A 72,089-nucleotide genomic window follows, 5' to 3' on the forward strand; every position below is an offset into this window, starting at 1 on the left:
GATACTATTGGGATGGATTCACAGTGTTGTTGGGAGGATTTAAGAATTCAATGCAGTAAAAAGTGTTTGGCTCAGGGTATGGTGAATAGAAAATGCATGGTAAATGCAAGCAGTTGTTGTTTTGTTGGTGTCAAGTTTATCAAGTTGGAAGCACTTCAGAGAAACATACTGATTTGCTCCAGACGACCGCCAGAGTACTCCTGACGACCACCAGAGTAAGTGCCAGAGAATAGGCAAGTAAGCAGGGTAAAAGAAAACTTTATTAACTTGCCAATGTGAAGGAGGGGCGAGGTTCACCGGTCTCCGGCGGTGGAGGCCGACGAAGTGGCTCCGGCGTTCTCGGGCGAGGTTCCTAGGTCCGCACACGAGCAGGGGCCAAGGAAGTTCCCGCCACATGCCCGCCGGGAGCGGCTTTTATGTCCTGGGCCCGGGAGTGAGTGGGCAGTGGGCGGGACATAGGCGGGTCGGGGGGCGGGGTGGTAGTCGCGGCTAGGTAGGTTTCGATTTTCTTCGTCAAACGTCAGATTGCGCCTGCGCAGTCGACCTGTGTCTTTCCCGGGCGCGGGAAAATTGACAATGAAGAACCCGGAAATGTGCCATTTTAGTCCCTTTATTCTTTTGTTCCCTCCCTCCCTCCGTCCGGACACATACCACGTGAATTTATTTCCCAAACAACACCTAAGTGGTGCTTGTATACCAGGCACGGTCATTAAATTGCCTTAACAACTCTATGAGGGACTGAGCATGGTGGCTCATGTCTGTAATCCCAGCATAGGTGGGAGGATAGCTTGAACTCAGGAGTTTGAAACCAGCGTGGGCAACATAGTGAGATCCCATCTCTACTAAAAAAAAAAAAATTAGCTGGGTATGGTGGCATGAGCCTGTAGTCCCAGCTACTTGGGAGGCTGAGGTGGGAAGATCACTTGAGCCCAGGAGGTCAAGACTGCAGTGAGCTGTGGTTGCGCCACAGTACTCTAGCCTGGGTGACAGAATGAGATCTTGTCTCAAAAACAAAACCAAACCAAACAAAAACAGCTGTATGAGGACGGTATTTTTGTTATCTTTCATACCATTTTTTTTACTCATAACATAAAACTTACTCTCGCAACCATTTTTAAGTGCACAGTTCAGTAGTATTAAGTATATTCACATTGTTGTGCAGCAGATCTCTAGGACTTTTTTGTCTTGCGAAACTGAAACTCTGTATTTTTTGAACACCATTTCCCCATTTCGTTCTTCCCCACCCCTCACTGCCAGTCTCTGGCAACCAACATTCTACTTTGTTTCTAGGAAGGGACTATTTCTAGAAACTAGGGACTATTCTACTTTACTTCTAGGAAGGAACTAATGTAGGCCTGTTTCACAAATCAAGAAACCAAGACCAACTACATAATTTGAGGGACTCAGAGTAAAATAAAAATGTGTTTAATTTTTTTTTTTTTTTTTTTTCTGAGACAGAGTCTCTCTCTGTCACCCAGACTGGAATGCAGTGGTGCAATCTCAGCTCACTGCAACCTCCACCTCCCAGGTTCACACGATTCTCCTGTCTCAGCCTCCTGAGTAGTTGGGATTACAGGCACACGCCACCACGCCCGGCTAATTTTTATATTTTTAGTAGAGATGGGGGTTTCGCTATGTTGGTCAGGCTGGTCTTGAACTCCAGACCTCAGGTGATCTGCCCGCTTTGGCCTCCCAAAGTGCTGGGATTACAGGCGTGAGCCACTGTACCCGGCCTCCAGTGTTTAAACTGCTCTAAAGAAGGTCAAGACAGTGACAGCAGAGCTTTAACCGAAGCACAGAGTCCTTCTGAATAGTCACACAGGGCCAATGAAACCAACCCTGGAGAATACCACGGGCCAGGGAAGGTACATAACTTTCCCAAGGTCACACAGCAAGTGTTGGAGCCAGGTTTCAAGCCCAGTCTCTAAAATGACACGACTCCCTTTACTTATTGAAAACTCCCTACAGGCAGGGGCTTCGATTTGATCACCACAAATTGCCTGGTTTCCTCTCAGGGCTTGTCACACAATGGCACTCATGACATATTTCATATTTGGAGGAACGAATGAGTAGATCACATTCACCCAAGAGCCAAGCAGCTTCTCAGAGGTTCTTTTGCTTTGCCTTGGCTCCGGCACAAGTAACACTCCCATTTCTGCCCCTCCTTCATGTTTACTTAAAGCCTTGAATTCCTAGAAAAAGCAAGCCTGGCGTGCCTGTCTACATGTCATGGCCACACGCCGGACACTTTTATGAGGCTCCACCTCTCCAGAGCATTCCTGGTCTCTGAGTCCCACTTTGATGGGGTGGAGTGAAGCTAGGAGACATGAGTTAATGGAAGGTCACCGATGGCATACCTCACTCCAGGCCCCCACGTCACGTGAAGTCTGAAGACCAAGTCCCTGGTCTGATCCCAACCCAAGGAAACTAGAACCAACTTATTAAAGTAGAAGCAAAAAATTAGTTTTATTTATGGGTATGGCATTAAGTGAAAAAAACAGCTAATGCTGCCAGGCGCAGTGGCTCAGGCCTAGAATCCCAGCACTTTGGGAGGGAGAGGCAGGAGGATCGCTTGAGCCCAGGAGTTTGAGACCAACCTGGGCAATATAGTGAGACCTCATCCCTACAAAAAATTTAAAAATTAGCCAGGAGTGGTGGCATGTGCCTGTGGTCCCAGCTACACAGGAAGCTGAGGCAGGAGGATTGCTTGAGCTGAGGAGGTTGAGGCCACAGAAAGCTGTGGTTGTGCCACTGTACTCCATCCTGGGCAACACAGCAAGACCCTGTCTCAAAACACACACACACACACACACACACCACCAGCTAATGCCATAACCATACATAACTAGATTAGTCAAGATTAATTAATCTAGATTAATCTAATTAGACTAATCTAATCTTAACTAGATTTAGGGAGCTAGCCTAATTCTTGTTTCTTTGAAAGGAACTACATTTCTCTGTCTGAATGTTTACAAGATGCTTCGCTGCTAGTTGGGGCAGTAGGGAGAGAGAAGGAAACTCAGGAAAACATAAATAAATGAATCATAATCCTAATGTCATAACACCTCATCATCATTGCCCTAGGCATGACTCTCTGTTAGTTTAATTATTTTTTCTTTATTTACTTATGGTAAAATAAAGAACACTTGTGAACCCACTCACCCAAGAACAACATCATTACCGACAACTGACATCTCTGGGAGGGGACGTGGAGGGGGCGGGTGGCTTCCAATCTCATCTTTCCATCTCAGTGCTGTCCCGAATTTTGATTTTTTTCTTTTTTGGTGTTTTTTTTTTTTTTTTTGGTTTTTTTGTTTGTTTGTTTGTTTTTGAGACATAGTTTCACTCTCGTTGCCCAGGCTGGAGTGCAGTGGTGTGATCTCAACTCACCACAACCTCCACCTCCCGGGTTCAAGTGATTCTCCTGCCTCAGCTTCCCGAGTAGCTGGGATTGCAGGCATGCACCACCATGCCTGGCTAATTTTGTATTTTTAGTAGAAGACGGGGTTTCTCTATGTTGGGCAGGCTGGTCTTGAACTCCCGACCTCAGGTGATCTGCCCGCTTCGGCTTCCCAAAGTGCTGGGATTACAGGCATGAGCCACGGCGCCCAAACTTTTGTTGTTGTTGTTGTTGTTGTTGTTGCTGTTGTTGTTGTTGATACAGAGTCTCACTCTGTCGCCCAGGCTGGAGCACAGTAGTGCAATCTCAGCTCACTGTAACCTCCGCCTCCCAGGTTCAAGTGATTCTCCTCTACCTCAGTCTCCGGAGTAGCTGGGATTACAGGCAAGCGCCACCACACCCCAATAATTTTTGTATTTTCATTAGAGACAGGGTTTCACTATATTGGCCAGGCTGGTCTCAAACTCCTGACCTCTAGAGATTCGCCTGCCTCAGCCTCCCAAAGTGCTGGGATTACAGGTGTGAGCCACTGTGCCCAGTCCCTGAATTTTGTGTTGTTTAGTCACCCTTTTAAAGAAGTATTAAGGTCTAAGTGCCATGGCTCTTGCTTGTAATCCCAGCACTTCCAGAAGCCAAGACAGGAGGATCCCCTGAGACCAGGAGTTCAAGACCATTCTGGGCAACATAGTGAGCCCCCTGTCTTAAAAAAAAAAAAAAAAAAAAAATTAATTAATTGAGTGTGGTCCTAGCTACTCAGCAGGCTGAGTCAGGAAGATTGTTTGAATCCAGGGCAACAGAGCGAGACTCTGTCTCTAAAAAAAATATAAAAATTAAATTAAAAAGATATATGCCTAGCTAAATAATGTATTGTTCAGTTTTATGTGTCTTTGAAATTCATTAGAAAGTTATGTCATCTTTGGATACTTGCTTTGTTGACTCAGATGAGCTAAAAAGATTTCACCACCATGTTACTACATGTAGCTATATTTCATTTCTTTCACTGCTGTATGATACTCCATTATCTGGAGAGACCACAATCTTTTCTTGTTGATGGGTGTTTCGGTTGTTTCCAGCTGTTTTTTTGTTTGTTTGTTTGTTTGTTTGTTTGTTTGTTTTTTGAGACAAGGTATCACTCTGGCACCAAACTAGAGTGCAGTGGCATTATCATAGTTCACTGCACCTTCAGTCTTCTGGGCTCAAGCCATCATCCCCACTTCAGCCTCTCAAGTAGCTGGGACTACAGGCATGCACCATCACACCTGGCTAATTTTTGTCTTTTTTGTAGAGATGGAATTTCACCATGTTGCCCAGACTAATGTTGAACTCCTGAGCTCAAGTAATCCTCCTCCTGCCTTGGTATCCCAAAATGCTGGGATTACAATTACACTTTGGGATGAGACAGGCACGAGCTACCGTGTCTCGCCTTTTGTTTGTTTGTTTGTTTTTGTTTTTTTTTTTTGTAGTTTTTAGTAGAGACGGGGTTTCACTGTGTTAGCCAGGGTGGTCTCGATCTCCTGACCTCGTGATCCGCCCGTCTCGGCCTCCCAAAGTGCTGGGATTACAGGCTTGAGCCACCGCGCCCGGCCTGTTTGTTTTTTTTTTGAGACAGGGTCACACTCTGGGCACCTAGGCTGGAGTGCAGTGGTGACCTCCTGGGCTCACGCAATCCTCCTACATCAGCCTTCTGAGTAGCTGGGACTATAAGTACGTGTCACCATGACCAGCTTTCCAGATTTTCCTCTTAAAAAGATCATTTCCATGAATTCTTGTTCAAGTACAATTAAATTTTACCTCCGGTATAGAACCAAGAATAGAATTACTGATTCATAGGGTAAAGGAATGCTTAAAGTTGCTGCAGTTAAATTTTACCATGGATATATAAGCAAGAATGAAATTACATAGAGTATAGGAGTGTTCAAATTTGCTAGAAAATGCCAAATTGTTTCCCAAAGTGATAGTTCCAATATACATCCCATCATTGGGACACATCTCCCACCAATGATGGGATGTATATTGGAATAATCACTTTGGGAAACAATTGGTCTGGTCTCCAACTCTCACACACAGTATTGTCAAACTTTTAAATTTTGCAAATTGAATGAGTTTTGAATTAAATGAACAGTGGGAAAACAATGGATTTTTCACATCAATTTTCAGAAAATCTATTCATATGATGACTTAATTTATTACATTTCTACAAATTGATTTTTTTTTTTCTTTTAGGAGGCAGGGTCTCATTTAGGCCTGGCACAGTGACTCACGCCTGTAATCCCAGCACTTTGGGAGGCCAAGCAGGCAGATCACTTGAGGTCAGGAGTTCAAGACCAGCCTGGCTAACATGGTGAAACCGCGTGTCTACTAAAAATACAAAAATTAGCTGGGCGTGGTGGCTCATGCATGTAATCCCAGCTACTCGGGAGGCTGAGGCAGGAGAATCGCTTGAACCTGGGAGGCAGAGGTTGCAGTGAGCCAAGATCACGCCACTGCACTCCAGCCTGGGCAACAGAGGGAAACTCTGTCTGAAAACAAAACAAAACAAAACAAGGTCTTGCTCTGTCTCCCAGACTGGAGTGGAGTGGCAAGATCATAGCTCACGGCAACCCTCAACTTCCTGGGATCAAGTGATCCTCTCACCTTGACCTCCCAAGTAGCTGTGACTGCAGGTGCACACCACCATGCCCTGCTGATTTTTAAATTTTTGGTAGAAATGGGGGTCTCCCTATGTTGCCGAGGCTGGTCTTGAACTCCTGAGCTCAAGCGATCCTCTCTCCTCATATTCCCAAAGTGCTAGGATGACAGGCTTGAGTCATCATACTTGCTGAACATTCTTTGAAAGACTGCTGAGAAGGCAAAGCAAAAAGCCATCAACTATAATATTGTAAAAATCTTCTAAAAACAAAATCATCCCATCTGATTAAACCATCATAAAATATAGTTTTAAAAAAACACAAACTTTTGGTGAATGTTCAGCTAGTCATTTATCAAACTGGAATGGCTGAAAAATAATTTAGAGAAAGGGTCAGTAAACTTTTTCTGTAAAGGGCTAAATAGGAAATATTTCACATTCCATGAACTATTCTTCTTCTTTGCTTTTTTTTTTTAACCCCTTTAAAATTTTAAGAAGTGCCAGGAGTGGTGGCTCAAGCTTGTAATCCCAGCACTTTGGGAGGCTGAAATTGGGGGACTGCTTGAGCCTAGGAGTTCAAGATCAACCTAGGCAACATAGCAAGACCCCTGTTGCCAAAAAAAAAAAATACACACACAAAAAAAATTAGCCAGGCATATTGGCACACGCCTGTAGTCCCAGCTACTAGGGTGGCTAAGGCAAGAGAATTGCTTGAGCCCAGTAGTTCGAATTTACAGTGAGCTATGGTCAAACCACTGCAACTCTACCCTGGATGGCAGAGAGAAGCTCTCACAAAAAAACAAACAAAAAATAACAAACAAACAAACAAAAAACCAGGAAATTGAAAAATCGGTGCTATTGGCAGAATAGTACAGGTTACTTTTGGGGAAAATGATTTTCAGTGAATTATTATACTTTTTTATTATTATTATTTGGGACAGAGTCTTGCTCTGTGGCCCAGGCTGGAGTACAGTGGTGTGATCTCGGCTCAGTGCAAACTCTGCCTCCAGGGTTCAAGCAATTCTCATTCTTCAGCCTCCTAAGTAGCTGGAATTACAGGTGTGCACCACCATGCCTGGCTAATTTTTGTATTTTTAGTGGAAACAGGTTTTGCCATGCTGCCCAGGCTGGACTCAAACTCCTGACCTCAAGTGATCCACCTGCCTCAGCCTCCCAAAGTGCTGGAATTACAGGCCTGAGCCACCATACCCAGCTGAATTATTATACTTTTAATCCAAAAAAAAAAAAAAAAACAGTTGACTATTTGGAGAAAAAAAAAAGAAAGTTAATCCATGAGAAAAAAAGCAGATTTATCAAATGACAGGTGCTGAGACATTTGGATACCCATATGTGGAAAGTAAAATGAAACAGAACCCACAGTTCATGCCATAAACAAAACTCAACTCAGCTAGACAAAAGAATTAAATATGAATGGCAAACTTAAAATCTTTTAGAATAGACTAAATGCATTGCCTATACAGGAAAATCTTTTAAATTTGACATTATACTTAAACATTTCTATTCATCAAAGTGTATCTAAACTAACAACTAAAAAATTAAAAAGGAAAGAAGGACTTAGAAAAATCACCGTTCTGCAACTGCCATAGTAATCATTGTTCAGGGAGGACTCTTCAATGAATGAATATTAGACTAATGGGTGAAAAGTTGATGAGGAACAAGGTCTTTAAATAGTCTCAAAATATCTCCCCACAGATTACTTACTAATTCCAAAGGGGTAATATCTGTATAGTGGATAAAACCAGCAAAACAACCTTATTTAAAAATCAAAAATAGGTTGGGTGTGGTGGCTCATGCCTCATGCAAACGTAATGATCCAATTGCAGTGTGTCGTCCAGGATTGGATCAAAAGCCAGAAAAAAAAAGAGATATTACTGGGTGGCAAAATTCAAATCTGAACTGTGAATTGGGTAATAGTTCTGTATCAATGTTACATCTCTGAATTTTGATAAATGTAATGTGTAAGAGAAAATGTGTTTGCTCTCAAAATCCCAAGCTTTGAGAGGCCTAGGCAGGAGGATTGCATGAGTCTATGAGTTTGAAGTTGCAGTGAGCTACGATTGTGCCAGCCTGGGCAACAAAAGGAGACTGTGTCTCTGAAAATAAAAAAAGAAAAAGAAAAATAACATCATCAATAATGAGTAGCCATCATGGACTCCCTGCTGCAATGATTCCCTAAGTAGGACACATCAATTCTGTGGTTTTTCTGCCAGATATTCAAACCCTAAATCCAACTATGAGGAAACATTAAACGAAATCAAGAGACATCAATGTAAATGAATTATTCCGTACTCTTAAAAAATATCAAAAGACTACCAGGTGCAGTGGCTCACACCTGTAATCCCAACACTGTGGGAGACTGAAAATGGAGGACTGCTTGAGGCCAAGGGTCCAAGACCAGTCTTGGCAACACAGCGAGACTCTTTGTCTCTACAAAGAAATTAAAAATTAGCCAGGTGTGCTGGCACATGCCTTAAAATTAAAAATTAGCCAGGTGTGCTGGCACATGCCTTAGTCCCAGCTACTCAGGAGGCTAAGGAAGGAGAATCACTTGAGCCAGGGAGTTTGAGGCTGCAGTGATCAAGCCACTGCACTCCAGCCTGGGTGACAGAGCAAGCCTCTGTCTCAGGAAAAAAAAAAAAAAATGCAAAAGACAAAGGCTAAGAAAATGTTTCAGAATAAAGGAGATTTGAGAGAGATGGCAACTAATTGCAATGTGGGATTGAGGAATGGCTCAAAAACCAGAAAAAAAAAAAAAGAGACAAATTACATTAGTGGGTGGCAAAATTCGAATCTGAACTGTGGATTGGATAATAGTTCTGTATCAATGTTACACCTCTGGATTTTGATAAATGTAATGTGTAAGATAAATTCTTTTGTTCTCAAGAAATATACATGGATGTTTTTAGGGATAAAGAGACATGGTGTCTACAAAATCCTTTCAGAGAGCTCCAGATATACCTATATGAAGAAGGGCAGGGGACAAATGGTTAATTAAAAAAAAAAAAATGGGGCCAGGCACGGTGGCTCACGCCTATAATTCCAACACTTTGGGAGGCTGAGGGGCGGGAGGTGGAGGCAAGATCACTTGAGGTTAGGAGTTCGAGACCAGCCTGGCCAACATGGCAAAATCCCGTTTCTACTAAAAATACAAAAAAAAAAAAAAAAAAAAAAATAGCTGGACATGGTGGCTCGTACCTGTAGTCCCAGCTACTTGGAAGGCTGAGACATGAAAATCGCTTGAACCTGGGAGGCGGAGGTTGCAGTGAGCCGAGATGGTGCCACTGCACTCCAGCCTAAGTGACGGAGTGAGACTCTGTCTCAAAAACAAAAAAAAAGGAATAGGACAAGATGGGGCATGGTGGCTCATGCCTGTAATCCTAGCACTTTTGGAGGCTGATGGGGGAGGATCACTTGAGCCCAGGAGTTTGAAACCAGCCTGGGCTACATAGTGAGATCCCATCTCTACAAAAAAAAGAAGTACCTGGGTGTGGTAGCTGTAGCCTGTAGTCCCAGCTACTTGAGAGGCTGAAGTGGGAGGATTGCTTGAGCCCAGAAGGTCAAGACTGCAGAGAGCTATGATTGCGCCATTGCACTGGATGACAGAGTGAGATGTTTTTAGAGAAAAAAAAAAGAAAAACAAAAAGGAAAAAAAAAAAAACGAAATGGGACAAAATGCAAACAATTGCTGAATCTGAGTAAAGGCTAAATAGGAGTTTCTTATGTTCTTGCTACTTATCCATAAGTGTGAAATACTCCAATTGAAAAGGTTGTATGATTTCACCTATGATTCCAACTATATGGCATCCTAGAAAAGGCAAAACTATGGAGACAGTAAAGAAATCAATGATTGCTTGGGGTTTGGGGTGGAAGGGAGGATTGGGGAAACAGTAGCATAGGAGAGACAGGGTTAACACCTTGATTGATTGATTGATTGATTGACTGAAACAGAGTTTCACCCTTGTCATCCGGGCTGGAGTGCAATGGCACAATCCCAGTTCACTGCAACCTCTGCCTCCCAGATTCAAGTGATTCTCCTGCTTCAGCCTCCTGAGTAGCTGGGATTGCAGGTCCACGTCGCCATGCTCGGCTAAGCTTTGTATTTTTCTTAGAGATGGAGTTTCACCATGTTGGCCAGGCTGGTCTCAAACTTCTGACCTCAGCTGATCCACTCGCCTTGGCCTCCCAACGTGCTGCGATTACAGGCATGAGCCACTGCACCCAGCCGGTGTCACCATTTTAAAACAGACTCCATCTTAAAACTAGCAAGACACATTCCTTGCCGGTCACGGCTCATGGTCATATGATGTTTACAACTGAAGAAATAGCTTAATAATGCCTGCAAGGACAAACTCCTCCAACAACAAAATGTCCAGATGTCCCAATCTCTCATAACAATATATGCTTTTACGATCATTATAGTCATGCTTTTTGATATACTTATGCACTAAAATGCCAAGGATGAATTTCTTTAAAGCAACAAGGTAATAAATTTTGTTATGCTGTCAGCCCACTAGCACGTAGACATAGCTTAGCTTTTACATAGATAAGACCCCTATATTAGAAGAGGTTAAAATCAAGACAGTGCAATGCCTCCTCTTGCTTTCTGAGGATGCCCTACTCTGTAACGGAGTAGCTTTCAATACACTATCTCTTCTCACTGTACTCTGAGACTCACCCTGAATTCTTTCCTGTGCCAGATCCAAGAACCCTCTCGAGGTCTGGATGAGGACCCCTTTGTCCAGCAACAGGACGGAGGGTTGACTAGGAAGGACACAGGGGAATTTTAGGGCTTAAACGGTGGACATATGTCACTGTACATTTGCCAAAATCCATAGAAATGTACAACACAAAGGGTGACTCCTAATATGAAATGTGGACTTTAGTTAATAATGTATCAATACTGACTCATCGATCATAACAAATATATGACATCAATGCAAAATGTTAATAATGGTGGAAGCTGTATGAGGGGAGAGGGGCATATGGGAACCCTATACTTTCCACTCAATTTTTCTGTGAACCTGAAACTGCTCTAAAAAAGAGTACATTGTGTACCAACTAAAATTAAACATTAAAAAAATTAAAATAAGGCTGGGCACAGTGGTTCACACCTGTAATTCCAGCACTTTGGGAGGCCAAGGTGGGCAGATCACTTGAGGTTTGGCGTTTAAGACCAGCTTAGTCAACATGGTGAAACCCCGTCTCTACTAAAAATACAAAAATTAGCCCAGTGTGGTGTTGGACTGTAATCCCAGCGACTTGGGAGGCTGAGGCAAGAGAATCGCTTGAACCCGGGAGGCAGAGGTTGCAGTGAGCCGAGATTGTGCCAGTGCACTCCAATGTGGACAACAGAGTGAGATATATTTTGTCCTTTATTTATTTATTTATTTATTTTTGATACAGGGTCTCACTCTGTCACCCAGGCTGGAGTGCAGTGAGACAATCACAGCTCACTGTAGCTTCAACCTCTCAGGCTCAAGCAATCCTCCCACCTCCGTCTCCTGAGTAGCTGGGACTATAGGCATGTGACACCATGTGTGGTTATTACTTTTTTGTAGAGATGGGTTTTCACCATATTGCCCAGGCTAGTCTCAAACTCCTGGGCTCAAGTGATCCTCCCAACTTGGCCTCCCAAAGTGCTAAGATTACAGGTGTGAGGCACCACTCTTGGACTCTTCATTAACAATATATTTCACAGTGAAAAAGGGAATACAATGATCTTCGTTCTATATTATACCCTGTACACCAAAAAAAAAATCAAATAGATTACGGAGTTTAAAATCATGAAGCTATACATAAACTAGAAGGAAATATAGCAAAAAAAAAATCTAAGATGAGTGCTGAGTGGGCTACAAGCCATTTCTCCAAGCAAAAAAAAAAAAACATAAAGCGAGAAAAGTCAATGGACTTTGTTTGGAGACAGATTCTCCCTTTGTTGCTTAGGCTGGAGTGCAGTGGCACGATCATAGCTCATCGCTGCCTCAAACTCCCCAGCTCAAACTATCCTCCCACCTCAGCCTCCCAAAGTGCTGGTATTACAGACGTGAGTCACAGCATCCTGCGGATTGATGGACTGTATTACATAAACTGCAAAAAAAAAAAAAAAAAAAAACCCAACAACTGAAATATTAAATAAAATAGAAAGGCAACATAAAAGCAATCAACTCTCTGCAGAAAATACAGTGTGATGTAAGGGACGTATCTACCTTCTGTGAATTGGACTGAGAACACAGAGGCTTAGAACCTGATGATGGTTCTGCCGTTGGTGCTTTTTTTTTTTTTTGAGACAGAGTCTCACTCTGTCACCCAGGCTGGAGTGCAGTGGTGCGATCTTGGCTCACTGCAACCTCTGCCGCCTGTGTTCAAGTGATTCTCCTGCCTCAGCCTCCTGAGTAGCTAGGACTGCAGGTGCCTGCCAATGCGCCCAGCTAATTTTTGTATTTTGAATAGAGAAGGGGTTTCACCGTGTTAACCAGGAAGGTCTCGATCTCCTGACCTTGTGATCCACCCACCTCGGCCTCCCAAAGTGCTGAGATTACAGGCGTGAGCCACCGCGCCCGGCTTTTTTTTTTTTTTTTTTGAGATGGAGTCTTGCTCTATTGCCCAGGCTGGAGTGCAGTGGCAAAATCTCGGCTCACCACAACCTCCGCCTCCCGGGTTCGAGTGATTCTCCTGCCTCAGCCTCCCCAGTAGCTGGGATTACAGGTGAGTGCCAATGCACCAGAATGATTATTGTATTTTCAGTAGAGACGGGGTTTCACCATGTTGGCCAGACTGGTCTTGAATGCCTGACCTCAGGTGATCTGCCCGCCTCAGCCTCCCAAGGTAATGGGATTACAGGCATGAGCCACTGCACCTGGCCTTGTTGGTGCATTTTTAAGATTAAATTAAATATACAAGCATAGAACAGCTTCCCTGGGACCAGCCACAAGCTCAGGCCTGTAACCCCAGCACTTTGGGAGGCCAAGGCAGGAGGATTGCTTGAGGTCATGAGTTTTAGATCAGCGTGGCAGCATAGTGAGGCCCTGACACCACGGTAAAACTAAAAAATTAGCTGAGCATGTTGGCACAAGCCTGTAGTCCCAGCTACTCAGGAGCCTGAAGCAGGAGGATTGCTTGATCCCAGGAGTTTAAAGTCACAGTGAACTATGATTGCACCGCTGCCCTCCAGTCTGGGTGACAGAGCAAGACCCAGACTCCAAAATAATACTACTAATAATTAAACAAACAAAAAGAGAACAACCTCCATGAAACAGACCTCATTCCAACTTCCTGAGCTTGAGTAGTTCACTACAGACAGCAGGCAGGCAGAGCTCCTTGGATCTCCTAATTCCTCTTGCTGGAACTGAACTTTTGACAGAAGAAAATAAGTTAAAGGGTCTACTAACTGTTTATGGTCAGTGATATGAGGCTATATTTACTGGGTTTGAGAATGACAAAGATTTGAAATCTTGGGACATGGGAGCTCCAGAATTGTAACATTATGCATTATGGGAAGATTAGACAGGAATGCTTCATTCACTATAGGATAATACAAAAGGCTTTTTCCGGGCTTACAAAACTGTTGGTAGGAGAGAGAAGTGGCAGGCAGAACAGCTCCATATTACCCAAGGAAAACGGCAAAATTTACAGTTCAGCTCACTGAAGAAAAAAGAAAATAAATAAAAAGATTTTGTTTAAAAAAAAGAAAACTGCAAAATGAAGATCAGTAAAGGAATTTAGTGAAATGGACCAAATATAGCATTGTGTCAATTAGTCAGGCAACTCAAGTCATAGGCTTATTGGGGGTGGTTAATGCATTTTGACCTGTTTGATGTGATATGAAGTGAGGCCTCTGTAAGTGAGAATATCAAAGTTGAACAAAGCTCTTGGCAGATTAGAACAGTTGGACCAATTGACAACATTCTTTCCAAGGACACTCCCCCTCTGATTAGGTTATGATCCACTCTATCCTATCCTGAGGCTGTGGCTCCCTTTGAGACCCATGATGCACCAGGCTGATTAAATTAGGTATTCAGGCCGGGCGTGGTGGCTCAAGCCTGTAATCCCAGCACTTTGGGAGGCCGAGACGGGTGGATCACGAGGTCAGGAGATTGAGACCATCCTGGCTAACATGGTGAAACCCCGTCTCTACTAAAAAATACAACAAACTAGCCGGGCGACGTGGCGGGCACCTGTAGTCCCAGCTACTCGGGAGGCTGAGGCAGGAGAATGGCTTAAACCCGGGAGGCGGAGCTTGCAGTGAGCTGAGATCCAGCCACTGCACTCCAGCCTGGGCGACAGAGCGAGACTTCATCTCAAAAAAAAAAAAAAAAAATAGGTATTCAGTATATAAAGCAGTCGGCCAAAGACAGGCGAAGGGAATAGATTCACCGTTTCAGAGTGAATGCCATGATGGTTTGCAATTTTCTGGTTGAGTTTTTCTTTCACTAGAGAGAGCCCTCGCCCTTTCATTCACACAGAGGCTTTTAAGAAAAAGCAACCAACCTAAAGAGGACATGACAGCAATAAATTTTTGGTGAATTAACAAAGAGGTAAAAGTGGAAGAAACGTGTTATATATGAAAAGTACTGATGTGTGTGGTTGAGTTAAATTGTATTGGTGTCTCTAGAGCTGCCCTATGACTGTGGCCAAAATTTTATTGCCATCATATCTCTATGGATCACGTAAAAATGTATCCAGTAATTCAGCACGTATTTATTGAGCACCTACTATGTTCTAAGATCTGAGGATACAGCAAAAACAAAGATAAAGATAAGATCCCTATTGTCAGCTGAAGGTAGAGGTTGGGGGAGACAGATAATTAAAAAGTAAATATATAACTGTCAACTATCTGCAAGTGCTAGGAAGAAAAGACTAAAGGGATAGAGAAGGATCACCATCTTATTCAAAAAAGATGGCCTTAGGAAGGCTTTTCTGACAGGATGATTAATTTTAAATCAAGTTCAGTAAGAATTTGGAGTGTGCTTTCAGGAAGTCCCTGGGAAACTCTGCTATTTCTTGGCTATAGGATCTTATTCTCAGTTGCCTAAATTCATTGAGCCTCGCCTGTAAAATTCAGACTGGATGAGGAACATGGATTGTAAACGATAGTTATGATCGTTTATGAATGTACTTTTATTATATTATGATTTTTTTCTGAATGTAATAACGTCCCCATGCCTGAAGGAAAAAAATTCCAATCTACTGAGGGAGGTTCTTGTCACTGTTCCTGGCATTTGCGCTTAGGAATGGAATTGGGACCCCGCCAATGAGTAGGCATCCCCTTCTGCAAATTCAGAAAGTACATGATTGCTAGCTTCAGTTCCATCATCTGTAAATCGGAAATAATGGTCATGTTGACCACGTAGGGTTTTTGTTGTTAAATTGACATTTATTGAGCCACAGCTATTAATATTTCGGTGCACTAAGCCATGTCAATGCACCGGCATGGTCTTAGACTATGGATTTATTTAATCCATAACAAACAAGTAAACTAAGTACTATTTTTAATGGCATTTTACAGCCAAGGAGACCCAGGCACAGAGGGGTTAAATCTAGAGCCCCACAGGTAGGGATCCAACCCAGACAACGTGGCTGCTGAGCCTGGCAATGTTGTTATGCGATCAGCCCTGTGCCTAGCACATAGTAAGAGCTCATAAATCTGTATGGTGCTAGTGGCTGTTGTCAGCTCTTGGCAGCGGCTGCTCCACGATTTCCACTTGTGAAGAGTATAGGGTAGCCAGTTTATTAGGGAAGCAGCAGCTAGGGAGCGCTTGCATAGCAACCATAGTTTTCTGCTTAGCAACCATAATGCTCACTTAAATTGGGAGGCTTAGGGGAGCTGACAGGACCTGTGGGGAAGGGGGAGTTAGCTGGCCACCCCTAGGCAAGCCACTTTGCAGTGGAAACTGCACGCAGCCCCGGCAAGGCGAGCTCTCCCCACCGAGCCTCCCTGTGAGCCGCTCCTCCCGACGCGACAACCCCCTTCCCTTTTGAAGCAGTTGGTTCCTCCCGTTGTCTCGGCTCGTTCAGTTTCCGCGCTCTGGAGTCACAAAGCGCGGGGTCACGTGGGCGGGCCGTGCGCTTTGTGACGTCACAGCCCCGCCCCTTGGCCCGCCTATCGGCGCACGCCTGCCCCGCCTCGCGCGCGCCGCCCGTGCAATCCCTGCTTAAGAGACCCCGGAGTGGGGCGCTCGTCCGAAGCCAGGCCGCGTCCGCCATAGTGCCTGGCTTGGAAGTGTCGCCGCCGCTCGCTGAGGGCCTCCGAACGGCAAGGGGGCAACACAAAAAGGGAGCCGGAGAAGCCCTGGCCGCTGCCCGGCAGCTTGCGGGCGTGTTCTCCCGGTTCCAGGCCTCAAGGCGACGGAAACGAAAGGCGAGCGAAGCGCGGAGGATCCGGCGAGAGGAAGCGTCAGGGAGTCTCGGCGGTTTCCCCGGGGTCCGCCGAAGCCACCCGGCCGCCGGCTGGGGCCCGGGGTGGTGAGGAAGTGCTCCGAGGCCTCGCCGAGGCCTTGTGCCGGCTTTGTGTCCGAGGCGGCGGCGGCGGCGGGGGGAGGCGGAGCCGGGGGCGGCCTGCGGGAAGGCCTCTCCTCCGCCGACCGCGCGTTTTCGGCCTAGGCCGCGGGGCCGCTCGTGGCCTCCGGGGAGCAGGCGCCTGGGGTTTGTGTGCGGTGGGGGCCTGGGCCTGGGGAAGCTGACGCCGGTCGTCCGGAAGCCAGGAGGAGGCGTGAGGCCGCTCGTGGACTCCGGGCCTAGGCCCTCTCCCCTCAACCTTCTCCCGGGGCCTGGGTCACCCCAATCCACGGAGAGAGAGACCCGCCGGGAGGTGCGGCCGCGCTATGGACCCCTGACCCCGTGGGGTCGCTCGGACTCTTAACGTGTGGACTGACCGCTACTGACTGCACCGTCTATCCCCCGGTCTCTGCCGGCCCCTTAGCATGAGCGAAGGGGACCCAGCCGGGTGACATTGTGCCCGTTGGCGGATTCTCGATTTCCCCTCTTACCCGTCCTCGTCCTCCTCCTCCCCCATGAAGTGATTCTGAGTATCGGGGGGGCTCTGGATGATTGTTCTGACGAACCCCTGCTTGTGGTTGGGGGGTATTTAATCTGAGGCCTTAGGGTCCTTCGGTGTCTTTTAAGTGTTTTGTGTGTACATATTTTGCTCTTAAAGTTTATAAATATACATATATTGAGAGTGTCCACGTCTCCTCGCTGAACCTTAGGAATCCCTTGGCACCATGTCCTGTGTGCATTATAAATTTTCCTCTAAACTCAACTATGATACCGTCACCTTTGATGGGCTCCACATCTCCCTCTGCGACTTAAAGAAGCAGATTATGGGGAGAGAGAAGCTGAAAGCTGCCGACTGCGACCTGCAGATCACCAATGCGCAGACGAAAGAAGGTAAGGGCCGCATGGTCTTAAGATATTTGCTGGCTGGAGAGAGATACTAGTTAGAAGGTGCCTGGCAGGAAGCTAACCGCCATTATGTCTCTAGTGGGACTGTTCGTTCTAGTATTTTGGATACAGCTTTCATTGATAGCCAAGGGTTGCAGCAGCTGGCCTTGGAGTTTCTCTGGTTTATTTTATTTCTGCATACTTGGGTCATCTGTAACAGGCTAACCCAAAACGTGGAAGCCTGATTATTCTTTTCGCTGTTTTTTTAAAGGGAGGGAGGGAGGAGAGGGGGATAGCTATCTAGACTCTTTGGGTGCTTGTCTTAGGGCGTTTTCTAACTTATTTTCCATCAAGAGGGAAGGAGAGCCTGTGCAAGACTTGTTTGTTCAATCAGCCAAAAAAAAAAAAAAAAAAGGAATTCTCCAACCTAACAACATTGTGGAGTTTGATGGCAAATTTTACGTCTTGCCTTCCTCCCTCCCCACATTTATTTATTTGGAGTTGCTTGCCTGTGTTGTGGAGAAGGGATCTGAACTTTTAATATTTTTGAGGATTTAATCAGTGTTGGAATTGCTTTGGATCTTGAAATGTTCTGATGTCACCGCTCTTGTGTGTCAGCTTCAGAATTAGTGACTACTCTTAAGATTTATCAGTTCGATGAAGATCAAAAGTACTGATTTTTTTTTAAGTGGTAGTTGCTAGATCTTACGTGACTGTTGATACTAAGGTATGAAAAATAGGCGGCTACCATAGAGTACAAATAAGCCACTGATAAGAATCGTTAGATTCTTTCTCCTTTTCAAAAGTATTTGATAATGTTGGGAACTTAATAGTAGATGAATGTGACAGTCTTTCCTGACTCTGAACTTGTTTTGGTTTCTTTTTCTCAAATCAGTAATGCTGATGTGTGTTTTTTAGCAGTTCGGTGTTCTAAAAGTTACTGATGGGATGAGAAGTGAAGTTGACAATTAGGTTAGGGTATTTTTTGTTTTGTTTTGTTTTGTTTTTTTGAGACGGAGTCTCGCTCTGTCGCCCAGGCTAGAGTGCAGTGGCTGGATCTCAGCTCACTGCAAGTTCCGCCTCCCGAGTTTAAGCCATTCTCCTGCCTCAGCCTCCCAAGTAGCTGGGACTACAGGTGCCCGCCACCTCGCCCGGCTAGTTTTTTGTATTTTTTAGTAGAGACAGGGTTTCACGGTGTTAGCCAGGATGGTCTCGATCTGCTGACCTTGTGATCCGCCTGTCTTGGCCTCCCAAAGTGCTGGGATTACAGGCTTGAGCCACCGCGCCTGACCAGGTTAGGGTATTTTTTTAGTCACTGAATTTTTATCACACTTAAGGTGTGACATGGATTCTTTTAGTTGAAATGGGAGGTCCCCCACTTCCAGCCTGTAGTTTAGGTAGAGTAAATCTTGTCATGTAGACCAGTTTTCCATTTACAATGCAGACCTAAGTATAATTGTATTAGGTTAAGGAACAGCGGTGCTGGCGTATCATGACTCAAAAATATTAAGGAAGAATTCTATTTGCTCAAATCATATTATGTGAAAATACTGTCTGCCTCCCCACCTTTTAAAAACAAGTATCATACCCTTTGATAATTGGAGCTATGTGTAATCCTCTGACTAAGGAGAGGAAAAACTGATGGTGGTCATGAACGGTTGAGAAATAGCTTTATTTAAGTGTCTCACAAGCATCCCTTAACTGTAACAGTCACATTTCACACAACAGATGGGTTTATAAGAAGTTTGGGCCATCTTGATATATTGAGTATTTATGAATGAGAGGAGAGACAATATGAATGGAATTAAAGGATATTAAGACAATTTTTATCGTCATATATTCAAGTTTCATATTTTACTGGAGTATTACACAATTGAATCATTAGGGCTAGGCGTTATCCATCTTTTCGACTGAACAACTGAATGTAACTTTTTTTTTGTTTGTTTTTTTCCTGTAACAGAGTCTCACTCTGTCACCCAGGCTGGAGTGCAGTGCCACCATTTCAGCTCACTGCAACCTCCACCTCCCTGGTTTGAGCTATTCTCATGCCTCAGCCTCCCAAATAGCTGGGACTACAGGTGTGCACCACTACACCCAGCTAATTTTTGTATTTTTAGTAGAGATGGGGTTTTGCCTTGCTGGCCAGGCTGGTCTCGAACTCTTGGGCTCAAGTGATCCACCCACCTCAGTCTCCCAAAGTTCTGGGATTACAGGCATGTGAATGCAACTTTAGACTGGGTAAGTTATAGTTGAAAGAATCCTGTCCAGAAATTTAAGAGTTTTGTGACTTTGTGTAACCAACTTTTTTTTCCTAGTCAAGGAAATAAATGCTACGTAATTCAAACCCCGAAAGCCAGGGAAGTGATTTGCCCAGCACATTTTCTTTTTTATATTTATGTGAGCTGCCCTTTATTGGAGAAAGCTTTGATATTAAGTTTGTTAAGAAAAGGGAGCTTTGAGGGAGAAAATTTGTTTTTTATGCAGTCCTCAAATTAAGAGAGAAAGAGATATTGATGATAGCTACTTAACTAGTTTTATGGGAAATAGTATCCAATGTCACAAGGCAGTTGAGTAGAACGCCACTTGATTTTCGCACTGATACTCAACATATTTACTAAAGAAAACTATGGTAATCTTTTTACCATAGTTAAGGTCCAGTTTCTTAATTCCATTCTTATAATTTTAAAATCCCTAATCTACCATGTTTCTATAAAACATTTCCTTACAATTTTGGAATTCTGTCCATGTTTAGGTCCCTTAGATTTTTTTTTTTTTGCGGGGGGAGACAGATCCTCACTCTGTTGCCCAGGCTAGAGTATAATGACACAATTTCGGCTCACTGCAACCTCAACCTACCAGACTCAGGTGATCCTCCCACCTCAGCCTCCCAAGTAGCTGGGACTACAGCCACACACCACCATGCCCAGCTAATTTATTGTATTTTTTTTGGTAGAGATGGAGGTTTTGCCATGTTGCCCAGGCTGGTCTCCTGAGCCCAAGTGATCCCCCTGCCTTGGCCTCCCAAAGTGCTGGGATTATAGGCTTGAGCCACTGTGCCTGGCCTAGGACCCTTAAATCTTGATAAGACTAAAATGCTTGGGTCAGAATTCCATGTGTTTTAGACAAGAATCCTGCTTGTTTCTAGAGTATATTTCAAAATGAATCTCAAGTAATCTTTGTTATATATGAGATACTTTTCTACTTTTCTGCACACCGACCCCCAAAAAGCAAAACATCCTTCATTCTGAAATTAAAGTATGAGAGGTTTGGAAGCTGAATATGAAGAGTTTATAAATGACTCTTATTATATTTCTAACTCTCCATTTCTCAGATTCATCTTGTTTTTCATTTCATCCATGCCTTTCATGTCTGGGGTCAAAAAAACTGGCAAGCACAAAGGGTCTTTTGAAGCCAACAGACTACTTGTTAAGGAGGTATTTTAAATGAAATAACCCCCTAAGTGTCTTTAATACCCCTAGAAAGATACCTTGAGGGGTAAGAAATCATCATTGTAATTCAGGTATTTAAAAAATCAGTTAGAACATCTGTTTTGAAGGGCATTGAGGCACCTTTTAGTTTGACACAGTACTGTGCTAATCAAATTAATAAGCTGTCTTGGAAAGCTCTTGTGAGTACATTGAGTTGTTACCTATTCAGAAACTTCCTGTCAGGTGTTTGACGCTGTTTTGTTTCTAGAATTAACTTTTAAAAAATCTAGTCACCCCATACTCTCAGTTTTTCTGAATCAAAGCTTTCTTGGAATTTGGGACTATCATGAACTATCCAAGATAATGATTTTTTTTTTTTTTTGGAGAAGGAGTCTTGCTCTGTCGCCTGGGGCTGGAGTGCAGTGGCCGGATCTCAGCTCACTGCAAGCAAGCTCCGCCTCCCGGGTTCACGCCATTCTCCTGCCTCAGCCTCCCAAGTAGCTGGGACTACAGGCGCCCGCCACCTCGCCCGGCTAGTTTTTTGTATTTTTAGTAGAGATGGGGTTTCACCGGGTTAGCCAGGATGGTCTCGATCTCCTGACCTTGTGATCCGCCCGTCTCGGGCTCCCAAAGTGCTGGGATTACAGGCTTGAGCCACTGCGCCCGGCTCAAGATAATGATTATAGTCCTATATTGACATGCCTAAATCTAGGAAATTGCCTACCTCTGATTGAATACCTGTGAGATACCACCTTCTATTTGAAGTATATAGAAAATAACCCTTGCCTGAACAATTTCATTTATAACAAGGAGTACTATTAGCATTATGACTAAAAATAATTAATATACATTGAAAGCCGGATACGCCTACATATGTGGTAAGCGTAGTAATCGGAAGAGCAGAGATAGTCACTTTGTGCAGAGTAACTTTAAGTGAAGCAAGTAAACTTAATGACAATAAAAAGGCCTGGTTGGGTGATTAAAGGAGATGGATACATTTTTGCATCTTCGAGATAATTTTTCTTTTTGGTAATTTTACAGATTCTTTCACCATAGTTAAGGTCCAGTTTCTTAATTTCATTCTTATAAAAGTATTGCAAATAGCCCAAGGAGTATAAAAATAGGATCCATTCATCTCCCTCTTGGTTTTCCCAGAAGGTGACATCACTGTTTATCCAGTGGCTGTAGCCAGGAACCCAGGGATTCCTCTGGCCTGATTCCTCTTTCTCCTTCATCTCCCCAATATTCGATCCATCAGCAAGCTTTGTCAATCCTACCTGAAAACATTCTGTCTTAATTTCTGTCTGTCATATCCTAACATAGGTCATCATTATCTCTACCTGGATTGTTTAACAGCCTCATTATTAGTTCCCTGGTTTCTACTCTTGTTCTCCTACAAGCAGTCTTTTTTTTTTTTTTTAACAAAAAGCAAATAATCACTTTGCTTAAAATCCTTCAGTGTCTTCCTGTTGCACTTTAAAACAAAATATAAATCAGTGTGTGGTCTATACCTTTCTGTCATTCTTCTCTTTTATTTTCTTAGGCTCTTCAAGCTGTTTCGTGTCATTTTCCCACATGCTTTTCTTATCCTCTGCCTGAAATAGTCCTCAACCAGTTTTTTCCCCGTATCTGGCTGGGTTCTCAGTCCTTAAGGATCCAGTAGAAGTTCCTCCAAGGGACTTTCTTGGAATCATCATGCTATCTGAAGTTGTATCCCATTATTCATTCCTTGTTAGAAAACCATTTTCTCTTTATTCATAACGTCATAATTTAATTTTTAGTCTATCTTCCTCAGTAATAATTTCTGTGAGTGCAGGGATTGTAATACTCAACTAATGTTTAGGGACTAGGAGAGGCAGAATATCTTCATTCTAAATAACAGCTTTTTCTCTGCTCACATGTTCAGCATTTCTGACTAAACTAAAGAATGACAGTGTTACTGAGATTTGGAGTTCCACAAAAGTAGAGGTGCCAGAGCCAAGAACCTGCTGATGATATGTGTTGTCCTTTGAAAAGAAGCCCTCTTACAGCTTTGGATGTTTGTTCTGACAATATCAGTAATCTAGTTGCAAGGAACTTTTAGTTATTATATTTAAAGTTCATTTCCCATGAAATTTGTATTTGAAGTTTTCTTATTCTTGGGTACTCACCCAAATCCCCAAATGGAAATTCGATTCTGTCTTTTTATTTACAGAATATACTGATGATAATGCTCTGATTCCTAAGAATTCGTCTGTAATTGTTAGAAGAATTCCTATTGGAGGTGTTAAATCTACAAGCAAGACATATGTTATGTAAGTATCAAATCTCATGTATTTCTCAAAATAGACTTTTTTTAGTTTGTTTTTTAATTTTGTGAGAGAAAACTGTATTTTAGAACTGAACTCACTACTTTAACCTTAATGAATACATTTTCTCAAGACTGTGAGGATAGTGGGTTTCTTTGTTCATTTGTTTTTTATTTCCTCCCCCAGTTAAATTGACTTAGCCTGTGGTGAGAAGGGCCATTATTAGGAAAAATTTTTTCTCCATATGGGCAGTATTTACAAAGACAAGAAAGTGATATTCAGATTATTTCTGTGCCTTTCTTTGACTGCTTTTTTTTTGAGCGTGTTCCTTCGGTTTTCTTCACCACAAAAATTTAGTGTCGTAGACATTGGTCCTCAATATTTTGACAGCATCAAGAGTATTCAGCAATGCTAACATTTACTCTTTATCAATAAGGGGCTTTGGCTGAGAGACATAAAGTATATAGGATTTATAATCATAGGCACTGAAATCAGGCTTAGATTTGACTCCATTTACTGCTTCATACCAGTTGTGTGACTTTGGACCTCGGGTAAGTCTCTGTGCCTCAGATTCCTCAAAAATAAAATAGGGATGTGAATACTTAACCCTAGAGGGTTGTAAGAATTAAATAGTGTCTGGCACATGGTAAATGCACATTATTGGAATAGGAAGAGAGCAGTCTCACAACTAGTCCAGAGCTGATGGTCACTAACCTGGGACAGGATTAAAACCTTATATCCTTAACTTTCTCTGCTTTCTTGCCATTTCAGTAGTGATAGCAGAACTATAATATGTGAAAAGGGCAGCAACATAGGTTATTTAAAGAGTAGTGATTTTCACTTAGGATTAGGTAGTTTTGTTTGAAGTGGAATAAATTGTTTTAGTCAATGAAAAATTCTAGAATTTGCCAGTGCTAGGAAATGGAAAGTGTTCTTGAAATTAAGGTAAAAATAAAGTCATTTCTTGGAGCTTTACCTCATGTGGGCAAGTATTCTAAGATTTTTCTCATTAGTTTGTTGTAAAGTTACATTCCACATCTTAACACTTAGAAGTCCTTTTGTGCAGTATCTTTTGTATAGTAAAGCTTTAAAAAGCTGAATATGTTCCTTGTTGTAATTGCCAAGTGAACTTTTAATGGTGTGTGTTCTTATCTTTAAATGATTCTAAGAACTATGGAAGAATTATATTAGGTTTTTGTTGTTGTTGTTGTTGTTTTTTCCCTGAGAGGGAGTCTCACTCTGTTGCCCAGGCTGGAGTGCAGTGGCGCAATCTTGGCTCACCGTAGCCTCCAGGCTCAAGCAATTCTCCTGCCTCAGCCTCCCAAGTAGCCAGGATTACAGGTGTCCACCACCAAGCCCGGCTAATTTTTGTGTTTTTAGTAGAGACTAGGTTTCACCATGTTGGCCCGGCTGGTTTCAAACTCCTGACTTCAGGTGATATAACAGCCTTGGCCTCCCAAAGTACTAGGATTACAGGTGTGAGCCACCGCACCCAGCCTAAGAATTACAAATTTATGGGGATAATTAATTCCTACAATCTAGTGTGAAGTTTTACTTTAATTTACCAAGTGCTTTTTAAAAAATGGCAAACATCATTTCTGTAGATTTTTTGATAGAAACTCTTTTAAGAATTACTTGAAGTACATGGCAAAATAAGTTGCCTCTTACACAGAATACTATGTTAATTTACAATATATAGGATTCTGTTTGTAATAAATTTGCCTCATAAAATGCATCTGGTTTTTTTTTTTTTTTTGAGCAAATAACTAGAAAATCAAAGCTCAGCTTTTTTTTTTCTCAAATTCCAAATTATACACAAACCTATAAACTCCTATTAGATGCTAACATTTCTGTATAGTCAAGATACGTTAAACTTGAAGCATTAAAAGGTATACCTAGCACCTCAACTCCTTCCCCTTTCCTGTGTGGATTAAAGTAATTTCTTTTGGGGTTTACGTGTATGTTTTTTAAACACCAAAATTTTCCAGTTCTACACAGCCATTTAAGTCCATTCTTTTAACTAAAATATGTGTTTTTCTGGGAGTGAGAATTTTTGTTCAGTTTTTTTTTTCTTTTTTTAAGAGATTGGGTTACTATGTTACAGCCCAGGCTAGTCTCAAACTCCTGGGCTCAAGTGATCCTCTTACCTTGGCCTCTTGTTCAATTCTTTTCTTTTCTTTTTTTTTTTTTTTCTGAGCTCTGCCGCCCGGGCTGGAGTGCAGTGGCCGGATCTCAGCTCACTGCAAGCTCCGCCTCCCGGGTTCACGCCATTCTCCTGCCTCAGCCTCCCAAGTAGCTGGGACTACAGGCGCCCACCACCACGCCCGGCTAGTTTTTTGTTTTTTTTAGTAGAGACAGGGTTTCACCGTGTTAGCCAGGATGGTCTCGATCTCCTGACCTCGTGATCCGCCCGTCTCGGCCTCCCAAAGTGCTGGGATTACAGGCTTGAGCCACCGTGCCCGGCCTTGTTCAATTCTTGATCGTTGTTTCAAGACATTTGAAAAATGAAGATAAGTATCAGCCTGGCCTTCCAGATTGGAAAATTAGTTTTGGGAGCACAGCAATTTCTCAGGGATCCAAATTACAGATGTTAACAACAGTGGTCTTCCTGATGTGTGAAAATTTACCTATTCAGAAACTGGGAAATTATGTAATTTAATTTTTCAGTGTATGAAGAATAAACCACATTTCTAAACCTAAAATCCCTATACTACCTTTCAGAAAACATTTGTTTTAAGTGGCACGGTACGCCTATTTTCGTATTCCCTAGTATGGAATTGTTTTCCAAACCACAAATCTAGCTTAAAACTGTTCAAAGGTGGTAAAGATTAATTAATCAGAGTAATTCATTCAGAAATTGGCTGTTGTTAAATATCTATACCAAAGGAAAATTGCATTCCTAAAAATGTATTATTGAAGATAATGTGTTAAAATTTATTAGCACAAAAATTCATAAATAGCTAATGTTAATTTTGGTTTTTATTTTGTTTTTTAGAAGTCGAACTGAACCAGCGATGGCAACTACAAAAGCAGTATGTAAAAACACAATCTCACACTTTTTCTACACATTGCTTTTACCTTTATAATGTAGCAGTGAAGTAAATCATTTTAGAACTTAATATCCAACTGATCATAGTACATATTGTAAATAAAATGTATTTTGATGACAGCTCAGTTGAATATGGATATATGTGGCATCATTTGCACACTTATTTTGTAGAAATGGGTAATTTGTGCCCGTAACACTGTTTCATATTAAATATGATAGCATTCTCCCTGTATGACACTGTGTTGTACAGTTAATGTATGATCCTTTTTAGATCGTTTAGGTTTTGCACTAATGAACATGATGACATGTTCTACATTTGTCTGTCTATAGTTAGTATTTTGTATGTATGTACAGGCTGTTGTGTGCTTTTTGTTTCTTGCAATAAAAAATGTTTGGAGTGTATATTTTGCCATTTTCACGTTGTATCACTTAGTTTTTGTTAGTTTTTTTTTTTTCCTGCCTGATTTATGGCTTCCAAAAATGCATTAGCAACATGCAAAGCTTATATTGAAGTTTGATGCTTTCTCCAAGTTCAAACACATCATAGAAAAGAGCTTTCCAGAGACCATTGATGCAGCTTTATTATTTAGTCGTGCTTTATTTGGCATTTTGAGCTCCTTCTTTTGTTTACATCTGTACTATAAAGTGATACCTGAAACTGGGGCCCCCTATGAATATATAAATGTCTTAGTGATTTTCAGTTTATATAAATTTATTATATTATTTTCAAAATTTAATGAGATCTTCTATTTCTATCTAGTTAGTGCAGATGTCCAAATTAAAATATTTCCCTCTTTTTCATGAGATACTAAAATGCTGCGTTAATTGTAGGCTATTGAAAGCTGTAGCTTATCAGAGGTAACTCCCCTTAACCAGGATAACTGGTTTGAAGAAAGTTAAGCTTAATTTTTGTAATCACAGATTAACTTAATTTGTGATATCATTTTAACTTTGAGCTCTTAAGTAAAAAGTAGCAGCATTCCTAAGTTGTGGGGTGAAACATCTGTTTCATAACACAGGTCTATCATAATTGGGTTCTGTAAATGTAATGGTTCTCTATAAACATTTTAATGCCCAGGCTTGATATTGTACACAATGCAAGATGTCTAAAATCTTCATTTAGAATTCAAGGGTATTGCTTGCTATTTCACATTATATACTTTTTAAATACTATTGCTCTTTGTATATGAGGCATTTCACTAATCTTGGATCATTGGATCTTAAACATGATAAAATAGAATATCTGAACATTGGACTTGTTCTTTAGAGCTATATGGCCTTTAGTTCTTGTGGAACTAAATACAGTGATTCTAAGATCAAAAGTCTTAGTGTTTGGGGTTTTTTTCCTCTTTTTGGATATGGGTTTTTTTTGTTTTTTTTTTGTTTTTGTTTTTTTTTTGTTTTTTTTTTTTAAGCATAATGCTGTAAAAACTGTCCAAGCTTATGTTTTGCTGGTGATTGGTTTAAAACTGATTTTTATGTATCCAAATGCTAGCATAAATTAGATTGACTATCCTGGTGACTGTAGTAGTTAATGTAACACATTTTGTATAAAGTACAGTTTATATAGTATTTAAACTAATTCAGATGAAGTTTTATTTCTTGAAAACAGTTATTTCCTTTTTGTTTATTAGCATGTGTATAAACACAAATCACATGTTCATAAATAAAGTTAACATTCTTTTAGCCTTGTGTGTTCCGGCATGTCTGTATTACATTTATAAGAAGCAGTTTATTTAAGCTTATTTAGGTTTCTCTTTTCTTTTCTTTTCTTTTTTTTAATACTTTAAAATTGGCTTTAATTTTTAGGTAGAATTATTGAAATAGAGATATTAGATACCCTGTTGTCCCCATCATTTATTTGTTTGGGGTGCATTTGCTGGCATTTAGGATGAGAATATATTCATCAAGCATAATTAGTGCCCATCTTAGGAGATTTAGAATCACGTGGATTGTACACGTTCACAAAAGCAAAGTAAATAGAGGTGCTAAGCCAAATTTTTCTTACCCTGATTAGTAAAGTGAATATATAGTTTTGGTAGTGGAAGCGAACTCTAATCACGGATGGATGACTGTTTCCATATTCCCCAGTCTTGTTTTTAGTCATCCGTCCATGTTGATACCCCAAAGCTGGATGTTCTTCTTGCTAACTAAATATCAGAGTTGCATTTCACAGGATCCTTTAACTTCAAAAAGCAAGTATAGTTAGCATAAAAGATTTTAGATCCTTGCTCCCCAAAACAAGACCCCTAATTAGGTACAGGGAGGTGGTTTAATTTTAATGTCAACAATCTGCATCAGTCAGTTTTGTGATGACTTTAAAGTGGCAGGTTTTTTTTTTTTACCATTAGTATCTTACCAAGAGTCACTATTTTTATTGATGTTTAGTAATACAGATTCCTAATCATTTTAAAACCATTCTTTGTCAACATTTTTTGCTCATTTCTTAATACCTCGCTATATATAGAAAACATTTGTTTGCTTTTCTAAATTTGAGGTAAACTTGACTTTTTTGTGGACTATAAGATATTTAGGGGCAATAGTGATTATTTGGTAAAAAGGTGATTTAAGTGCAGTTGCATATCTAAAACCACTTCAAAGTCAATGAATATATAATACTAAGTTGGCAGAAAGCTTAAAAGCACACAAAAGCCCAGCATAAAAACAAAAAGGATACTGTGTCTTAAGTGTTAGGAGTAGGAAGACTTCTTTTTTGTTAAATTTTTTAGTTCCAGTGGTAAGAAAGTTAATATAATTGTTTTCTTTCCAAGGAAATCATCAGTATTTGTATTCTATTTTAGATAGTAATGGGCTATTTTTAAAGGCTGTTTATTTTATTGGTGAAAAATGTAGTATAGATGATGGTTGATAGCAATTTGTCTAGTCCTTGTTACTTCAAATAATTCCTGGTTGGTATAAAATTTTTAAAATAGATTGAGTAGGTCAGAACTTATTTAGATAAAAAGAGAGTATGTATTATTTAGAGGTTTTTTTTCTACTTACCACTTGATATTAGTTCGTAAAGGAAAAAAATACTTTAAAGCTGGACAAAAATGATAACCCAATGGCAAATTACGTTAAAATGCATTAGGATGTGGGATTAGTGCATCATGAACTCTTTTATAGTCAGTTCCTTAATGTGCAGCAAAGAAGCTTTTGTCTGAATAAACATCCCAGTAATATCCATCAAACTAACTTTTAAAACCCTAAGATATTTATGAGATGTGTCTTATGTTTAGCCAACATTATTTTTTATTTACATTTATTTACTGTGTGGGCATTGGCTAAGAACTTCATATTGAGACTGGTTACATTTCTCTTTGGGGCTCTTAAGTCATGTTGCTTTTATTTTAAAACTTAGTTCTCTGGAACATAGAACACCTGATGAAGACTTTTTTCTTTGATCCAGGCATCTTGTTACATTCTCCATTTTAAATGAAGAGTTCTGACCTTACAACATGTTAAATAAGCAACCCACTTACTACATAGGAAGCTGTAGGGAAAGCATATCTTCAGGATTGTTTACTAAAGATTCTTTTAAAAACTAATATTAAAATCATGTCAGAGGATCAAATGAACAAAAATTAGTGTTTAATTTAAAATACATTTTAATTTTGAAAGATAAATGTTTTATTCCTCTTTGCACACAACAGTTTATGAAGGTGGCTCTCTCCTGACTCCATACATCTTTTACACAAAGATGCCTCTTCAAATATGCCCAGTTATCTCCCCCACTTCAGTGTTGGAGAATTGGCAGTTGTTGAGTGCAGCAGAATGCTTAAGACTCATTAAAATACATTTTTTAAAGCCTTCTTATATCCTTTATATGTACACTTGCTCTGTGTGATTAAATTAACTTTCTTCAAATAATAGAGTCCACCATAATAAGTGATAGCTTTGTTGGCCTTCTCCACAGGGTGCTTTTGTTTTCCCTTTTTTTGACTTAACATCTTTGCCCTTATAAAGTTGTGGTTTCTTTGACAAGAAGCTATTCTTACTCTCTGTATGAGAGAATAAACAAGCTTCACTCAGACTGAAGTGTATGTTTTCAAAAATTAAAGAAGTAGCAATTATATGGGAGCTGTTATTTATTAAAGCAATTACCTAAGCCCTTAAAGAGCTGTTTGTTTTTACAATGTTGTATAATGGCCTTGCAGGAAAATTAGATTTCTTATTCTCTCTTCCAGTGTACATTGTCTTGAGTATTGTCAAATTTAGAGACCATAGAGAGACATGGGGCTTAACACTCTGAACAGATTTTCTGTGTGATATATTTTTTCCCCATTTTTTCATTTTAATTGAGCCCCTTTTTCCTCCCTTCCAACTGATAGCCTTTTATAACTGTGTGAAATATCTAGAGAAGAATGAAGCAGGCTGAGCTACATTTTCAAGCTTAACATTCTTTAGAAAACTAAGAAAATGCCCAATATTTCAACATTAAGTGTCAATAGGGGCTAAATGATCACTTTAAGATGTTTTCAGTTTGGAACTTGAATGTGTGTTTAATTTTTTGTGAACAGATTGATGACTCTTCTGCGTCTATTTCTCTGGCCCAGCTTACAAAGGTATATATATATTCTTGAAAATATAAGTTTTTTTCTAACATCATATTTTTTTATGTGGAACGGTTTTTTAAGAGGGGTTGGGGGAGGATATATTTTGCAAAAGCATTGTACATATTATTACTATCCTGTAAAGAGTAGTTGCTGTTTTGAGAAGATAGGGGAATACTTTGTCAGCCTCAGCGTATTGGAGTATTGTTCATCTTCAAGACAGAAGAAACACTTGAAGCTACACTTAATTTTTTTTTCCCTCATACGTTTTGTTTAATTATACATTGGAAACTAACAAGGTTCTGGAGGAATTTCCTGCTTTTGGCTATAAATTATGTGGACCTTTTTTAAGCAGCCAAAACAGAAGATTTCCTTTACACGGACGATTGCATGGTTATTTCTTGAATATTTGACTTGATCCCATGAAGGTCAATATTTTAAATGTGATACAGTTGTTTCTTTATGCTATAGACTTGTAGTCTGTCTGCATTAGAAAAAGTTTTGAACAACCTAATTTGTTTGAACACAGACTACATGAATTGTGTAAGTGTGTAAAGCTGTTTGCAGGAATATACCAATGTGTATGTTTGGCAGAGGGGCAAATTGTTACCTCCTGAATCACTGTATATGCAATGTTTTGCGATAAGATTGCTTGCATTTTCTGCTCAACAATGTGTATCTTCTGTTTGGGAAAGCACTAGTGATGGATTACTTTTTAAAGCAATACATTTAGCTTGCAAATTGTGCCTTTAAAAAAAAAAATAGGCAGACTTTTGAGGGCCAAGAAGGAAGCTGTCTAGTTTTCCAAAAATCCTTTTTCCCTGCTATCAGAAATGTGAAACCAAATTTAGCAACCAAGATTAATGAAAAGATGGGTTTTCCATTAGTGCTGTCCCTATCTTGTCCTTGGCTTTGTTATGTCCTTTCCCCTAGACTGTATCCCGACAAATGTCCTAGTAACAAATTGCTTTTTAAGCTCCTGTCTGGGAAAAGTAAGCGTTAAAATTGAGTATTCTAAAACATAAAGTGGACTAAAGCCATCCTATTTTATAATTTTCTAATGCAAAGTGGTTTAGTATAGAGTTAACACTTAGAAGTTTATAGTTTACTGTTTTTATTCATATGTACTGTAAGGACCATATTTGAGTTTTTGGTCTATTCCTACCATTGTTTCTTTGCGGGGAGGAGTTGGGGAGGTTTGGGGGATTGGGTTTTTTTTTTTTGTTTTGTTTTGTTTTGTTTTTTTAAACTACAGGTATTTGTAAAACAGTGTTTGGGTTCAAACAAATTAGTTGTTAAACATCTGTAATCCAGTTTTCTGTAAATGTTGCTGCTGTTCTAAGCTCTGTTAATGTTAAGCATTCTTTGTATATAAAATTACAATAAAATGTTAAAACTGGTTGCTTGTTTTGTGGATGAATGTAAAGACAACCCCCAATGAATGGCTGATATGAGTGCTAAATGCCTGAAGATTCAACTTACTAGAAATCACTCCCTTAGACCCTGCTTATATCTAGACCTTGTATATCATACCTCAAAGATGAAATTCATAAAACTTACCTGAAGAGTTTAATTTAAAATTGTAATGCTCAATGCACATCTTTTGCACTTGATTTGAAACTTAACATCACTATCCAAAGAGCCTTCTTCTAATACCTGCTGCATAATATGTTCAGTCATTCTACCCCCATCCCTACCTCCACATTGTAAGTATAAATTATAGTCTTAATGCTCTGACACTTGAATTATTTTTAAAACATCAAGTGTTTCTATTCTAACAATATCAGTCTTTAACTTGTAGAAAATTAGTATGCAAGTCTTAATGTAAGGTACAAACAGGGTCTAAGGTTTGAGTGCCCCCAGAATGACTTTCTTCAGCCTTGCAGACACCCAAACATCATGTAATTACCTAAGAAATTCCCAAGTGCCTCTTCCAGGTTATACGTGTAAATAGCTGTTTTTATGCAAGGTTAGTTAGATACTGCTCTTTACAGGATGAGTGGTGTTGTCTTTGGCTGTGTGGTCTTAAATGTGTTTCTAATGTGTGTGTCAAATAATTACCTGTTAAACAGACTGCCAATCTGGCTGAAGCCAATGCTTCTGAAGAAGATAAAATTAAAGCAATGATGTCGCAATCTGGCCATGAATACGACCCAATCAAGTAAGTTTCCTAAATATTTTATACTAATAGGAACTTTTGGGGTGGGTTTTTCCCCCCCAATCAAAAGCACTATTTTTGCGAAGTCCTCGTATACATGTAATTTTTTTTCCCCCTTTTAGTTACATGAAGAAACCTCTAGGTCCACCACCTCCATCTTACACGTGTTTCCGTTGTGGTAAACCTGGACATTATATTAAGAATTGCCCAACAAATGGGGTAAGTTCAAAGCAGAAACTATGGTATATCTTACCTTTTTTCCTTTGGAATTGTTTCTTAGCTATCTTATTTTTCTTGGTTAATACTGCCTTCTGTAGACAATGGCAAATGAGCATGGTCTCTGGAGCCAAATTTGCCAGGCTTCACATCTTGGTTCTGCCACTTAGCTGAGTGAGTTTGGGCAAGTTACTTGATCTCTATAAGCCTGTTTTTTCTTCTCTAAAATGAAGATAAAATAGTACTTACCTCACATAGCAGTTACGAGGATTAAATGAGATCACATATGTAAAGCACTACAAGTAATAGAGTAAGCACTGTATAACATTAGCTAATTTATTAAATAAAGGTAACTGGTTTTTCTCTTCCTCCTCTTCCTTTTTCCTCTGAATAGGATAAAAACTTTGAATCTGGTCCTAGGATTAAAAAGAGCACTGGAATTCCCAGAAGTTTCATGATGGAAGTGAAAGATCCTAACATGAAAGGTGCAATGCTTACCAACACTGGAAAATATGCAATACCAACTATAGATGCGTAAGTATGCAAATTAGGTATGACCTTTGGAGACTCCAGTCAGTCCCAGGGTAGTGTTTTAATCTTGGGCTTGTAACTTGGCTACTTGGATTCCTTGAGAACTTTGTATACCAAGGTCATTAGTCTCTACATCTTATATTTCTGTGAGGCTGCAGTCTGCTCCATTTAAAGCAAATTTAAAATGGATTTGGGGATTTTTGTTATCAGTGAGTGCCACTTCCCTTGTAGTCTTCTAATTTTTTCTTTTTCTGTCATTCCCTGCTTTCTTCCTCATTCACATACATACTCCCACATACTCTTATTATATATGCTACTTGCATTTTTAAGTGAACAAAACAGATTGTAATCATTTTGAGAAACAGGAGGCTTAAGAATAAAAGCTCTGCATGATGTTGAGGCAAATTTAAGTGTCAGGCGTAAATGAAATACTGAAGTAGCTTGAATAAGTTTGGATATGCCACGTGAGTCTTAAGATTCTCAAGTAAGGTTTATTTTATAAACCATTAGTTCTGATAAACTATAGCTCTATAAAACACCTTAATGCCTTTTTTTTTGTTTGTTTTTTGAGACCAAATCTTGCTGTGTCCCCCAGGCTGAAGTGCAGTGGCGCTATCTTGACTCACTGCAAGCTCCGCCTCCACGTTCACACCATTCTCCTGCCTCAGCCTCCCGAGTAGCTGGGACTACAGGCGCCCGCCACCACGCCCAGCTAATTTTTTGTATTTTTTTAGTAGCGGTGGAGTTTCACCGTGTTAGCCAGGATGTGTTAGGAGTTTCACCACGTTAGCCTGACCTCGTGATCCGCCCGCCTCAGCCTCCCAAAGTGCTGGGATTACAGGCGTGAGCCACTGTGCCCGGCCCTTTATGCGCATTTTTAATGTGTATTCAGATTTATATTATGAACCAGTTTTTAATGAAATGGACAGACATGAGAATTTAGTGGCAGGGTTCAACTAGATAACTTCCCATTTTATCTGCTTTTATTAATGTAGTCAGTTACTTTTTGGATTACCTTCAACAGTTGTTAATTCACATGCTGTACAACACAATATTGAGTGTTCTTTGGACTGTCGTTTTCTAACTTTGTTGAGCATAAGAATCTCCTGAAAAAATATGTTAAAAGACTGGCCAGGTAGAGTGACCTTGGGCAAAAAAAAAAAAAAAAAAAGATCCTGGTTGCTCTGCCCCCGATTTTGATTTAGAAGTTCTGTAATAAGACCCTGATTTTACATTTTTAACAGGTTGTCCAGGAGATTGTGAAGTTAGGGGATCCTCAGGGCATTGATTTACAGAATAGGTGTTCATGTTCTCAGTGACAAAAAGTATATATATATGTGTGTGTGTATATATATATAAGAACAGTTTTCCTCAGCTTCATGCTATAAATATTGTTGAAGTGTAGTGTAGTGAGCAGGTGGGGATGATGATGAAAATAGCTATGCCGTAGAATGGTATTGAAAAGATCTTGTGTTTTTGAATATGTACTTTAGTAAATAGTGTTTTCGTTCACAGATAAGAATGTTTTCCTTAACTCCCAACCCTGCTCACTTCCTCAACTTCACCCCCATCTATTTTTTATCAGTCACCATCCTGTGTTTTTGTGGTTCATCATTGAACAGTCTGTTGTTACGCTGTTTCTAATTCAGAGACATTTCATAGGTGTTTCCAAACAACTTTAGCTTGAAATTGATGATTTTTACAGACACAAGAGCAGACCGCTTCATCTCTATTATGTAAAATTTTTAAATAAAAATTTGTGTCGGAAAAATTAATATCACCTGTAAACCCTAACTAATAATTAACTTCATTGCTTTTGAATGCTGAAATACAAATGCCCAATTGTGCCAGACACACAGCAAATACTGGGGAAAGATGGGAATCCAAATATTTTAAATGAAACTTTCACCCTCTTCACTAACACCACTGATAAGCAACTCAGACTCTTCTTCTGTTTCTTTTTCTATCCTCTGTTCTCCTCTTTTTTTTTTCTTTTTTTTTTTTTTCTTTTTTCTCTCTTTTGGGCAGTGGGAGACTCCTCTTTCACAAATTGGGAACAATGGGGCATAAGCAAATTGATACTTATTTCTGGAATCGTGGTGATGTCTATGGAGCAACTGCAACACAAATAACACACCTAAGGTACCCTACTCTGTACAGCCGAGATTCTTTCATTTTCAGCATTGAGATAAACACACTCTGTTCCTGAATGAAATAGAAAGGGTTTCTCTAGGGATACCTGTGTTTTGCAAATTTGCCTGATTACAGAGAAGATGGGGGTGTAGAAGCAATGGTGACAAGTCTGAGAATAGCTATTTTTATTTTTTTAATACTATAATGCCCAACATTTCTGCAAAATGCATTTCTACAAAAAGCTGGACCTAGAATGTCTAATGAGGTGTTACTTTACAATTTTGTAACACATATTTTGATCATTTAAGTCACTAATGCTTCTTAATTGACTATAAATTGATTAACCTCTTTTAAAATACTAATAAGTAGATCATGGGTTTTGGTATCTCATTTTATTAATTATTTGTGTGGCAATGACATAATATTTCCCTTGAACTATCTTTCCTTAATTGTATAATGTCAGTACTAATTTTAATTTCCCCTCTTGTGGCATTTACTCCAATACCTTCACAGGTTTGAGGGACTTTTGGGATATGGAGAAGGGGAGATTTTTTGGGATTTTTAATTTTAATTTTAATTTTTTTCAAGAAACTTCATAGAGTAGGAAAAATTGTGATTATGGTGTTGTCTAAATTCAAGTCTTGTCTTTGTCACTTAAATAGAAGTTTATGGCACAGAACATGTTACCTTATTTCTGGCCCTCAGTTCTTAGAGTTACGGGTTCTAAGATCCTTTTATTGTTTTTATAGCATTTCCTTGCTTCTTTTTGTTATACTTGTTTAGACTTTTGTGTCTTTGTTTAGGGTGAGGTTGTACATAATTACTCCCTTATTTTAGAAGATACGGTGCTTGTCTAAACTAATTTAGCATTGTGCTGAATTATGTGTTCCGATCATGTAATAGTAGAACATGTAGCATGACTACTCTGCCTTCTTAACAATGATAAAACACTAAAACCTTCTTTTACAGAGAAGCATATGCAATTGGGAAGAAAGAGAAACCTCCCTTCTTACCAGAGGAGCCATCTTCTTCCTCAGAAGAAGATGATCCTATCCCAGATGAATTGTTGTGTCTCATCTGCAAGGATATTATGACTGATGCTGTTGTGATTCCCTGCTGTGGAAACAGTTACTGTGATGAATGTAAGAAATGCTGAATCTTGGAAGATGTTTATTTTAGAATATTTGTATTTATTTGGAATGGCTCTTCCCAACCTCATATATTTTAATAATAAAATTAATAATGTTGATGACAAGTGTTGATCAATGAGCATTTAGTAGTGAGAAGTCTGTTTTTGTTGCTGTATCTTTTTTAAACAATAACCTCTTTGTCCTTTTAAATACTAGAATTGAACACCTTCTCTACCTTTGTCAGGGTGACTATACTGAGGTGTTTTTCTTAATACAGACTTTGTTTTCTATATGTTTTAAGTGGTATCCAGAATTTTAAAAACTTTTTGGGCCTTAGATAATTCTGGAAATGTTTTTAAGTGGTATCTAGATCCTTTTCCTGGATTGTGAATAGCTTATCCTAATATTTCTAAGTGTATTAAGACCTGCTTCTCACTGTCTCCCAGGTTGGAGTGCAGTGGCATGATCTCAGCTCACTGCAAGGTCTGCCTCCCGGGTTCACGCCATTCTCCTGCCTCAGCCTCCCAAGTAGCTGGGACTACAGGCGCCCGCCACCACACCTGGCTAATTTTTTGTATTTTTAGTAGAGACGGGGTTTCACCATGTTAGCCAGGATGGTCTCGATCTCCTGACCTCGTGAGCCACCCGCCTCAGCCTCCCAAAAGTGCTGGGATTACAGGTGTGAGCCATCGCCCGGCGTCTGTAGACATTTATTACCCAGCATTTACCATGCAGTTGTGACTTTTTAAATCACTTATATTAGCACTTAGTTTTTTCCTGCCTCTTATCCTAAGTTTGTGCCTTCTTACACAGAAGAAATCAGTGTTAACCTGAACATTTGCTCAAGCCTGCTCTGGCCTTTTTCATTTTTGAAGGTAGTTTTGAAATATATAGTCCTCATACACATGGTTCTGCATCTGCAGATTCAGCCAACCACAGATCATAAATATTTGGGGGGAAGGAAACAGTAAAAAATAATATAATAATAAAGACTAATACAGATTTTAAAATAAGAGTATTAACAATTATTTACATAGTATTTATATTGCAGCAGGTATTACAAGCAATCTAGAATATTTAAAGTATACTGGAGGATGTACATAGTAGTTACATGCAAATACTATGCCTTTGGGGCAGTTGAGGAACTTGAGCATCTACAGATTTTATCTTCAGAGGGTCCTGGTTTGGATACCTGTAAATCTTTATTTTTTGACCTCTTCAGTGAAGACCAAAATCAAGAAGAGATTGCTAAAGACTTGTTTCAGAGTATATCTTAAGATTTAACAAACCACTTGATATTACTGGAGTTTTACTACATTGAAGCATAATCTTCATATCTGTAATTTAGTGTTGCTGCTGTGTACTGTGCTGTAGGTCTCTCATTTCCTTGCTAGAATAAAAACCCCAAGTTAGCCATGTAAAATTTTTGTCTTTCTAGATTATCTCATACTTCTCTTTTGTTTTCTGCAATATTCCAATTACTAGCTAAACAAAGAATAGTCTTCAAGAAGGAGTGCTTTTGCTCCCAATTCAGACATTTGTTTAAATGTGTCCTTTAAAAAAAAAAAAAAGATGAGGTGGGGGATCCTTCCTATTTTGCCCCAGGCTGACCTTGAATTTTTGGGCTCAAGTGATTCTCCTGTCTCAGCCTCTCCAGGAGCTGGGATTACAGGCACATGCCAGTACACCCAGCTATGCCTCCTCTTTTTAGAGTAGCATAGGTCATGTAGAAAAGAGCAGAGGGGTACTTAAGATGGGAGATTTTACTTGAGTTTCTTAATCTAAGAAATGATTAGCACAACATGCTTGGAAAACAGTAATGTAACTGAACAAATGTTCAGTTTTAATTCATTTCGTAAACACTGAGTTCCTACTATGCTTTTATTAATATTTGAAATCTTATACATAGGTATAAGAACAGCACTCCTGGAATCAGATGAGCATACATGTCCAACGTGTCATCAAAATGATGTTTCTCCTGATGCTTTAATTGCCAATAAATTTTTACGACAGGTAAATCTTTGTATCCATTTTATGAAAAAATTCTTTTTACTCTTTAACTGATTTAACTGTACTCCAGTGAATACTGCATAACATTTTTCTGCATTATTATGCTTGGTATCTGTAGGCTGTTAATAACTTCAAAAATGAAACTGGTTATACAAAAAGACTACGAAAACAGTTACCTCCTCCACCACCCCCAATACCACCTCCAAGACCACTGATTCAGAGGAACCTACAGCCTCTGATGAGATCTCCAATATCAAGACAACAAGATCCTCTTATGATTCCAGTGACATCTTCATCAACTCACCCAACTCCCTCTATATCTTCGTTGACTTCTAATCAGTCTTCCTTGGCCCCTCCTGTGTCTGGAAATCCATCTTCTGCTCCAGCTCCTGTACCTGATATAACTGCAACAGTATCAATATCAGTTCATTCAGAAAAATCAGATGGACCTTTTCGGTAAGCCTATGTATTTTTCACTGTTAGAAACCAAATGAGGTCAATGATGTAGTGTTTTGTTGTTGGGTATCACTTTAACAGCTTTCTTAGTGGACCACTGTGCTTAGTAATGTGGGATGACTTGTAAGAAATGACTTAGTCTTATTGGGGGAAGAGGAAAACAAAGGAGATTCATTTGGCAAATGAGGATTAAGCATCCCGAGGTCAAATACTACACAGGTTGCAACCAGCTCCTGTTAAACATTGAATGTTCCATATACCATAACAGCTCTGAACTTAACAGAGGTGGGAGAATTCACTCGTGGTCATAATGATAGTTTTGGATAGGAGTAGTTTTGAGCAAGAACAGTTTGGATAAGTAGAGAAGTCAGAAATAGTGATTGTTGTGGAGCATCATTATTACGTAGGATAATAGTGAAAACTCATAGCCTGCCACTTCAGAAATGAGACTTTTGTCCATGTAATGTCTCATAAATTCTGAAAAAAAAAAAAAAAAAGTAGGTGTCAGAGGCCCATTTCAGACATATTGAAGCCAAATCTTTAGGATGAAACCTTTACATTTACATTTAAGAAATTCCACTGATCTGGTGAAATGTATTTGGTTGATAGTGGGAATAGGCCCAGAGAGTTCTATGGCTGGCCCAAGATTATCCTTTCAGTTTAGTGGTAGAGCTAGAGCTAAAACTTAACTCCTAATCCTAGGGGGATTTTTGTCTTCATAGGCCACACTTTGATTTTCTTTAAGTTTTACTTTTCTTGCAACTGATTTCTGTCATAAGTATCATATCTTCTTGAGGGTCCTTCATTTTACTTTTCCACTTAGATATAGAGAACTCTTCAAAGTTTCAGCCTTCTGTCATGTTTCTCAAAAATGTTATCATCTTTCACGTAACTGATCTTACTGCAGGTGATGGGTAAACAGCAGCAAATTTTTTACTCTTAATTGTCCATTTCTGATGATTTTTAATGTATTATAATTTATATTTTTTTAAGGGATTCTGATAATAAAATATTGCCAGCTGCAGCTCTTGCATCAGAGCACTCAAAGGGAACCTCCTCAATTGCAATTACCGCTCTTATGGAAGAGAAGGTAAATTTTACTGATGCTTTAATTTGGGATTTTTTTACAGTAGGGTTTTGTTGTTCTGGTTTTGTTTTTACCTCTTTTTTTTTTTTTTTTTTAATTAACTATTTCTGTTTGTTTGTGGTTGTTTCTAAAGGGTTACCAGGTTCCTGTTCTCGGAACCCCATCTTTGCTTGGACAGTCCTTATTGCACGGACAGTTGATCCCCACAACTGGTGAGTAAAATGACTTTGGTTTAGACTTTTTTCCCTTTAAAAAATAATTTTAGCTTGATTTAATGTGCAATTTTATATTTACCTACTGTTTTTATTTTTTTGCTTCTAGGTCCAGTAAGAATAAATACTGCTCGTCCAGGTGGTGGTCGACCAGGCTGGGAACAGTGAGTAGATGTTTACAATAATCTTCTGATGATTGCCTGCAAACTAGATGATGGAAGGTCCAAACTAGGCAACCGGTTGCTGCTCTTTATTGTAAACTTTCATGTGCCAGATTAACTTTTTTTTGGTAAAATGTCAAAAATCAAGCTTATATGAGGGTTTTTTTTTAAAAAATGAGTAAGACTTTTCTAAAATGCAGAATTTTTAAAGTTTTTTTCTACTTTCATGTCCAACAAATGGGGATCTTGACAGGACTTCAGTTAATGAGTAGATAAGATTACTTGAAAAGTTATTTTAAATATGGTGTCAGTTATTTTCCTAGTAGGTTTAACTTTTTCTATCCTTAGATTGGATGATCAAAGTTTGATTTGAGTACATACATAATAAGATTAACATCTACCAAACAAAAATTTTTTGTCTGAAATGAAGTCTTTTATTCTATAGGATATGTTTTTTTTTTTTTTTTTGAGACGGAGTCTCGCTCTGTCGCCCAGGCTGGAGTGCAGTGGCCGGATCTCAGCTCACTGCAAGCTCTGCCTCCCAGGTTCCTGCCATTCTCCTGCCTCAGCCTCCCGAGTAGCTGGGACTACAGGCGCCTGCCACCTCGCCCGGCTAGTTTTTTGTATTTTTTTTTTTTTAGTAGAGACGGGGTTTCACCGTGTTAGCCAGGATGGTCTCGATCTCCTGACCTCGTGATCCGCCCGTCTCGGCCTCCCAGAGTGCTGGGATTACAGGCTTGAGCCACCGTGCCCGGCCAAGGATGTTTTTTCCACCCTAAAATACAAAGAACTTTGATTTTCTCTGTGGGATGTTTTATGGCATTGAAAATCAGCAGACTTACTTAATGTATTTTTATTTATATAATTATTTCTGTTTATATAATCCGATTGAAAACTGACATATTCTTAAAAGTATGAGTTACTAGTAGAATAAATCAGTAGAAGGAGCATAGGATTTAGAAACAGATAGACTTGGATTTGAATCCCATCTCCTTCGTTTCCTAGCTGCATGACAGTGGTCATGTGGTTTTACTCCCTAACATCCATTTCCTCATTTGGGTTTGGAATGACACTACCTACCTTAACATGTAAAATGACTTCATTGTGCCCAGCAGACAAAAGGGCTCTTTTCCTTCTATATAACAATAAGTTCACAGAGCAATTTATAGAATGCTAATTAAAATATAATATTACATAAAGTGATCTCTTTTGAGGTCTAGTTATTGTTAATGATACAGTTAATTGGTGGAGGAAAGTTAGTTTTAAGTAAATATAATATTTATTCAACTCTATCCGAAACAAGTTTAAGAATTGGGGAGTAGGAAAAAGTTTTCAGAGCAGTTAAAATTGGTGTCTTAACATCTATGCATGGAAAGGTCATGTATTATACCCATGGAGAAATACTTGAGCCTTTTTTTTTTTCTCCCACACAGTTCCAACAAACTCGGCTATCTGGTTTCTCCACCACAACAAATTAGAAGAGGGGAGAGGAGCTGCTACAGGTAGGCATACTAAAAATCTTGGAAAATAATCATCTTATTTTATATATATGTGTGTGTGTGTGTGTGTATGTATCACCAAAGGAAAATATAACACCAAAGAAATAAAAGCACAGCAGTGGCAGGAGGGAAGGGGGTCATTTGTTTGTATTGTGCTTATCCCTCTTAAGTCCTGGGTAGTTGTCTTTAAAGAGGGCTAGAAAAGAATAAATTATATATAGTACCTTAAATGATGGTTTTTAAGACATTTTTAATATTCCTTCCCAGTGATTACTTTCTCCCAGAATATTGGCTTGCATTTACCCTCTTGGAAGTAGAAGAAAGTCATTAAGGCTCAGACAATATTTAAGATACCAATTTAAGATGAAAGCTAACAAACTCAGCTCCCAACTGTGAACAAGAATTGCATTTATTTCTCTTCTATTCTCCACTGTCCCAATCATCTCCCACCCTCTCTTTTCCAAAAGAAGAGACAGGAGATTGTTAGAGGCTTCTGCCCTGGTGGGCAGGTACAAGCAATATTGATCTGAGAAGTAAGAATCTTACTGTCTAGGTGAGGGGTCCCCAACCGTGGGCCACAGACCAGTACCCATCCTTGACCTGTTAGGAACTGGGCAACACAGCAGGAGGTGAACAGCAGGTGAGCAAGCATTACCACCTGAGCTCCACCACCTGTCAGTTCAGTGGTGGCATTAAGATTCTCATAGAAGCATGGAACCCTGTTGTGAACTGCGCATGTGAAGGATCTGGGTTGCACGCTCCTTATGAGAATGTAATGCCTGGTCCTGTAAGGTGAAACAGTTTCATCCCGAACCCCTACCCCTCCGTCCATGGAAAAATTGTCTTCCACAAAACAGCTCCCTGGTGCCAAAAAGTTGAGAACTGCTAGTCTAGTTCATAATCACCACCAGGATAAAGGGGTCTCCAAAACTTTATAAAAAGAGTTTTGGCCAGGCATAATGGCTCATGCTGGTAATTTTAGAGCTGTGGGAGGCTGATGGGGAAGGATTGCTTGAGGCCTGAAGTTCAAAATTAGCCTGGTTAACATAGCAAGACTCTGTCTCTACCAAGAAAAAAAATTAACAGCCAGACATGGTGGCATGCACCTGTGGTCCCAGCTACCTGGGAGGCTAAGGCAGGAGGATCACTTGAGCTTAGGAGGTCAAGGCTGCAGTGAGCTATAACCACATCAATGTACTTTAGCCTGGGGGACAGAGCGAGACCCTGTCTCCAAAAAAAGGAGAATGCTTTCTCTTTGAGAGAAAGCCTTGGTATTTTCATTGTTAATTATAGAAGTTAAAACTAGAGTTTATTCTGCTTTGTATGATCTTCACCCGCTTCCTCCCTCAAAAAAGAAGTTATAGTAGGTGGTTTTCCTTCATTTAAACTTTTGGGGCCAGGTGCGGTGGCTCTCACCTGTAATCCCAGCACTTTGGGCATATCACCTGAGGTCAGGAGTTTGAGACCAGCCTGCCCAACACGGTGAAACCCTGTCTCTACTAAAAATACAAAAATTAGCTGGGCATGGTGGCATGCGTCTGTAGTCCCAGCTACTTGTGAGGCTGAGGCAGGAGAATTTGCTTGAACCCAGGAGGTGGAGGTTGCAGTGTGCCAAGATTGCACCACTGTAGTCCAGCCTGGATGACAGAGTGAGACTCTGTCTCAAAAATAAATAAGTAAACTTTTGGGGAGAGCTAGGTCACAGCAGCATTAATCTGTCAGTTCCTTCAAAAGACAGTTTAGGAAGTAACAGGTAGTAATTAGTGGAGTGATAATCAATCTGAACTTCATAAAAGAGAACTTTTAAATACAATATTTCCATGTAGAGAAGGTCCTATAAACTTGCATCATCTCAGTCAATACATGGCCTTAAAAATTATGTTATGTTGTAGAGTTATTTTTACAAATAAATTGTACTAATGTTTCTATACTAGTTGAATAGTTGGTTCTATTCCACTGTTTTTAAGTTTGAAAATAATTATGGATAGGAAAGATAAGCTTACTTGTCTCAGATGACTTTAGTTTGAAGAAGTAATATCTTGGAATTTATTTCTCCAGAAGTATAAACCGTGGGCGACACCACAGCGAAAGATCACAGAGGACTCAAGGCCCGTCACTACCAGCAACTCCAGTCTTTGTACCTGTTCCACCACCTCCTTTGTATCCGCCTCCTCCCCATACACTTCCTCTCCCTACGGGTGTTCCTCCTCCACAGTTTTCTCCTCAGTTTCCTCCGGGCCAGCCACCACCCGCTGGGTATAGTGTCCCTCCTCCAGGGTTTCCTCCAGCTCCTACCAATTTATCAACACCTTGGGTATCATCAGGAGTGCAGACAGCTCATTCAAATACCATCCCAACAACACAAGCACCACCTTTGTCCAGGGAAGAATTCTATAGAGAGCAGCGACGACTAAAAGAAGAGTATGTATTCTAATTTGAAATTATTATACACTTTTTTCATTTTCTGATAATAACATTAAATAGGTGTCTGGAAACGTTTTCCAGTGTTTCCAGTTAGTATGAGAAATTCACCTAAAATTTAAACCAAAGCCATACAAGCAACTTCCTCAGGGATTCCTAGTTTATAGTTTTAAAGTGGAAAACTAATGGCAATTTCATTCATTTCATTCATGATCTAATTACATTTGTCTTGTTAGTTTTCTTAAATGGTTTTTGTTAACTTTCACTCTTTAACTTTATTTTACTAGGGAAAAGAAAAAGTCCAAGCTAGATGAGTTTACAAATGATTTTGCTAAGGAATTGATGGAATACAAAAAGATTCAAAAGGAGCGTAGGCGCTCATTTTCCAGGTTAGTGTTTTGCAAGCCTTCACAACAGAATTACAAATGGGACCTTGAATATCCAGGAATTAGCTATGGATATAAATAACATTGCACTTAACGAATTTTTCTGATTCGGTCTAGGTGTGTAGAAGTGAAGATGTAGCTTATTTCCCAATATCTGTTCATTGAAATAATGTCTCAGTGTAAATTCTATTGTGTAGAACTAACAGTTGTGGGGATTAAATTGCCCTTGTCCCTTGAAGTTATTTGTAGTATCAAATAATTGGGAAATGTTTTTGGAAGGAAAGAAATAGGGGAATAGCCAAAGAACAGTTCTCAGGACCCTTTTACCATAAGGCTACAGCTTCTTGCTGGAACATTAACCTGTGTAATTATGAAGTAGTAATAGAACAAGAATTGCTTTATTGATAGAAAAAGTGAATTATAAAAATTCCCTGGAAGTTTGTTTAAAAGACTTTATTTTTTAGCTTTACACTTGAAATGTTTCTTTTAAAACTAGGCTGTTGGCCAGTATAGGACAAAAAACAGACTCCTACTTCAATATTCAGATAGGAAGTGAAATTTAAAATTAATTGACATTTTGTTTAATGTTAGTTAGCTCATATAACTCACGGTACATTAATGCACTTCACTCTAATTGTTAAGACTTCACTTTTGTTTTGTAACAAGTGATTGCTCTGATTTGTGTACTTTATTCCATTCCAGTAGAGGTCACTATGCCTCTTTAATCATCTAAGATGAAATTTGATATAAAGACAGATGAAACCGTGAGGAAAGAATGCTAGAATCTGAGAGTCTGTGTTTTATTTTGTATGTATTTCTCAACTATCAACTATTGTTTTGTTTTGTTTTTAGGTCTAAATCTCCCTATAGTGGTTCTTCGTATTCAAGAAGTTCATACACTTATTCTAAATCAAGATCTGGTTCAACACGTTCACGCTCTTATTCTCGATCATTCAGCCGCTCACATTCTCGTTCCTATTCACGGTCACCTCCATACCCCAGAAGAGGCAGAGGCAAGAGCCGCAATTACCGTTCACGGTCTAGATCTCATGGATATCATCGATCTAGGTCAAGGTCACCCCCTTATAGACGCTATCATTCACGATCAAGATCTCCTCAAGCGTTTAGGGGACAGTCTCCTAATAAACGTAACGTGCCTCAAGGGGAAACGGAACGTGAATATTTTAATAGATACAGAGAAGTTCCACCACCATATGACATGAAAGCCTATTATGGGAGGAGTGTTGACTTTAGAGACCCATTTGAAAAAGAACGCTATCGAGAATGGGAGAGAAAATACAGAGAGTGGTATGAAAAATATTATAAAGGTTTTGCTGCTGGAGCACAGCCTAGACCCTCAGCAAATAGAGAGAACTTTTCTCCAGAGAGATTTTTACCACTTAACATCAGGAATTCTCCCTTCACAAGAGGCCGCAGAGAAGATTATGTTGGTGGGCAAAGTCATAGAAGTCGAAACATAGGTAGCAACTATCCAGAAAAGCTTTCAGCAAGAGATGGACACAATCAGAAGGATAATACAAAGTCAAAAGAGAAGGAGAGTGAAAACGCTCCAGGAGATGGTAAAGGAAATAAGCATAAGAAACACAGAAAAAGAAGAAAAGGGGAAGAAGGTGAGGGTTTTCTGAACCCAGAGTTATTAGAGACTTCTAGGAAATCAAGAGAACCTACAGGTGTTGAAGAAAATAAAACAGACTCATTGTTTGTTCTCCCAAGTAGAGATGATGCCACACCTGTTAGAGATGAACCAATGGATGCAGAATCCATCACTTTTAAATCAGTGTCTGAAAAAGACAAGAGAGAAAGGGATAAACCAAAAACAAAGGGTGATAAAACCAAACGGAAGAATGATGGATCTGCTGTGTCCAAAAAAGAAAATATTGTAAAACCTGCTAAAGGACCCCAAGAAAAAGTAGATGGAGAACGTGAGAAATCTCCTCGATCTGAACCTCCACTTAAAAAAGCCAAAGAGGAGACTCCAAAGACTGACAATGCTAAATCATCATCTTCCTCTCAGAAGGATGAAAAAATCACTGGAACGCCCAGAAAAGCTCACTCTAAATCAGCAAAAGAACACCAAGAAACAAAACCAGTCAAAGAGGAAAAAGTGAAGAAGGACTATTCCAAAGATGTCAAATCAGAAAAGCTAACAACTAAGGAAGAAAAGGCCAAGAAGCCTAATGAGAAAAACAAACCACTTGATAATAAGGGAGAAAAAAGAAAAAGAAAAACTGAGGAAAAAGGTGTAGATAAGGATTTTGAGTCTTCTTCAATGAAAATCTCGAAACTGGAAGTGACTGAAATAGTGAAACCATCACCAAAGCGCAAAATGGAACCTGATATTGAAAAAATGGATAGGACCCCTGAAAAGGACAAAATTTCTTCAACTGCTCCAGCCAAAAAAATCAAACTCAACAGAGAAACTGGGAAGAAAATTGGAAGTACAGAAAATATATCTAACACAAAAGAACCCTGTGAAAAGTTGGAGTCAACATCTAGCAAAGTTAAACAAGAAAAAGTCAAAGCAAAGGTCAGACGAAAAGTGACTGGAACTGAAGGATCCAGCTCAACTCTAGTGGATTATACCAGGTATCAGAATGTAGGGGGTGGGTGTGGAAGTTTGTTGGGGGAAGGATTTTCTTCAGTTTTACCCATGCTTGTGCTTTCTATATTAATTATGAATGTGCTGATCTAGGGAAGTAGGCTGGTTTTATTTAGTCTTTTGTTGTCTTTGAAGAAAGGAATTGCTAAAGACAAGGTTATAAGTAGATTTTGAGGATGAGCCACATTTGTGTTTATACAATCATAATCTTAAATTGTGTGTCTTCCTTAGGGCAGAATAAGTTTTTTTTTTTTTTTTTTAAGTTAAAAGGACATTTGTGTTTTAAGTTAGGATTTTTGTATTTATCAATGTTTTATAATTAATAAATTCTTCATTAATTAAAAATATTGTTATTCTTTTTAGTACGAGCTCAACTGGAGGCAGTCCTGTGCGGAAATCTGAAGAAAAAACAGATACAAAGCGAACAGTGATTAAAACGATGGAAGAATATAATAATGACAATACAGCACCAGCTGAAGATGTTATCATTATGATTCAGGTTCCTCAATCCAAATGGGATAAAGATGACTTTGAATCTGAAGAAGAAGATGTTAAATCCATACAGCCTATATCAAGTGTAGGAAAACCCGCTAGTGTTATAAAAAATGTTAGTACCAAGCCATCAAATATAGTCAAGTATCCTGAGAAAGAAAGTGAGCCATCAGAGAAAATTCAGAAATTCACCAAGGACGTGAGCCATGAAATCATTCAACACGAGGTTAAAAGTTCAAAAAACTCTGCATCTAGTGAAAAAGGGAAAACCAAAGATCGAGATTATTCAGTGTTGGAAAAGGAAAATGCTGAAAAGAGGAAGAACAACACTCAGCCAGAGAAAGAGAGTAATTTGGACCGTCTGAATGAACAAGGAAATTTTAAAAGTCTGTCTCAATCTTCCAAAGAGGCTAGAACTTCAGATAAACATGATTCCACTCGTGCTTCCTCAAATAAAGACTTCACTCCCAATAGAGACAAAAAAACTGACTATGACACCAGAGAGTATTCAAGTTCCAAACGTAGAGATGAAAAGAATGAATTAACAAGAAGAAAAGACTCTCCTTCTCGGAATAAAGATTCTGCATCTGGACAGAAAAATAAGCCAAGGGAAGAGAGAGATTTGCCTAAAAAAGGAACAGGAGATTCCAAAAAAAGTAATTCTAGTCCCTCAAGAGACAGAAAACCTCATGATCACAAAGCCACTTATGATACTAAACGCCCAAATGAAGAGACAAAGTCTGTAGATAAAAATCCTTGTAAGGATCGTGAGAAGCATGTATTAGAAGCAAGGAACAATAAAGAGTCAAGTGGCAATAAACTACTTTATATACTTAACCCACCAGAGACACAGGTTGAAAAAGAGCAAATTTCTGGGCAAACTGACAAGAATACTGTCAAGCCTAAACCCCAGTTAAGTCATTCCTCCAGACTTTCCTCTGACTTAACTAGAGAAACTGATGAAGCTGCTTTTGAACCAGACTATAATGAAAGTGACAGTGAAAGTAATATTTCTGTAAAAGAAGAGGAAACTTCAGGAAACATTTCTAAGGACCTGAAAGATAAAATAGTGGAGAAAGCGAAAGAGAACCTGGACACAGCAGCAGTCGTCCAGGTGGGCATAAGCAGGAACCAGAGCCACAGCAGCCCCAGCGTCAGCCCCAGCAGAAGCCACAGTCCTTCTGGAAGCCAGACCCGAAGCCACAGTAGCAGTGCCAGCTCAGCGGAAAGTCAGGACAGCAAGAAGAAGAAGAAAAAGAAGGAAAAGAAAAAACACAAGAAACATAAAAAGCATAAGAAGCATAAGAAACATGCAGGCACTGAAGTGGAATTGGAAAAAAGCCAAAAACACAAACACAAGAAAAAGAAGTCAAAGAAGAACAAAGATAAAGAAAAGGAGAAGGAGAAAGATGACCAAAAAGTAAAATCTGTCACTGTGTAAAAGGACAGATCTTAAAAATTGACTTAATTACTAAGTCATCTGTATTAAATTTTGTTATAATGTAAAGAGATTCAAGCCTTGTAAATAATGACATGGAAGACCCTGTGCTGCACTTAAAATATTGCTGCTTGATTATTTGATTTTTACATCAGAGCTTTATAACACGAACTTTTGTACAGAATTGTGAGTTGTGACCATGTAACATGAGAGGTTTTGCTAGGGCCTATTATTTTTAACCACCATTAATTAGTTGGGGTGGAGTTTACTGTAATGTGAAATTTTCACATTTGAATTTTTTTAATTGCCTGGCAAAAGCTGATATAAGTTCTAAAATATCAGCGGAATGATTTGCTGAATTCATTACAACCCCGTTATGTCACTTTTTGATTACAATAAAAGTTTTCAGTAAACTTTTCAAATGTTGAGTATTTGCATTATTTACAGAAAGTAGTGCCATATTTATATAGTTAACCCACAGACGGAGATTGTGTGTCTCCATTTCCCTATTTTAAAATTCTTAGTTTTTAATATAAGTTAAACTGAATATACAAAATTCTAAATTAAACATTGAAGATAACACTTCATAGGTGGGCAGGTGGTAGAGGCCAGAAATGAATCAGGATTAATTGGAGATGTGGTTAAATAAATTTAGGAGTGTCTTGAATTACATAGAAATTAGGAGTTTGAACTTTCAAAATGGTTTGGATTTGAATATTAGAGATGCAGAATTGTGACTTGTTTATGGCCACGTATTTTTCTGGAAACCCTAGTAAGTGAGTATTAAATTCCTTGATAAAGTAGAATGTAGCTAAACCTGTGAGTGCTTATGGCCTACCAGTCTGCCCAGTTGAGAAGTAAGTGGTAATTACTTATGATGAGTTTCCTTTATTGCTGTGGTTCGGGAAGTGTACCTGGGGACAGTGAAAAATGTACTGAAAGGATTTGGGGAATGAGGGAGAGTGGGAATGGTACCCTAGAAACAGTGGTATAAGTAGGGATTGAGATCATTTTTTTTTTTTTTCTTACTTGAGACAGAGTCTCACACTGTTACCCAGGCTGGAGTGCAGTGGCATGATCTCAGCTCACTGCAACCTCCGCCTCCTGGGTTCAAGTGGATTTTCCTGCCTCAGCCTCCCGAGTAGCTGGGATTTACAGGTGCCCGCCACCACACCCGGCTGGTTTTTATATATTTAGTAGAGACAGCCTCACCATGTTGGCCAGGCTTGTCTTGAACTCCTGACCTCGGGTGATCTGCCTGCCTCGGCCTCCCAAAGTGCTGGCATTACAGGTGTGAGCCACCGTGCCCAGCCGGTCATTGATTTTAAGCGGTATACAGACATACTTTTTTTTGAATTTTTTAAGTGCAATGCTTAAAAAATATTAAGTAACTTTAAAATTTTAGAATGTTGGCCAGGTGTGGTGGCCCACGCCTGTAATCCCAGCACTTTGGGAGGCCGAGGCGGGCGGATCACGAGGTCAGGAGATTGAGACCATCCTGGCTAACACAGTGAAACCCCGTCTCTACTAAAAATACAAAAAAAAAAAAAAAGCCGGGCCTGGTGGCAGGCACCTGTAGTCTGAGCTACTCGGGAGGCTGAGGCAGGAGAATGGTGTGAACCCGGGAGGCGGAGCTTGCAGTGAACCAAGATCGTGCCACTGCACTGCAGCCTGGGTGACAAAGAGAGACTCCATCTCAAAACAAAATTTTAGAATGTTATATTTGTATAGATGACAGGCAAGTACTGTAAAGATCATGAAAGCTGTTCAGAACTGAATTAGGGAAATGTTGCCTCTGAACCAAGTTAAATTTATTCTAATGGGCCCTGCTTTTGTTGTGATGCTTAGCTTACATTTGTTTATTCCCAGACACCCCTATTGCCCGGGATGGGATATCTGGCCTAACCATTCCAACTCTACCCCACCCCACACACAACACACACTGCCATTTTTACTTTAAAATAATCCAACTAGATTTACTGTCAGTTCTTGCTAATCTGGACCAAAAATCTGGATTAGATCTCTCACGTTCATAGGATCTGGCACCTAGAACTGTCATACATTGCATCATATGAGGTCAGTTTCATTAAGCTCATTGTACTTTAAACTGACCTTTAACTGCAGTCACTCCTATGACAGTTTTCTAGTTACTCAGCACCTGTGGCAATTCCTGTCTTGGAGAAACACTGTAGTTAAGCTCCAATGTTTCCTCCATGACTTGGTCTTCCAGCTCCATTGTTGGTCTTATTTGGGACTGAAGTTTCAAGTCATCCCCCAGTCTCTCTTCTTTCTACTCTTTCCCTTCCCTAGTATCCTATGCCCTGTTGTTTCAGCCACATGCTAACATCCCCATAACCTGCTGCTCCTTACCCATCTTGCTGCACCCAAACAGCTAACCTTCAAACCTGGATTAAGATGCTGAACACTGCTTAACAAAACGAAAGTTTTGTTAACAACTTACTTTAAGAAGTAACTTACTTGCAAGGCACTGTGCCAGGTGCCTGGAGTTCATTTAATCATTAAAAATTCCAGTGGCTCTTGATGTCTTGTGTTACGTTAAGCAGGAAAGTCCACTGCCAGTGAAGGCTCAGTCTAGCCTTAGATATTCAAGCCAGCTCCTAACTAATCCAAGTCGCCCCTACCATGTGGAAGAGTAAACCAGCACGTAAGACTCCACCTCTTGCCAATCCCCACAACCATATCATGTCTCCCTATCTTTTGCACTCAGCTGTTTGATCCAGCTGGAATTTCCTTCCTCCTTTGCCTGCTTCATAATTTCCTACTCATTGTTCAAGAGTTAGGTTGCTGTTTTGGAATTATTCCCTCACAGTGCCCACCCGCCCCCATACACGCCTAAGGCCCAGTAGCATCCCTGGATATGCTGTAGTAACACCTTCCAAATTGTTTTCTGTGGGCCGTGTTTGGTTATCTCCCTCACCGGACTGAGCATGACCTCCACAAAAAGTCTAGTTTAGATTCCGGAAGCCAAACCATGCCTTGTACGTAGTAATAAATGTTTGAAATAATACAATGAAATTACCTTGTTTTAAACTTTGAGATTATGTTTTACCAAGCAAATTAATTCTTACCCACACACTGGCCTAAAGACACATGACATATGTGTAGAAGCTAGTAATAAGAGCAGACTTCACAGACAACCGGTGATGTGTCCGTTTCTCAAGGGAGGGATTAATTTTTGGCCTTCTATAGGTTTGAAAAGTAGTATCCTTCAAGGATCTAGGCATTTCTGTGTGCCAAGAATACTCCAGAGTGTTAAAATCAGAAGCTTAAAAATCACTCGTTTGCCTGTGTCAGCATGGCAAATGAAGGGAGCGAAACCCAGCATGAATCTTGCTTTTCCACTTTGCTTGAAATGTGGCTCTTTTGTAATTTAAGCCAGGATTTCAGAGGAGCAAAAAGCTACTTAATAAACTTAATAGTTTATTCATCCCAGTCTGTGCAAGTGTTTCTGTGTACTTGTCCACTTTCCCTGTCTTTCAGCGCCTTTAATGAATGCTGTTCTTACTGTATAAAGCTAGACATAGAACCAAAACCTCTGTCCTTTCTGAGACTTTTTATACCACTGCTCATTTATTTTAGCTTCAGCAGTTGTCTTATTTTTAACTAGAAAAAAGCCGCCTATATATAGTATGTATGTGTATATATACGTATGTATATGTGTGTATATATAAAATATAGAGAGCGAGTGTACACCCTGCATTTTCTTTATATCATAAACACATCCTTTGACATTAAATTTTTCCACAAACATTTTTAATTTTGAGAAGTGGAATGGTCAAGAAAGAACAGACTTAAGGTCCCCTACTTAAATCCTTGAGAAAGTGTACTATGGAGCTGCTGTATGTGAATAACTTCAGCATACGGATCTGAAAGAAATAGGGTTAATAGGAATATTCAAAGATTTCAGGCAAATTCTTTTAGTAATGGATCTAAAGTATAAACAGCTTATCAAGGCTCCTCTTTGATAAAAGCCTTTGAGATTATTTTTAGGATCATGTTAAAAGGACTTTTTAAAAATCACTATTGCTAATTCCTTTATGCACTTTACCTTTTATTAAACTTAATGAAGAGTGAACAGTGATCTCATATTAAAGCCAACACCAGCATGAATCTTGCTTTTCCACTTTGCTTGAAATGTGGCTCTTTTGTAATTTACTATGAAGTTGGTTTGGCCAGTGTGAATGTTTTCAATTTAGGTTTTTATTTTTAAAGTCTTTTGTGGTAAGATTTTAATATGAGAATGGACATACATTTAGAATTTAAAATACTATTTTTTGGTAGAAACAACTGGAAGCTTAATAAATTTTGGGGGGGATGGGGGGTTTGTTTTTGTTTTTGTTTAGAGACAGTCTCTCTCTTGCCCAGGCTGGAGTGCCGTGGCACAATCATAGCTCACTGCTTCCCCAACCTCCTGGACTCAAGCAATCTTCCCGCTTCAGCCTTATGAGTAGCTGAGACTACAGGTGTGTGCCACCATGCCTGGCTAATTAAAAAAAATATATATATATATATATAGAGATAGGTCTTGCTGTGTTGCCCAGGCTGGTCTCAACCTCTTGGCCTCAAGAAATCGTCCTGCCTGGGCCTCCCAAAGTGCTGGGGTTGCAGAGATAAGCCACCACACCTGGCCCATTAACAAAATGTTGATAATTGTTAAAATATGTTTTTACCTAGCTTAATGATATAGAAAGCTGGTAGACTGATTATTTTTGTATCCTGAAAACTAAAACCAATAAAAACAAATAGGAAAAAATGAAGCCAGGGAAGACTGTATTCGTGCTAGAAACTCAGGAAAAGACAGAAGGGGCAGACATAGCTAAAAATATGACATTTCTGCCATAGCACCACATCTTAAAAGTTTTTTGTTGTTAATGGAGAGAAGGTGAAATAAAGACAACTGACTGTTCTCTCTTTGAGAAGGCAGATAGCCTCTTGGGAAGCTTGAATAGAAGATCTTGGGTATTAGGAATACACCATCATCTCAAGAAACAGGGATGGGCCATGGAGCAAATGAAGATGATTTCCTTTGAAGTCACTCTGAATATGATGAAAATTGCACAAAGGACACCTGAAGCGTAGGCTACCATGTTGATGGGGATGGAGGAAGATTCTGTCCAGAGACAGATTTGTTATAGCTGGTCTTGTTGCCAGGAAGGAGGCCGGACCACACAGCCCTCATTCCCCTGGCTGTTATGGGGCTGAAGGGGGAAAAATACACCATTTTCAAAGCATGGCACTGGTGCCAGAAGAGGCAGACAATTCAGTGGAATTGAATAAAACACAATAAACTGGCCCAAATATAGTAACAGTTTCAGCATAAGTAAATGTGAAAAAGGATAGGTTTTTCAATAAGCTTTGAGTGAACTGGTTAACCACTTGGAGAGAAAAAAAAAAATCACATCTTAAAATTCCAGATTAAATATTGCTTATCCAAAATTTTATATATATAGGATTTAAAATATTCTTTTATATAAATTTTGGTACCTAAATAAAATGTTGATAATTGTGTGTTTTGACCTATCATATTAAGTTCCTGGATGACCATTTTTTGATAGGTTAGGAGTTTATTATTTCAACTGGCCAGTTCAACTGGAAGCCCAGGAGCTTCCCCGATATTTTTGATGATGGTTATATGAGATCTGGTTTATCCTGGTTTGCTCCTTTTTAATTTTCTGATGTCTCTTCCTGGTGCTGATTTTTCTCTTCAGCACTTCTCATTATGGTAGAGTCTCGATCTATATACATTTTGTGACATTTCTGCCTATTTTCTGAGAATACATCACATCCTCTCATCTTCCTGTGCACACCATCGTCCCTTCTTTTCTGTTCTGCATCGTAGGTTCTTCATCTTTGAAACTGAAGTTAGGCATGATTTTTTTGAACCAAGGATGAATTATGCCATTAGAGGGCAGAAGGAGCTGCTTGTTCTTTAAACTAGCAACTCTTTCCCCCTCTGCAATTTTTTAAAATTACAATCTCAACTATTACACAAATGATCAATAAACATCTGAAAAATTTAAATGCCACTAGCAGCCAGGCGCGGTGGCTCACGCTTGTAATCCCAGCACTTTGGGAGGCTGAGGCAGACGGATCACTTGAGGCCAGGAGTTCAAGACCAGCCTGGCCAACATGGTGAAACCCCATCTCTACTAAAAATACAAAAAAAATTAGCTGGGTGTGGTGGTGTGCACCTGTTATCTCAGCTACTAGGGAGGCTGAGAATCGCTCCAACCTGGGAGGTGGAGATTGCGGTAAGTCACTGTACTCCAGCTTGGGTGACAGAGTGAGACCCTGTTAAAAAAAAAAAAAAAAAAAAAAGCCAGTAACAATAAAACAGAAATGCCAACAAAACAAAGTTCTGGTGCCTTCAGGCATTTAGAGTTAACTGTAAGTCCAAAACCAGTGTAATTCTCCATCTTCCCACCCCGCCATATTGATGTTTCTACCAGGATATGTCTGTGGTAGTTAGCATTTTCATTAAATTTGCCCAGATCATAACGCATTCTCAATTTTGCAGGCTGTAAGAATTTTTTAATTTTTCTAACGAAGTTGTACATTGTTTAAAAAGTCATAAGGTTCTTCAAGACTTACAACAAAAACTTCATTCTCCTGCTCTAATTAATTATACCCTGACATTCTTTAGAGGCAATTTCAACTCTGCTAGTTCTTTCTTTAAAAAAGAAAAGAGGCCGGGCGCAGTGGCTCAGGCCTGTAATCCCAGCACTTTGGGACGCCAAGGCGGGCGGATCACGAGGTCAGGAGATCGAGACCATCCTGGCTAACACGGTGAAACCCTGTCTCTACTAAAAAATACAAAAAATTAGCCAGGCGTGGTGGCGGGCACCTGTAGTCCTAGCTACTCGGGAGGCTGAGGCAGGAGAATGGCGTGAACCCGGGAGGCGGAGCTTGCAATGAGCCGAGATCACACCACTGCACTCCAGCCTGGGTGACAGAGCGAGACTCCGTCTCACAAAAAAAAAAAAAAGAAGAAGAAGAAGAATGTTATATGTAAATAACATACTCCTCCTATTACTTGATTTGTCAGTCTCAAGTATGAGCTACAATTGACTTTAGCAACACCCACACACATACACACCTCTACCCTCTCCCATCCTCTCAAAGTTTTACCGTTTGGATTAAATAAAAATGGCGGTGTACATTATCATATATCTATATAAACAGTTCCACATTAAGTCACTTGGTATAGTAGGATTGCTTTCATGTAAAATGTTGTTTTTTCCTGAAATTAATAACAACTCCTGTTTTAAAAGTGTTTGATTTTCTATAGATCACTGGAAACAAACCTCCTCCCAGGATATTCAAATAAGTGTTCATCAGTTTTACCTTTTTTCTGGGGATATCCCTCCCAGAACCTTCTTTCTACCTGTCTAATAAAAATTGGGGCCAGGCCCGGTGGCTCATGCCTATAATCCCAGCACTTTGGGAGGCCGAGGTGGGCGGATCAGTTGAGGTCAGCAGTTTAAGACCAGCCTGGCCAACATGGTGGAACCCCGTCTCTACCAAAAAAAAAAAAAAAAAAAAAATTAGCCAGACGTGGTGGCATACGCCATGTAATCCCAGCTACTCTGGAGACTGAGGCTGGAGAATCGCTTGGGCCTGCGAGGTGGAGGCTGCAGTGAGCAGAGATCGCAATGCTGCACTCCAGCCTGGGAGACAAGAATGAGAGAATCCGTCCCCAAAAAAAAAAAAAAAAAAAAAAAAGGCCGAGCACGGTGGCTCATGCCTGTAATCCCAGCACTTTGAGAGGCCAACACGGGCAAATCAGTTGAGGTCAGATCAAGACCATCCTGGCCAACATGTCTCTACTGAAAATGCAAAACTGCGCCGGGCGTGGTGGCGCACGCCTGTAGTCCCAGCTACTCGGAAGGCTGAGGCAGGAGAATCGCTTGAACCCAGGAGGCAGGTGTTGCAGTGAGCCGAGATCATGCCACTGCACTCCAGCCTGGCAACAGAGCGAGACTTCGTCTCAACAACAACAACAACAAATATTGGTTGCCCTCTAGATGTGTCCCAAAACTGCCTGCTCCTGGGACTTGCCTTCGCCCACCCTTCTGCATTGGATCTTTGCTTTCCATCTTGTGTGTTTCTCTTTCTAGGTTTGCTTCCTCTTTTGAGGTGGAGGACACGCTCTAGTAAATTACTGCCGAAGAAGAGTACCTGAGAGGTAAAATTTTTCAGAGCCTAAAATGTCACAAATGGTCTTACTCTACCCCCATACTTGATTTATGGTTTAGTTGGGCATAGAATTCTACACTGGAAATCATTTGCGCTCATACCTGGAGGCATTTCTCTATCATAATCCTGCTTCTGGCGTTGCTGACCAGGTAGCTATTAGGAGTCAAGCTATTCTGACTCCTAATCCATTTATAAGTAATTTTTGCAATATTTTCCCCTTCCAGGATGCTTTGGTAACTTCCTTTTAACCTAGGTACATTTAGAAAATCCAATGTTGTGATGATGACGTTGTGACTAAAATTTACTTTGCCGGCCGGGCGCGGTGGCTCACGCCTGTAATCCACTCTGGGAGGCCGAGGCAGGCGGATCACGGGGTCAGGAGATGGAGACCATCCTGGCTAACACAGTGAAATCCCGTCTCTACCAAAAAATACAAAAAATTAGCTGGGCGAGGTAGCGGGCGTCTGTAGTCCCAGCTACTCGGGAGGCTGAGGCCGGAGAATGGCGTGAACCCAGGAGGCGGAGCTTGCAGTGAGCCGAGATCGCGCCACTGCACTCCAGTCTAGGCGATAGAGGGAGACTCGGCCTCAAAAAAAAAAAAAAAAAAAAAAAAAAAAAAAAAAAAAAAAAAAAAAAATTTACTTTGCCAAGTGCTCTATAAGCCCTTTCTTTCATGTCTTTCATGAAATGATGTTTTTTATTATTTTCTTGGAAACATTCTTTTATTACTTGTGGGATAATACTCTCCCTTCCAATTTTTTTCTGCTTTCTTTTTCTGGGACTCATTATTTTGATATTAGATTTTCTGGACTGATCCTCTACTATTTTCCATTCTTGTTTTTTGTTTTGTTTTGTTTTGTTTTGTCTGACCAGGTTGGAGTGAAGTCATAGCTCACTGCAGCCTCGACCTCTTGGGCTCAAGCGACCTTCCCGCTTCAGCCTCCTGAATAGCTAGGACCACAGGCACACGCCACTACACCCGGCTAATTTTTTATTTTTGTAGAAGTAGGGTCTCTCCATGTTATCCAGGCTGGTCTTGAACTCCTGGGCTCAAGTGATCCACCTGCCTCGGCCTTCCAAAGTGCTGGGATTACAGGCGCGAACCACTGCACCCAGCCTCCATTCATATTTTTCGTTGTGAAGTTTCCTCAACACTTCAATTCTTTACTTCTGCTGGCATATTTACTTTTTTTTTTTTCTTTCTTTCTTTTTTTGAGATGGAATTTACTCTGTCTTCCCAGGCTGGAGTGCAATGGTACAATCTTGTTCACTGCAACCTCCGCCTCCCGGGTTCAAGCGATTCTCCTGCCTCAGGCTCCCAAGTAGCTGGGATTACAGATGCCTGCCACTGCACCAAGCTAATTTTTGTATTTTTAAATAAAGACAAGGTGTCACCATGTTGGCCAGGCTGGTCTCAAGCTCCTGACCTCAAGTGATCCACTCGCCTCAGCCTCCCAAAGTGCTGGGATTACAGGCGTGAGCCACCACGCCCGGCCCATAGTTACAATTTCTCAGGGTTCTGTTTTTTCATTTTTTGATTGTTCCCCTTTTCATAACATTCTATGCTTTTTCATGGCTATAATAAGACTTGTAAAGATGTTCGTTTTCTTGAGGTTTCCTTCTACCCTTCACATTAGAAATTTGTGGGATATGTCAAGAGAGTTCTATTGTAGAGTGATCTGAGTGTACCACTTCACTGAGGATTCTCCCGACATTTTTTCTTGGGTTTAGTTTCTCCTAGAGGGAAACCTCCACTCTTTAGAATGGGGTTGAAAAGCTACAGTATAATTACAAATCTAGCTACCAGGAATTTTTTGGAGCCAAGCAGGCTTCCATTCAGTATATATAGACAGACTCCATCCTGCTCTTTCCAGCACAGCACCCCTATGCACTTGATGTCCTCAAGTCCAGAGTCTTTCTGTTCTTTGGTACCCAAAAGGGCTGCGTATTTGGGACTACCTGGAGAGCTTTAAGACATACTGAAGGCTATATACCTCACCCAGAGTTTTACTTTAATACATCTGCTGGGGTAGTCTGAACATCAGTCTTTTAAAATCTCTCCAAGTGACTCAAATGTGCAGCCAAGGTTGAGAACCACTGCTGTAGTTGAACCTCTCCAGAGATTAAGCCTCTAATCTTCTACCAAGGTGAGCTGCGTTGTGTTATCCCTTTGGCCCTATCTACATTCTTGCTTTCAGAGTTCTTTTTTTTATTATTTTTTATTTTTTGAGACGGAGCTTTGCTCTTGTCCCCCAGGCTGGAGTGCAATGGCGCGATCTCAGCTCACTGCAACCTCCGCCTCCCAGGTTCCAGCGATTCTCCTGCCTCAACCTCCCGAGTAGCTGGGATTACAAGTGTGTGCCACCACACCCCACTAGTTTTTTTTTTTTTTTTTAGATGGAATCTCACTGTGTCGCCCAGGCTGGAATGCAACGGCACGATCTCGGCTCACTACAACCTCCACCTCCCAGGTTCAAGCAATTCTTGTGCCTCAGCCTCCTGAGTGGCTGGAATTACAGGCGTGCAGCACCACACCTGGCTAATTTTTGAATTTTGAGTAGAGACGGGGTTTCACCATCTTGGCTAGGTTGGTATTGAACTCCTAACCTCATGATCCGCCTGCCTCGGCCTCACAAAGTGCTGGGATTACAGGTGTGAGCCACCGCGCCCGACCTAACTTTTGTATTTTTAGTAGAGACAGGGTTTCGCCATATTGGTCAGGCTGGTCTCAAACTCCTAATCTCAGGTGATCCACCCACCTCAGCCTCCCAAAATGCTGGGATTACAGGCATGAGCCACCACGCCCAGCCTAGAGTTCTCTCTTGCCTGCATATTCCGATTCACTTTAGGCTTCTAGGTTATGAGTCATCTGGTTTTTAGGCTTCTGATTCAGACCTCTGGTTTTCTGGTCAGCTTACCCCTTGTTCACATGAATTTCACCTTTCAAAAACGTGTTGCAATTATTTCCTCTTCTGCTCTCCCTGTCTGTGCCTTGTTTGACCCTTTATTATCATTACAGTGCACTCTGGAGAGGGAAGGAAGAATATTCGGTCCACCATGCTTAGCTGGAATTTCTCAGTCCTACTTCCTGTCATTAATAGTAGTGTTAAAATGTCAGCAGGGGGCTTGCCAAGCCAGATTTAGCAAAAATTGAACCTGTAGAATGTCTGAGATTTCCCCAAGATTCTGTAAATTTCTAGGCTGCTTATGTTTTCAAGGCCATTCTAGATTTGTTATTTCTGGCTCCTTGATCAACTATATCAACTTAAATTCTTTCTATAGATTAAGAAAGTTGTCTTTCATTATTTCTTCCTCTTCTTCACCACCACCATTTTTTTCTTTCTTTTAGTGACTCTGATTGTTTGTAGGGTGTAGCTAAGGGATTTGTCTTCCATATGCCTTTTCCTGCCTCTCTTTTTTTATTTTGTTTTTGGTTTCGTTTTGAGATTGAGTCTTGCTGTGCCACCCAGGCTGGAGTGCAGTGGCAGGATCATACCTCACTGCAGCCTCGACCTCCTGGGCTCAAGCGATCCCTGCAACCCTGCCTCAGCCTCCTGAGTTACTGGGACCACAGGAACGTACCACCACACCCAGCTAATTTTTTAATTGTTTTGTAGAAATGGTGATCTCCCTTATATTGCTCAGCCTGATCTCAAACTCCCGGCTCAATCGATCCTCCCACCTCAACCTCCCAAAGTGCTGGGATTACAGGCTTGAGCCACTGCACCCAGCCCTCTGCAAACTTTTAAATCATTTTCTAAGGTTTCTTTCTGTTGGATAAATCATAGTTTATTTTCCCTAATTCAATGATCTTCATATACAGTCTGCCATTCAGTCTCCTTTGTGACTTTTCATTTCAAAACCACCTCTCTCATCTCCATTCCATCTTTCTTTGCTGCTCCTTTTCTAGGACAACTTGATCAAGTTACATAGACGTAGAATCCACTGCAGGCTTGCTGAGAACATAAAATAGATGTTGGCTCTAATTTTTTGTTATTGTTTCTAAGGAATAGATTTCTGAAGGAGAAAGCAACTCTGAGGCCCCACACACTTGTCATCTAGGTTTTTGGTTTGTGTGTGTGTTTGCGTGTGTGTGTGTTTCTAAGGACAAGGTCCTGAAATCACAGCACTTTGGGAGGCTGAGGCAGGCAGATCACTTGAGGTCAGGAGTTTGAGACCAGCCTGGCCAATGTGGCGAAACCCCATCTCTACTAAAAATTTTAAAAATTACAGGCGGTGGCTCACACCTGTAATCCCAGCACTATGGGAGGCCGAGGCAGGCAGATCACTTGAGGTCAGGAGTTTGAGACCAGCCTGACCGACATAGTGAAACCCTGTCTCTACTGAAAAAAAAAAAAAAAATACAAAAATTAGCCAGGTGTGGTGGTGCACGCTTGTAATCCCAGCTACTCAGTAGGCTGAGGTAGGAGAATTGTGTGAACCTAGGAGGCGGAGGCTGCAGTGAGCCAAGATCATGCCACTGCATTCCACCCTAGGGCAAGGCACAGAGCAAGACTCTGTCTCCAAAAAACAAAAAAAAAGAAAAAGAAAAAAAAAATAGTAATAATAAAATAAAAAATAAAAATGAACAAAAATTAGCTGGGTGAGGTGGCACACACCTGTAATCCCAGCTACTCAGGAGGCGGAGGCAGGAGAATTGCTTGAACCTGGGAGGCAGAGGTTGCAGTGAGCTGAGATCATGCCATTGCTCTCCAGCCTGGGTGACAGAGCAAGACTCTCTCAAAAAATCAAAATAAAGATGAGGTCTTGTTATGTTGCCTAGGCTGGTCTTTAACTCCTGGCCTCAAGCAATCCTCCTGTCTTGGCCTCTCAAAGTGCTGGGATTACAGGCATGAGCCATTTCACCCAGCCTAGTTTTTAAATTACAGCCCTTTTCTCGTAGACCCATTTATTATCCATACAGAGGGAGAGCTATTTGACTTTTTATTCTTTTTTATTTTATTTTATTATTGTTATTTTTTTGAGACAGGATCTCACTCTGTCATCCAGGCTGGAGTGCAGTGGTGGGATCTTAGCTAACAGAAACCTCCACCTCCCGGGTCAAGCGATCCTGCTACCTCAGCCTCCCGGGTAGCTGGGACCAGAGGCACACGCCACCACGCCCAGATAATTTTTGTATTTTTTGTAGAGATGGGATTTTGCCATGTGGCCCAGGCTGGTCTCAAACTCCTGACCTCAAGTAATCCGCCCACCTCAGCCTCCCAAAGTGCTAGGATTACAGGCGTGAGCCGCAGCAGCCATCTGACTCTTCTTTTTAATGAAAAAATTTCTGATCACTTCATGGTATCTTCATGGCATCTTGTTCGTTTCCTTTTTGCTTTTCTTCTTTATTTAAAGCAACATCTATTTTTGTTCTTCTGATTTCGAAAGTAACACACATTTGTTTTGGACAATTTGGGAATCACAGAAAAGCACAAAGAAGAAAATTAAAATTACTTTAATTTCACAATCCAGTGATATTTTACTTCCAGTTTTTCTAGGTATTTATATGTAATTATCCTGATTCTTTTAACAATTTTAATCACTACTATTTTTATTTTTATTTTACAAATGTATGATACGTTCCCATGGTTCAAAAATTGCGTATGTGACAAGAGAAAAGGAACAGGAAAAATATGTATGTATATATAAAGAAGTCTTCCCACACCTGTTTGTACAGCTTCCATCAATAACCACACCTAGGCTGGGAGCAGTGGCTTATACCTGTAATCCCAGCACTTTGGGAGGCCAAGAGGGGAGGATTGCTTGAGCCCAGGGTTTGAGACCAGCCTGGGCAACATAGCAAGGTCCCATCTCTACCAAAAATTTAAAAATTATTTGAGCGTGGCAGCACATGCCTCTAGTCCCAGCTACTTGGGACGCGAAGGCAGTAGAATCACTTGAACACAAGAGATCAAGGTTGCACTTGAGCTGTGATCACACCACTGCACTCCAGCCTGGGTGACCTGCTGAGACCCCGTCTCAAAACAAACGAACAACCACGCCTATGTTGTAGCCCCACCCCAGATGACCTCTCTGTTATTAGGTTCTTGTATATTGTTCCAAAGTTTCTTTATACCTATACTAACACACACACACACACACACACACACACACACACACACACACACACGGATATAAGCATGCACACTCATACAAACACTTAATAGCGTTTTTTTTTTTTTTTTTTTTGAGATGGAGTCTTGATCTGTCGCCCAGGCTGGAGTGCAATGGTGCAATATCAGCTCACTGCAACCTCTGCCTCCCGGGTTCAAGCAATTTCGTGCCTCAGCCTCCCAAGTAGCTGGGATTCAGGCATATGCCACCACGCCCAGCTAATTTTTTATTTTTAGTGGAGACCAGATTTTACCATGTTGGCCAGCCTGGTCTTGAAATCCTGACCCCTGGTGATCTGCCCACCTCGGCCTCCCAAAGTATTGGGATTACAGGTGTGAGCCAACATGCCCGGCTAATTTTTTGTCTGTTTTTAAATTTAACTTTGTTTATTTACTTACTTATTTATTGCGACCAAATCTTGCTCTGTCTCCCAGGATGGAGTACAGTGGCACAATCTCAGCTCACTGCAACCTCTGCCTCCCAGGTTCAAGTAATTCTTGTGCCTCGGCCTCCCGAGTAGCTAGGACTACAGGCATGTGCCACCACACCTGGCTAATTATTGTATTTTTCATAGAAACGGGGTTTCACCACGTTGGCCAGGCTGGTCTCGAACTCCTGACCTCAGGTGATCTACCTGCCTCAGCCTCCCAAAGTGCTGGGAATACAGGTGTGAGCCACCGCACCCAGGTTCACACACACTTAATACCTTTCCATTTTATACGAATCATATAGTACTAAGCACATTGTTTTCCTCCTTGCCGTTTTCACTTAACAATATACCTGAACATCTTTCTTTATGAATACATAGACAAATTTTCTATTTTTTATGGCTGCACAATATCCCATTGTGTGTTGATATAACATTATTTAAGCGGTCACTTACTGATAATTTAGATTGTCAACTTTTGCTATTACACATAGGATTGTTATATCACCGAGGGGGGCAGATCACGAGGTCAGGAGATCGAGACCATCCTGGCTAACACAGTGAAACCCCATCTCTACTAAAAATACAAAAAATTAGCCAGGCATGGTGGCAGGCGCCTGTAGTCCCAGCTACTCGGGAGGCTGAGGCAGGAGAATGGCATGAACCTGGGAGGCAGAGCTTGCAGTGAGCCGAGATTGTGCCACTGCACTCCAGCCCGGGCAACAGAGCAAGACTCTGCCTCAAAAAAGAAAAAAGAATAAAAAAAAATTGTGAATATATGCTTTCATTTCTAATGGGTAAATACCTAGGAATGTAATTAATGCATCATATTTTAGGTGTCTGTTTAACATTTTAAGAAACTGCCCACCTGTTTTCTAAAGTGGCTATGTTACATTTCCATCAGCAGTTTATGAGAGATTAAGTTGTTCCACATCTTGTCAATACATGATATGGTCGGTTTTTAAAATTTTAGCCATAACCACAGTAGTATCTGATGGTGGTTTTAATTTGCATTTCCTGTTGAGCACTTTTTCTTGTGCCATTTGCCATTCATATATTTTCTTCAGTGAAATATCTGTTCTAATCTTTTTGCCCAATTTTAAGTTGGATTGTGTGTGTATATATAAAATAAATATGTGTATATATAATATATACGTGTATAATATAATATATATGTATATAATATAATATATACATATATTATATAATATATATATAGTTGGTTTGTTTTGGTTTTGTTGTTGTTGTTGTTGTTTGATGCAGAGTCTCACTCTGTCACCCAGACTGGAGTGCAGTGGCATGATCTCAGCTCACTGCAACCTTGGCCTCCTGGGCTCAAGCAATTCTCCTGCCTCAGCCTCTCAAGTAGTTGGGATTACGGGTATGTACCACCATGCTCAGCTATTTTTTTTTTTTTGGTATTTTCAGTAGAGACCGGATTTCACCATGTTGGCCAGGCTAGTTTCCAACTCCTGACCTCAAGCAGTCCGCCCGCCTCGAGCTAGGATTACAGATGTGAGCCACCGCGCCTGGCCCCCAGATTGTTAATGTATTTTGCAACTTCTTTATATGTTCTGGATACGAGTCCTTTATCAAGTACATGATATGTAAATATTTTCTTCTAGTCTGTGGCTTGTTTTCATTCATCCAACGTGTCTTTTGAAGACCAGAAGTTTTTTATTTCAATGAAGTCCAATTTATATGTTGACTCTTTTAAATATTGTGCTTTTGATGTTGTTTCTAAAAAAATTAGTCTAATCCAAGATCACAAAGATTACTCGTATGTTTTCTTCTAAAACCTTTTGTAACTTTAGGTTCTACACTTAGATCTATAGCCCACTTTTAAATACAGCTTTATTGAGATATATTTCACATACCATAATATTCACATATTTAAAGTGTACCATTCCATGATTTTAAGTATATTCACAGAATTGTACACTCATCACCACTATCTAACCTTGGAAGACTTTTGTCATCCCAAAAAGGCACCTCATATACATTAGCAATCATCTCTCATTACTTCCCTACTTCAGTTTAGGCAACCACTAATTTTCTCTCTCTATGGATTTGCTTACTCTGTACATTTCGTACAGTCTGAATCATAGTCCTGGTCTTCTGTGTCTGGATTCTTTCACTTAGCATAATGTTTCCAAGGTTCATTGTGTTATGCATGCATCAGTGCTTAAATCTTTTTTTTTTTTTTTTTTTTGAGACAGAATCTTGCTATGTCACCCACGCTGGAGTGCAGTGGCATGTTCATAGCTTACTACAACCTTGAACTCCTAGGATCAAGCCATCCTCCCACCTCAGGCTCCCAAAGTGCTGGGATTATAAATGTGAGCCACTATGCCTGGCAAGCCATGCCATTTTATATTCTCACCAGCAGTGTATGAGAGTTCCAATTTCTTTATACCGCCTCCAACACTTGTTATGACCCATCTTTTTTATTACAGCCATCCTAGTGCATGTAAAGTGATATCTCATAGTGGTTTTAATTTGCATTTCCCTAATGAATGATAATATTGAGCATCTTTTGTTGTTGTTGTTGTTACTGTTGAGATAGGGTCTCACTTTGTTACGTAGGCTGGAGTGCTGTGGCACAAACACGGCTCACTGCCGCCTCCGTGTCCTGGGCTCAAGCGATCTTATTGCATCAGTACTCCAAGTAGCTGGAACTACAGGCATGTGCCACCACATCTGACTAATTTTTTTTTGTTTTTTTGTTTTTGTTTTTGAGATGGAGATCTGCTCTTGTCACCCAGGCTGGAGTGCAGAGGCGCGATCTCGGCTCACTGCAACTTTCACCTCCCAGGTTCAAGAGATTCTTCGTGCCTCAGCCTCCCCAGTAGCTGGGATTACGGGTGTGTACCACCATGCCTGGCTAATTTTTGTATATGTGTATATATATATATATATATATATTTATTTATTTATTTATTTTTATTTTTTGAGACAGAGTTTCGCTCTTGTTGCCCAGTCTGGAGTGCAATGGTCAGGTCCTGGCTCACTGCAACCTCCACCTCCTGGGTTCAAGCGATTCTCCTGCCTCAGCCTCCCAAGTAGCTGGGACTATAGGCGTGCGCCACCACGCCTGGCAAATTTTGTATTTTTACTAGAGACAAGGTTTCACCATGTTGGCCAGACTGGTCTCGAACTCCTGACCTCAAATGATCTGCCTGCCTTGGCCTCCTGGGATTATAGGCGTGAGCCATCACACCCAGCCTTAAATATGTTTTTATTTGGCAGAAATGTCTATTCAAATCCTCTACCCATTTTAAATTGGATTATTTGTCTACTTCATATTGAATTATAAGTGGTCTTTTTATGTAGTCCGGATAAGAGTCCCTTATCAGATATATGATTTGTAAATATTTTCTCCCCTTTTGTGGGTTGTCTTTTTACCTCTATGGTGTCCTTTGAAGCACAAGCATATTTAATTTTGATGGTGTCCAATTTGTTTTTTTTTCTTTGTCACTTGTGCTTTTGGTTTCACGTCTAAAGTTCCACTGCCTAGTCCAAGGCCATGAAGATCTACTCCTACATATTCTTCCAATAATTTTATAGTTTTAGCCCTTGTATTTAGGTCTATGATGAATTTTGGGGTTTTTTGTTTTGTTTTATTTGTTTGTTTGTTTTGTTTTTTGACACAGAGTCTCACTCTGTCGCCCAAACTGGAGTACAGGGGTGTGATCTCAGCTCATTGCCACCTCCACCTCCCAGGTTCAAGCGATTCTCATGCCTCAGCCTCCCAAGTAGCTGGGATTACAGGCACACACTACCTCACCTGGCTAATTTTTTTTTTTTTAGTAGAGACAGGGTTTTACCATGTTGACCAGACTGGTCTCGAATTCCTGCGCTCAAAGTGATCTGCCCACCTCAGCCTCCCAAAGTGCTGGGATTACAGGCGTGAGCCACCATGCCTGGCCTATGATGCATTTTGGGTTGACTTTTGAAGATGCTGTGAAATTAGGGGTTCAACTTCCCTCTTTTGCTTGCAGATGTTCACTTGTCCCCTGACCATTTGATGAAAGACTACTATTTTCCCATTGAATCTTGACACCTTCTCCAAAATCAATCGACCATACATAGATGTAAGTGTTTATGTCTGGATTCTTAATTCTATTATTTATATGTATATATATAAAATAAGGCCAGGCACAGTGGCTCACACCTATAATCCCAGCACTTTGGGAGGCCAAGGAGAGGATCACTTGAGTCTGAGGAGTTCAAGACCAGCTTGTGCAACATAGCAAGACCCTGTCCCTAAAAAAACCATAACATATGTATCCTTATATATTTTTACTCTTATATCCTGAGGATATGTATGTGTGTGTGCATGTGTGCATGCATGTGCATGTGTGTATATATACACACACGTATATATGTATATACACATACATACACACACATATATATCTTTATCCTTACGCTAGCACCACACTATATTTTTATAGTAAGTTTTGAAAGCAGGAAGTGTGAGTCCTCCAACGTTGTTCTTTTTAAAGATTGTTTTGACTATTCTGGGTTCCTCGCATATCCATATGATTTTTCAGATCAGCTTGTCCGTTTCTGAAATTCTAAAAAAAAAAGCAACTGTAATTATTATTATTATTGTTTCTAGAGACAGAGTCCTTCTCTGTCCCCCAGGCTGGATTGCAGTGGCCTGATCTCGACTCATTGCAACTTCCACCTCCAAGGTTCAAGCGATTCTCTTGCCTCAGCCTCCCAAGTAGCTGGGATTTTGGGCGCCCGCCACCATGCCCGGCTAATATTTTTGGATTTTTTGAAGAGGCAGGGTTTTGCCATGTTGGCCAGGCTGGTCTCAAACTCCTGACCTCAAGTGATCCACCTGCCTTGGCCTCCCACAGTGCTAGGATTACAGGCATGAGCCACTGTACCCGGCCGCAACTATGATTTTGATAAGGACAGCATTGAATCTGTAGATTGCTTTAGGTAATATTGTCTTTTTAATAATAATAAATCTTCAATTATTTAGAAGAATTTATTTAGATCTTCCTTAACTTCTTTCAGCAGTGCTTTGTTTTCAGTGTACAAGTTTTATACATTCCTGGTTAAATTTGTTCTTACGTATTTTATTCTTTTTGATGCTATTATAAATTGAATGGCTTTCTTAATTTTATTTTTGGTTGTTCATTACTAAGGGATGGAAGTACAGTAGACGTTTACATATTGATCTTGTATTCTGCATCTTCGCTAAACTTGTTTATTATGTCTGGTAGTTCTTTTGTGGATTCCTTGGGATTTCTGTAGATAAGTTCATGTCATCTAGAAATAGTGATAGTGTATTTCTTCCTTTTCAATCTGGATACCTCTTTTTTTCTTGCCTAATTTTTGTGGCTAGAACCCTAAATACAATATTCAGTAGAGGTAGCAAGGGCAGAAGTTCTTGTCTTATTCCTGATTTTAGGGGAAAAGCATTTTCATGATTTTCATTGTCTTTCATGATTAAGTAGCACTTTTTCCACAAATGACTTTTCTCATGCTGAGGAAGTTTCTTTCTGTTCCTAGTGTGTTCAGTGGTTTTATCAGGAAAGGGTGTTAAAATCGATGAAACGCTTTTTCTGCATCTCTTGATATTATCATGTGGGTTTCACCCCTTATTTTATCAACGTGACATATTACATTGGTTTATTTTCTATGTTAAGCCAACTTCACATTCCCGGAGTAAATTTCACTTGGTCATGGTGTATAATTCTTTTTATATGTTACTGAATTCAGTTTGCTAGTATTTTATTTAGGATTTTCTTCATGTATACGGGATATTGATCTATAGGGTTTCTTTTGTTATAATGTCTTTTTTTTTTTTTGAGGTAGGGACTCAGTCTGTTGCCCAGGCTGGAGTACAGTGATATGAAAACAGCTCACTGCAGACTCAGTCTCCTACCCTAAAGTGATCCTCCTGCCTCAGCCTCCTGAGTAGCTGGGGCTGCAGGGGTGCACCACCACACCTAGCTAATTAAAAAAAATATATTTTTGTAGAGATGGAGTCTTGCCAAGTTGCCCGGGCTGGTCTCAAACTCCTGGCCTTAAACGATCCTTCCGCTGTGGTCTCCCAAAATGCCAGGATTGCAGGTGTGAGCCACTGTGCCTGGCTTCTGCTAATGCCTTTGCCTGGTTTTAGTATCAGAGTGATACTGGTCTCATAATATGAGTTTGGAAGTGTCCCTATAATCCATTTTGAGTCAATTTTTGCATAATGGGTTTAAGTTTTGGGATTTTTTTGGCATATGTATATGAATTGTTTAGTACCATTTCTTGAAAAGACTATACTTTCTCCACTGATTGCCTTCACAATTTTGTTAGGAATCAATTGATGATATTTGTGTGGGTCTATTTCTGTGCTTTCTATTCTATTCCTTTATTTTTGTATCTATCTGTCAACCAATACCACACTACATTGATTATTATAGCTTTTTCCTTCAATGTCTGTCTTATTCAAAATTATGAACACAAAAATTAGCTGGGTATGGTGGCACATGCCTGTACTCCCAGTTACTTGGGAAGCTGAGGTGGGAGGATCGATTGAGCCCAAGAGGTCAAGCCTGCAGTGACGTGTGACCACGCCACTGCACTCCAGCCTGGGTGACAGAGGAAGACCCTGTCTCAGAAAAAAAAAAACAAAAAACCTTTTTCCCCCCTGCTATTCTACATCCTCTACATTTTCATGAATTTTAGAATCAACTTCTCAAATTCTATGTTGTAGTGAAATATGTATAACATAAGATCTAGCATTTTAGCCATTTTTAGATGAACCATTCAGTGGCATTAACTACTTTCAAACTCATGTGCAACCATCACCAGAACTTTTTAATCATCCCAAACTAAAACCCTATGCCCATTAAATAACAACTTCACCCCCTCCCCTCTTCCCAGTGCCCATCAATCACTATTCTATTTTCTGTCTCTGTAAACTTGACTACTCTCATGCCTCCTAAAAGTGGAATCATACAATATTTGTCATTTTGTGGCTGACTTAATTCACTTAGTGTAATGCCTTCAAGGTTTATCCATGTTGTAGGATTTGCCAGAATTTTCCTCCACTTTAATACTGAATAATAATATGTGAGTATACCACTTTTTTATTGTTGTTTGGTTGTTTTTATTTGTTTGTTTTGGTTTTCTATTTTGAGACGGCGTCTCGCTCTGTCACCCAGGCTGGAGTGCAGTGGTGCAATCTGGGCTCACTGCAACCTCCGCCTCCCAGGTTCAAGTGATCCTCCTGCCTCAGCCTCCCAAGTAGCTTGGATTACAGGCACCTGCCACCACACCTGGCTAATTTATGTATTTTTAGTAGAGACAGGGTTTCACCAGGTTGGCCAGGCTAGTCTCGAATTCCTGACCTCAGGTGATTTGCCCGTTGTGGACTCTCAAAGTACTGGGATTATAGGTATGAGCCACTGAGCCCAACCGATACCACATTTTGCTTATCAAATCATCTGTGGATTGATATTTGGGTTGTTTTCACCTTTGGGCTATTATGAATAATGCTGCTATGAACATTGGTATACCCAACTTCTTTTTTTTTTCTTTTCTGAGACAGAGTCTCGCTCTGTCACCCAGGCTGGAGTGCAGTGGCATGATCTCGGCTCACTGCAACCTCCGCCTCCCAG

The 72,089-nt window shown here is 40.2% G+C and overlaps 1 protein-coding gene across 2 annotated transcripts; it reads left to right on the forward strand.

The window, feature by feature from the left end:
• The first annotated feature begins 16,212 nt into the window (after window positions 1–16,212).
• RBBP6 (RB binding protein 6, ubiquitin ligase) lies at window positions 16,213–50,116 on the forward strand. 2 transcript variants are annotated; one of them, XM_023192894.2, is made up of 18 exons: window positions 16,213–17,432; window positions 23,049–23,148; window positions 26,138–26,174; window positions 30,712–30,756; window positions 32,817–32,905; window positions 33,025–33,121; window positions 33,513–33,652; window positions 36,752–36,924; window positions 38,822–38,925; window positions 39,041–39,378; window positions 40,372–40,468; window positions 40,599–40,677; window positions 40,787–40,841; window positions 42,272–42,340; window positions 44,396–44,758; window positions 45,046–45,147; window positions 45,997–47,751; window positions 48,128–50,116. In XM_023192894.2, exons 1-18 carry the CDS (start codon window positions 17,267–17,269, stop codon window positions 49,695–49,697), a joined length of 5,379 nt encoding a protein of 1,792 aa, XP_023048662.1. In that variant the 5' UTR covers window positions 16,213–17,266; the 3' UTR covers window positions 49,698–50,116. The 2 variants fall into 2 exon arrangements, with proteins under 2 accessions (XP_023048662.1, XP_023048663.1); XM_023192895.2 differs by lacking the exon at window positions 45,046–45,147.
• The last annotated feature ends 21,973 nt before the right edge of the window (window positions 50,117–72,089 follow it).

Source organism: Piliocolobus tephrosceles, chromosome 17, assembly GCF_002776525.5.
Source record: "Piliocolobus tephrosceles isolate RC106 chromosome 17, ASM277652v3, whole genome shotgun sequence".
In the NCBI taxonomy this organism is placed as follows: domain Eukaryota; kingdom Metazoa; phylum Chordata; class Mammalia; order Primates; family Cercopithecidae; genus Piliocolobus; species Piliocolobus tephrosceles.

Coding starts and splice junctions, on each gene's coding strand:
- RBBP6 (XM_023192894.2), top strand. CDS start 17,267: ATGTCCTGTGTGCATTATAAATTTTCCTCTAAACTCAACTATGATACC. Junction 26,175..30,711: donor CGATGGCAACTACAAAAGCA/GTATGTAAAAAC, acceptor TTTTGTGAACAG/ATTGATGACTCTTCTGCGTC. Junction 32,906..33,024: donor CATGAATACGACCCAATCAA/GTAAGTTTCCTA, acceptor TCCCCCTTTTAG/TTACATGAAGAAACCTCTAG.